This window comes from Apodemus sylvaticus, chromosome 17 (assembly GCF_947179515.1).
Source record: "Apodemus sylvaticus chromosome 17, mApoSyl1.1, whole genome shotgun sequence".
Lineage (NCBI taxonomy): Eukaryota > Metazoa > Chordata > Mammalia > Rodentia > Muridae > Apodemus > Apodemus sylvaticus.
In genome coordinates this window covers 8,303,755-8,375,843 of record NC_067488.1, presented here as the reverse complement: position 1 = coordinate 8,375,843, position 72,089 = coordinate 8,303,755, and positions in this window count along the sequence as shown.

Here is a 72,089-nt window from a genome sequence, read left to right as displayed (position 1 = left end):
GGGATGCTCATGTGTGAGTGTGCATGCTCCACAGTTAGAAGACAGTCTCAGTTTACCAGTGCTAGACACCACACAGGATGGTTGGATCCTCCTTTTCATGAAGCTTTCAGAGTATTCTCCTGTCTCTTTGCTAAAGGGACTGAAATTAAGGACATGGTCTCACATCTGGGTTTGTCTTGACGCTGTGGCTTAAAAGTCTGATCCTCATGCTTATTCAGCAATTGTTTTACCTGTTAAACCATGTTCCCATCACTTAAATATGAAAAGAGGTGCAGATCTTAATCAAGAGTAAAATATTACTAGGTCAGAATTGGTCACATGACCAAAATTAGGTCAGGAAACATTTCCATGTAAATTCTGACTTTGAGACTTGAGTTACAAAGTGTTGATGACAGATTAAATACCTAGTAGAGGCCTGGTTAGTCAAAATACAGCCGGATCTGCAAAGATGTGTACAAAGTCTGTTAAATAGGGAACACAATGGAGTACAGCTCCATTACATCTGCCAATTCTCAACTTACTGTTGGAATTATGTGTACCCTTGCTCTGATCTTCACCCATCATGTTCTCTTGACCTTGGAAAACATTTCTCATTAACCTTAATGGCATGTTAATTATTTTCGTATTTCATTATTCAAAATATAGTTATCTACTTGTCTCCTCCCCAACAAACTTTACTATGGTTTAAGTGTCGAGGCTTTGGTTAAGTATAAGTTCCTTGCTAGTTCTGTGTTAGGCAGTAGGATTTTTAAGGTAAACATACAACTTTCTCCCTACCAACACAGTTGGAATGACCACCAGTTGCAACAATCACTGAGACATTGAAAGTAAAAGGCCTGAAACAAGATCAAAAAGAGAGAAAGAGAGTCTGGTGGAATATAGAAAAATGTCCACTTGTACACCAGCATTACATTCATGAATCTGGGGTATCTAGGAGACATACCTAAACCATAGACTGTGTGGTCTCTAGTGAATGAATTACTGAGGTGTTATTAATAACTCCTCTGCCCGCCCTGCTCAATTCAGCTCTCCTTGCCAGTTCTCAACACATCAAACTCTGGTATTTTTTCAGACGAGGCAATTTCTTTCACTAAGGCATCCTACAGCTTCCTGTCTTACTTAGAGTAAATCCAAAGTCCTTTAGCACTATTGGGTAAGCTTGTCTCTTCCTGACATACGTGTCCACCATATCTCAAGTGAAACCATTCCTTTATAACTAATTCATTATTCAAATGTCACTGAAGGCACCTCTGGTCACCCATCTACTCTGGTTTGGGCCTGGTCTGGATATCCCCTTAGTGTTTATGGTGACTGAAATTGTAGTCCTATGATTGGTGCTTGGGGGACTGTGGTAGGTTTGGGAGATAGACCAAAGGCAATGCATATGTGACTTTAGACAGTAGAATAGGAGTTAATGTCTCTGACTACCTTTTTCAGTGGTCTAGGCTTTTTCACACACATGATTGCTACTGTAATGTGATTGCAGATAGGGAAACTCATCAGAACTTGCAAGGGGCTAACATACATTAAATAATCTCAAGTGGATTGCATCTTAAGAAATGTAACATTATTTATATATCTTTAACATCTGATACCTGAACAACAGTGTCTTTTAGTAAATCTAATATTCTACAAAATGTAATGATGGAACAAAAATAAAGCTAGACTTAGGAGAAAGTGCTGATGCACCGGCTTGAGTTCACCCCAGATCCCAGAAAACATGTTTTCTAACTCTTCATACACACCAAGACACATATGTTCAAGTACCATTCACACATCTCTCTCTCTCTCTCTCTCTCTCTCTCTCTCTCTCTCTCTCTCTCTCTCACACACACACACACACACACACACACACACACACACACACACAAATTTAATAAATAGAATAAAATACCTCAAGTACATTGTAAATCATCAAGTGCCTTGTACCTATTGATAATATAAAAAAATTAACTCTTTTTGTCCTAGAACAGTATTTCTATTTTTTTACTGTATATATTACTTTTTTATTGATATATTTTTTATTTACATTTCAAATGATTTCCCCTTTTCTGGGTCCCCACTCCCTGCAAGTCCCATAAGCCCTCTTCCGTCCCCCTGTTCTTCCATCCACTCCTTCCCACTTCCCTATTCTGGAATTCCCCTATACTCTTGCACTGAGTCTTTCCAGAACCAGGGGCCACTCTTCCATTCTTTTTGGACATCATTTAATTTGTGGATTATGTCCTGGGTATTCAAAGTTTCTAGGCTAATATCCAGTTATCAGTGAGTCCTTACCATGATTGATCTTTTGAGACTGGGTTACCTCACTTAGTATGATGTTCTCCAGCTCCATCCATTTGTCTAAGAATTTCATGAATTCATTGTTTCTAATGGCTGAATAGTACTCCATTGTGTAAATATACCACATTTTTTTGTATCCATTCCTCCGTTGAAGGACGCCTAGGTTCTTTCTAGCTTCTGGCTACTACAAATAGGGTTGCTATGCACATAGTGGAGCATGTGTACTTATTGCATGCTGAAGAATCCTCTGGATATATGCCCAGGAGTGGTATAACAGGGTCCTCAGGAAGTGTCATGCCCAGTTTTCTGAGGAACCGCCAGACTGATTTCCAAAGTGGTTGCACCATCTTGCAATCGCACCAGCAGTGGAGGAGTGTTCCTCTTTCTCCACATCCTCGCCAACACCTGCTGTCTCCTGATTTTTTGACCTTAGCCATTCTGACTGGTGTGAGGTGAAATCTCAGGGTTGTTTTGATTTGCATTTCCCTAATGATTAATGATGTTGAACATTTCTTAAGGTGTTTCTCGGCTCTCTGAAGTTCTTCGTGTGAAAATTCTTTGTTTAGTTCCGTACCCCACTTTTTAATGGGGTTATTTGGTTCTCTAGGTTCTACTTTCTTGAGTTCTTTGTATATATTAGATATTAGCCCTCTGTCGGATTTAGGGTTGGTGAAGATTCTTTCCCAGTCTGTTGGTTGACGTTTTGTCCTTTTGACGGTGTCCTTTGCCTTACAGAAACTTTGTAGTTTTATGAGGTCCCATTTGTCAATTCTTGAGCTTAGAGCATAAGCTATTGGTGTAGAACAGTATTTCTATGTTTTATTTTTTCGTGGAACTCTTGAACAAAATATTTCTGTTATAGGTCTCTACTTTAAGTACAGTGTAAAATTGAATATAGTACTATATTTTCTTATATTCCAAATATCTAGTATAAATATTTATTTAAAAATAAAGCAATTTTATCTTTCCTCAAGTAAATAATTATTTGATCTTAAACATATTCCTCAAAAGTTATATCTGAGAACGTTCAGTTATGATGACTGATGACAATACATATCATTCTGATTTTCAATAAAAGGTAGACCCTTAGGGATTCTTTTATTTCAAACTTTAATTGTTGCCCACAGAGACATGTTAGGGGCAACTTCTAAGGGCAATTTGTTATATAATAAATTGACAGTGCACACTCAAATCCTCAAACATAAACAGCAGGTCTATACATTCAGCAATCAAAAACCGCTGCCCACAAACTAACACAGAAATACCAAAAATCTTGAATAAACCTTGTTGTGTTTATCTCTCATTAGGACCCTTGAACAACATTTGGGACATAAAATAAATAAGATCATGGCATTAGTGGGTTTCACTTTTCATACAAGTTAAGAGTTTATCAAGCAGAGAGAGAACACTTTTCCATGGAACACTTTGTTGCATTTCACAGAACACTGATGTTTGCTGGAAGAGTTTTGGCATCGCTGGCTTACCATCAACTTAAAACTGAACACACAGGATGCTGGATAAAGAGTAGGAGCTGACCATGGGCTGACCCAGGGGCTCTCCGGGCTTCACACTTGTTCTCTTTGGAGGGAAGTTTTTTGACCTTTATTTTAAACAAAATGTGAAGAATAGCAGTACTTAGGTTTCATAAATTTGGAGAAATAGTTGCTTATTAAATATCAGCATATTCTCTTCTTTATTCACCTTATTCTCTTTGAGGACTGCCTTAGTTGGACTTTTGGTCACAAGTGAAAGAAAATACAATGAAATGCAGTTGGACAAAAAACAGAATATATTGGCTCTCCTAAAATGACAAGACTGGATTCAAGGCCCAGAAAATATAATTAGGACTTGGTTTCTCTCCATCTTTTTACTCTGCCTGCTGTCATATTGGCTTCAGTCTCAGGCATCGCATGGTACCAAGAGGTTGCCCAGAGCGCCAACCTCGTCACTCCCAGGTTTCAGGATTGGAAAGAATGGATATCCTTCTCCTGGAAATCACAAAATAAGCTTTGCTCTAGTTTGATGAGGTTCGCAAGCCAAAATCTTGACCAATGAGTTTGGCTTATAGGAATACTCACAAGGGTCTGTTCCAGGTCCTGTGCTACAGATCAGAGATATTGCCAGAGATGTCAGAAATGTGAAAATCTCACAGCTGAATCATTCTTATCTGTTCAGAATCATACATCACCAAAAAGTAATTTTTCATTCTTGAAAAATAATATTTCTAAAGCATTCTGTTTGAAACCTCAAAATCCCCAAGAATCCTCACTTCATCAATTCAAAGTCTTCTTTCTTCCATCCATTGGATTCTGTTCATGTTTTGTTTCTTGAATTCACAGTGTCGCCTAGTGACACCCAAGTATTGATCATCAGAGTGCTGTTTTGAGTAAATGATGGAACTTTATCTGGTGGGGTCTAGTGTGAAGTTAATAGTTCTCTGAGGGCATGACCTTAGAGGAGACTGTGAAACCTACACACTTGCTTCCAGCCATGAGCCACACAGGTTTTCCCACCACATTTCTCAACTACAATGTGGTGCCTCATCACAGACCCGACAGTAATAAGACCAACCAAGTGATCACAGTTTGCAAACACCAAAACTGTGAAACAAAACAAAGCTTTTCCCTTTCGGATGTGATTGTCACAAGAATTTGATTAAGTAATTGAAAACTATCCTGAATATCCCAATATATTGCTCTACTACCTCTTTAAGCCAGGAACAATCGTTCATTTCACACCTCCCAAAGCACAGAGGATGGCCCAGAACAAATCGCACTATGCTATACAAACTTCCTGTTTGGTGTGTGTTGCTTCCCTGTTTTGCAGATGACTCACTTATGCCTTCACGGTCCAGCATGGAAAGTATCCAAAGAAGAGTTCTTTAATAACAGTGTACTAAAGGAATGACTGACTAGCTCAAATGATAGTGAATGATTATGTATCACAGACTAGATTTACAAATGTGACCCATTTGTAGATTCACGGTAGATAATTTTAATTGCAGTTAGTTGAATAAAGGATAGAGTTTCTGTAAGTTTTAGAATCCAGGATTTTTTTTTTTTTTTACTATATATAACTGTGACAGTGTTACAAACTTAGTTGATCTGGCCTGTCTCTGATTTGTTCTCTCTGCCTCTCTGTGTGTCTGTGTTCATGTCCATGTCCCTGTCCCTGTCTCCATCTTTCTGTCTCTCTGTCTCTGTCTCTCTTTTCATATAAAACTAATTTTTTTCTGGATGATTAATTAAAAATGTTGTAATGCAGCATCTATTTTTCATGGGTTTATATATAATCCCAAATGGTGAGCAACTCAGAGAAAGCAGTGGCCACATTTTTATTACAGCAAAATCTCTAGATACAGCACTTTTTCTGACAATTTATTTGACTACAAAGTATCTGGCAGGCTTCAGAGGGGAAAAAATCATCCAGAGTTTTCAACAGAAGGAACTTCTAAAGGTAGATGAAGCCAACTCATTTCAAGGAGGAAAAAAAGTAGATTAGCCAACGGTGAAATCTCTACAGTCCCAGGAAGATTTTTTTTTCTTGCTTGAATTTTGCTGAAGCAAGGTTTTCATCAATTATTCCCATGAAAGCATAAAAGTGCTGTGGGTGTATGAGTCTCTCTCTTAAAGGCAAATGTTCTCTTTTAAATATTATTCTAATATTTATTTTAAAAATACATAAGAAATATATGATGGTAGTATCAGTATAAAATATGTAAAATTTTACATAAGTGTACAGAATATTTTAGCCCTCTCCTAATCTAGCATTTTCCTTCCACTCTGATAATTGCAGCTAATTTCTTATACCTTTGAGGCACATTTTCAACTTCATATACACTATTTTTCAGAAAGCCCTTCTCGTTGTATTTTTTTTTTTTTTTTTTTTTTTTTTTTTTTTTTTTTTTTTTTGCAGATAGCATTTCCTACACTACTGGTTTTTGTTGATCAGAGAATTTCTGTAATTCAGTTCCAAAACAAAATCTAAACTCTCTGAGACCCATATACTTTTCTGGATCTTTCTGTCATGAGACACAACTTCAAGCAGCCAAACAAAAACTCTTAGGACTCTGAATTAAAAGTAAGTAAGACAAGAAATGAAGGGTTTTGGGGGTGGAATCCTGTGGCAGCAGCAGGGGTGTTGACAGCAGCAGCAGCTGTGACAACATGCTGCATGCACTGTTCCTGTTGTGTGCTGCAGAGCTTCCTAATTCCTGATTTCCTCTGGAGCGTCTGTTTCCTTGGGTTTCCAGGAGTTTCTTTCTGTTCCCATTGATAGCACAAGTCTATAAAGCACTCTGTGGCTGCTATTAACACTGCAAGGTAACTGCCTTTCAGTCATTTACTAATATAATTTTCTGTCTTTTTACTACATTTTCCCCAGTGTATTACAGAGGTGATTCTTACAATTGCAAACTCTTCAAAATGATATAATATTAGATTTTTAAAGATCATACTCAAAACTTCTTTTAATAGAAATTATTTTAATCCAAGTAATCAAACTCAATTCATTTTTTCTTTTTGTCCTTCCCTCATTTTAATGGTCAATATCTTAATCAAATGTAAAGTATGGGCTATGATAAGTCAAGTAAATGTATTAAACACTGAAAATTGCTGCCGAAAGAACACATCACAATGCCTGAAAATGTTAATCCATGTCCCATTCTCTTCCAGTCATGCAGCACAGTGGAGAGGAACAGAAGGTAAGGAGTCAGTATACGCACTTATGATCAAGTACATTTTATGGTTGTGGTTGTGAACCTAATCTTTAATGGCTGAAGCATCTCTCCAGCCCATCACCTGCCCAGGGAACCTCATAGAAGTGGGGGAGGAAAGATTATAGAAGCCAGCAGGGTTGGGGACAACACAGAAACACAGCCTACACAACCAACTAACCAGGCCTCAGAGGACCTTAAAGAGACTGAAGCAACAATCAGGGAGCCTGTGTGTGTCTATGCTAGGTCCTCTGCATATATCTTACAGTTGTGTAGCTTGGCGTTCTTAGGGGACTCCTAACAGTGGGAATGGGGACTAACTCTGACTCTGCCTGCTCTTGGAACCCTTTTCCTCCTTCTGAGTTGCCCTGTCCAGTTTTGAATTAGAGTTTGTGCTTGGTCTTTTTGATATGTCATGTATGTGCCTGATCTAACATATTAACCAGTGTTTGGTGATATCCCTAGGAGGCTGGCTTTTTTTCTGAAGGGAAATGGAAGATTAGTGTATCTGTGGGAGGGGGAACCTTGGAGGAATGAAGTAAGGAGAACCTACAGTCAGGATGTTGTGTATGAGAGAGTAAATTAATAATCAAACAATCAAGAGAATTTTTAAAAGAGTACATTTTCAAAAACCAATGATACTCTCCAACATGTGGTACTAGGAAAACTGCCTAAATATAAGAGATAAACACAGGATATAGACAATAAAGAATTTTTCTTTCAAAGGAAATCACCAACCAGGGCTATTAGCTCATTGGGGAAATAAAAATGTTTCAAGTTTTTAAATAATTATTTGATGCTATTTAAATGCAAATATGTACTTGTATATATGAAGCAATTTTATGATGAAGCAGGGGTGTTTTCCTCTAAGCTATACATTCTCTGTTTTTTGTATTCTTTGTTCTTTATGATATGTCTGTATAATGCATTATCTACAACATGCCACTCTGTCTTTATATAGATGCCATATACATATATATTTCTTTCTCCCTCCCTTTCTCTTTCTCTTTCTCTCTTTCTCTTTCTCCATATATATATATATATGTATATATATATATAACATATATACATATCTATCTATCTCTATCTCTACCTCTATATCTCTACATCTGCATCTATATCTATATCTTATATGCAAAGACTTTCTGCTAAACAAAGATAGACCTTACAAATGATGATCAGATCTAAAAATTGAAATTTTAATCACTGCTTAAGTGTAAAAAAAATTTTCACAAACAGACTAGGTAGAATGGGGTCAAGTTCAAACCTTAGGGTTGATGGTGATGACGTCATCAGGAGGCATCATGACTCGCATGCTCCCGAAAGTCATTGGCTGCACCCCTCAATAGATTGGTGCTCAGGTGGGAAAGATAATAATATCAGAAATTATTTCCCTACTCTTTATTGTGACTACTCTTCCTGGCAACATCCTTTAGAAATATTCCTGTGTCATTTGTTTTTTAAATAAAGTTAACTGTTAAACTTTTAAAAACACCAAAACAAAACATGAAACCAAAAACCTGACCTCTCAAATTTACTATTAACTATTATTTTTTCTTCAAAGAAGATACATATTTGGCACCAATTTTTATTAAAGGCATTTTTATTACGTAGATAGAATTTAACCTGAAAAAAATATTTTAAGTTTTCAATGGTTTCTGCAGTTGAAATCTCCTTGAAGACGTGAAAAGATGCCAGAAATAATTTTTCCTGAAGAATCTTTTGGTGGAGGGGTGGAGAGGATGCTTTATAAGGGAATCAATATTTCATCTTTTTGCATCACTTAACTACAGGTTAACTATTCTGTTCTGGGTCAAAACCCACATTTATTATTTTTCACTTCCCAGACTGCGGTTTTTAATTTTGTTCTTATTTATGGAAACATAATTTGTTAACTTCATGTGCAGGTCTTTATTATTTTTTTAAAAACTTTACTGTATATTTATTAGTTTTTATTAGCATATTTTCCCCATCTGTTTTTTGAGGAGGTAGAGATCTTAAAAGAAATATCTATAGTTTGATTACCATATGGCTAAACATCACCTTAGGGTAGGTTTGCAAAACTAAAATTTCTTGTTCAAATAAACAAGCGCCTTTACAATTTGAATTTCTCCTCCAAAAGGAAGTTCCTTTGTGTTGTCTTTCTGACAGTGTGCATCTTGCCTCATACTTTGGGCTGTATCATATATTATAGCTTCGGAGTAAAGTCTTCCCTGCTTAGCCAATTTTACTTTGTGTCGCGAGTAATGACATTGAGGTGTCCTTCATTTTTATTTGCATTTGTTTGCTCTGCTGATGCCTCTTTATGTTCTTTCTGAAAGAGCAGTATTAGTTTAAACCTCTTTACTCTTTTTATGTGGATGGGTGAGTGTGGTGGTTTGAATGCTTGCCTCATGGGAAGTGGCACTATTAGGAGGTGTGGCCTTGTTGGAGGAAGTGTGTCATTATGTAGTTGGGCTGTGAGGGCTCTTAGGCTCAAGCTCCACTCAATTTAGAAGAGGCCCTCTTCCTGGTTGTCTAAGGAAGACAGGGGCCTCTTGGCTGCTTTCAGATCAAGATTTAGGACTTTCAGCTTCTCCACCATCATGTCTGCCTACAAGCTGCCATGCTTTCCACCTTTATGTTAATGGACTAAACCTCTGAAATTGTAAGCCAGGCTCAATGAAACTCAGTTTCCTTTATAAGAGTTGCTATGGTGATGGTGTCTCCACACAGCAATGGAAACCCTAAGACAATGAGTAATATGTAATAATTTATGATGGAGCCGGGCAGTGGTGGCGCACGCCTGTAATCCCAGCACTCTGGGAGGCAGAGGCAGGTGGATTTCTGAGTTCAAGGCCAGCCTGGTCTACAGAGTGAGTTCTAGGACAGCCAGGGCTACACAGAGAAACCCTGTCTCGAAAAAAAAAATTATGATGGTCTGATTATCATATTCTACACTGCAGGCTGGAGAGCTCACACTCTATGCTGACATGCACTTAGTGAGAAGTGACCAACAAATCCTACAATGGTAGGCTCGACCCTAGAAAAGAAGTTAAGTGATTTTAAAACTGCCTCCAAGGCCCTATAGTTCTGAAGTTCAAAAATCAAGTGGGTTGAGATCAGCTAGTGCCAAACACTATCCTGTATTCTGAAGTCACCCATAAAGGAGATCCCAGACTTTTTAAATAAACTGGCAATCCATAACTCTTAAAAATAGATAGGCAATTGGAATGAAGGCCAAATTTTCTTGATCAAAAAATAATCTAAAAGTTCTTCCTCTCCAACAGAGAACTTTATTGTCCTAGAAACAGGTTGGGCCCCTTCGCCTGTGAGCATTTCCCAGCTTCAGCAGGACATGGTTTTAAAAGGTTGATAATAGTAACTTGGTACTATCCAAGGATAGATTAATTATTTATTACAAAGGGTGCTGGGGCATGCAGATGCTAATGTCTACCCATATCTTTATCTGGCAAAAGTAACTATCAGCCACACCTAAAATTCTCCAGAGCTCTGAATTCAATAAGGGGAAATGGACAGCACAGCGTACTAAGAAGGCTTGAGCTTCCCATACAAAAGCTTAAGAAATACTGAGAGTGAAGGAAGCTTTGTTTTCACTCATTCCTTCTCCATAACAGGATTCTTTAGTTTCCCCCCAATAAATATTTATTGAAGCTGTAGCTTATAGTGGATATAAAAAGAACACACCAGGTGGTGGGTTATAGTAGTTTCAAAGGACGGGTGAAAGGGGTGGTCCTTTGGTGCTAGGAGCAGACTCCATTGTCATAATTAGCAAAATGTTAGCTTGGGAGCCCAAAATTTAAATAGAAAATCATCTTTGTTGTGATGATCCCTGCCCTTGTCGTTTGAAGACACTGGAGTCTGACCATTGGCAGGCATTAGTTAGACCATTTATCTCAACCTTTTCAACTGCAGAATCTTTTTGCTACAAAGAATCTACAATATGTCTTTCATGTGTAAAGAAAATTCTTACTCAACCTGTAAAAAAAAAACCTAGCAGATGGCACAGTAATTTGTATATCCATGCATGCATACAGGATATGTTCTGAGAATGAATCAGATTCATGTTACACCTATTTAAATATTTCATTATATTTAATTTTAATTCATTTATTCATAGTTTTAACCTCTGTAAGTACAACCATTATTTAAATTAATAGACAGGTAAATGGCATCAACAAAACTGCAGCATTTAATGTTTAAGATAACTGACATGCATGAAGTCATTGTATTAAAATATCGGTTTTCCTATTGTTTTTCACAGATGGTGCCAGTAATTAATATTATGCTATTTTTTTCATCAAGGAATTTCCTGTTCACAAAATTCACATAATATTAAAAAACTGCTATATTATACTAGCTGGTTATATGATGTATAGTTTATATATTTTTAGTTATAATATGGTTGTCATATGCATAATATATAATACTCTCGATAGTCAATGTACTATAAAAGTTAATAAATTTAAAAGATAGACAGTGGCACAGTCACAAAAATATTAACAGCACAGTTGATCATAGATGTGCAACAAATCTGTTGCAGGCCATCTGGCTTCTGAGAATAATATCAGCTTTCAAGATACAGGAAGTATCTAGTTGATTAAAGGTATTGAGGAATAATATAATATACCTCTTTTAAAAAGTCTTTCTGAAGAGAAGTGTCTTTCCTCAGTGGCCAATCTATGCATTCTTTATCATCCCAGAAATGTCAGAGAATCTCAACAGCCAGGCTACATATGAGCAGATAATCTTAAAAGTGATTTTGAAACCTGTCTCTTTATAACTGAAGCCTCCTCCCTGCACTTAGCATAAATCCTCAGTAGGTGTCTTAACACAGGAGAAAGGAGAACAGGTCTATGGGCATCTGTCTGGTAAAGCCACTCAACAGATATCTCTCGCTCCCTGGGAATACAGCTATGTTTAACTAGCTCCTCCTAAAGAAAGCATTGAAAGTAGGAAACCAATACATAATAAACATCTACATCTTTCAGAAAGATCAAAATATAATTTAGTAGTTTTAATTTTTAAGGATGCTACTTATTCCTTATTTCTATAGTCCATAAAACACTATTTGAAAGTACTCAGTTCTCAAAACTATAAATCATTTCATAAAGAATGTTTCATTAGAAAACCAAGCTTTCCAGTACACAGCAAACCGGTAGTCAACATCAAACTAATTGGAGAGAAACTTGAAGCAATCCCACTGAAACCAGGGACTAGGCAAGGCTGTCCAATCTTTCCCTACCTGTTCAATATAGTACTCAAAGTCCTAGCCACAGCAATTAGACAACAAAAGGAGGTCAAACAGATTCAAATTGGAAAGGAAGAAGTCAAAGTGTCCCTATTTGCAGATTATATGATAGTATACTTAAGTGACCCTAAAAATTCCACCAGAGACCTTCTAAACCTGATAAACTACTTCAGCAAAGTTGCTGGATATAAAATTAATTCAAACAAATCAGTAGTAGCCTTCCTATACTCAAAGGATAAAGAGGTTGAGAAAGAAACTAGGGAAATGACACCGTTCACAATAGCCACAAGTAATATAAAATAGCTTGGTGTGATTCTAACCAAACAAGTGAAAGATCTTTATGGAAAGAACTTCAAGTCTCTGAAGAAAGAAATTGAAGAAGATCTCAGAAGATGGAAAGATCTAGCATGCTCATGGATTAGCAGGGCTAATATAGTAAAAATGGCTCTCTTGCCTAAAGCAATCTAGAAATTCAATGCAATATCCATCAAAATTCCAACTCAATTCTTCATAGACTTTAAAAGAACAATGTCCAAATTTATCTGGAATAAAATAAAAAAAAAAAACAGGATAGCGAAAACTATTCTCAACAATAAAAGAACTTCTGGCGGAATCACCATCCCTGACCTTAAGCTATACTAAAGACATAAAAGAGCAATAGTGATTAAACAAAACAAAACAAAACAAAACTTCATGGTATTGGTACAGAGACTAGCAGGTAGATCAATGGAATAGAATTAAAGACTCAGAAATGAACCCTCACACATATGGTCACTTGCTCTTTGACAAGGGAGCTAAAAACATCCAGTGGAAAAAAAAGCATTTACAACAAATGGTGCTGGGTCAACTGGCAGTCAATATGTAGAAGGATCCAAATTCATACATTCTTAACTCCTTGTACAAAGCTCAAGTCCAAGTGGATCAAGGACCTCCACATGAAACCAGAAACACTGAACCTAATAGAAGAGAAACTGGGGAAGAACCTGGAGCACATGGGCACAGGGGAAATTTTCCTGAATAGCTTGTGCTCTAAGATCAAGAATGGACAAATGGGGCCTCATAAAATTGCAAAGTTTCTGTAAGGTGAAGGACATTGTCAATAGGACAAAATGGCAACCATCAGATTAGTAAAAAGATCTTTACCAATCCTATATATGATAGAGGCCTAATATCCAATATATACAAAGAACTCAAGAAGTTAGGCACCAGACCCAAATAATGCTATTAAAGAATGGGGAACAGAGCTAAACAAAGAATTCTCAACTGAGGAACACCAGATCGCTGAAAAGCACCTAAAGAAATGTTCAACATCCTTAATCATCAGGAAAATGCAAATCAAAACAACCCTGATATTCCACCTCACACCAGTCAGAATGGCCAAGATCAAAATCTCAGGGGACAGCAAATGTTGGAGAGGATGTGGAGAATGAGGACCACTCCTCCATTGCTGGTGGAATTGCAAGCTGGTACAAGCACTCTGGAAATCAGTTTGGCGGTTCCTCAGAAAACGGAACATAGTATTACCTGAGGACCCAGCTATACCACTCCTGGGCATATACCCGAAAAATGCTCCAGCATGTAATAAGAATGCTCCACTATGTTCATACCAACCTTATTTATAATAGCCAGAAGCTGGAAAGAACTCAGATGCCCCTCAACAGAGGCATGGATACAGAAAATGTGGTACATTTACACAATGGAGTACATTACACATTTACTCAGCTATTAAAAACAATGAATTCATAAAATTCTTAAGCAAATGGATAGAGCTAAAAACTATCACCCTGAATGAGGTACCCCATTCACAAAAGAAGACACACACACACAAACACAAACACACACACGGTATGCAATCACTGATAAGTTTATTAGCCCAAAAGCTTGGAATATCCAAGATACAACTCACAGACCACACGAAACTCAAGATGAAGGAAGACTAAAGCGTGGATACTTTGATCCTTATTGGAAAGTGGATCAAAACACCATGGCTCATAGCCAACCAAGAGAATGAGTATAGGGTCCCCAATGGAGCAACTAGAGAGAGGATCCAAAGAGCTGAAGAGGTTTGCAGCTCCGCAGGAGGAACAATAATATGTACCAACCAGTACCCCCAGAGCTCCCAGGGACTAAACCACCGTCCAAAGTGTACAAGTGGAGGGACCCATGACTCCAGCTACATATGTAGCAGAAGATGACCATTTCAGACATCTACGAGAGGGGAGGCCATTGGTCTTGTGAAGACTTGATTCCCCAAAAGAGGGGAATGCAAGTCAGGAAATTGGGGGGTGGTGTTAAGCAGGGGAGTGAGGATGGGATAGGGGGTTTTCAGTGGGGTAACGTGGAAAGGGGTTAACATTTTAAATGTGAATAAAGCAAATATCTAATAAAAAAAAAGAGAAAAAAAGAAAACGAAGCTTTCAAAAAAGGGAACATCAAGGTGAATAAAAGGTACCATTTGTTCCCAAGCTTTTCCTTCTGGGAGGACTAGTCATAGTCCTTGGGATACCTCCTCACCCCAATCTTTGAAAGTGTTGTCACTATTTTTCTTTCCATTGGTACTTGTTTTTTTCCTAAAGAATCAATGACCAAGATTCAATGAAAGCCTTCCCATGAGTCACTGAAAGCCTTCCCATGATTCAATGATAGACTCCTCATGAACTTTTTTGAGGGGAACTTGAAAGATAGTAATCTTTCATGCTCCTCAGTATCACCATTCTAAGTTCAATCCTTCCTCTTTTTGTCCTGAAGTCTAATGTGGGGAAACTACCATACATTTCCCTCTAAGAAGCTTGGGAAGTTACAGAGCTGAGGACACAAAATGTATTGAGCAAGATGGAGCACCATTTCTCCATTTAAAATTAAAGAATGTGGCATCCACACCTCTGCTCTTGAATTCCCAGCCTGTGGTGCAGTTCTGTAAGCCAATAATAAAACACAGCTTGACCTCTGTGTTCCCAGACAAGTGACTGAAGATTCTGTGCTCACACTGGGCTTAGTTACCCTGAGGGCTCTCGCCTATTTTTTTCAAAAAAATATTCATTTTGTTGTCATCAGGAAAAGAATCTAACTTCACTTTCATTTTCAAACTAAATTCCCATATAGACTGCTGCATACAAATGATCCAGAAAAATTAAGATTATAAAATTTACAATAACAAATATTCTTGTCTTGGTGTCTGGTCTTTTTAATTATCACTGAACTGGGCCCCTGGCTTTCTGTATTTTGAAAGAAAAAAAAAAAGCAAATGTCATTGGTTCCTCAAGTCTTCTGATATAAGTTAACTAAAACGTGTGAACTATCTGATAAGAATGTTAACAGTTAAAGTGTGCATTAACCATAGACCACTTTGTGCAAAACTAAATAAATGGCTTCAAAATTAGCAAACATCCCTCATGAAATGCAGGCATCTCCTTGAGTGGTACAAATATGACTCGTAAGAGATAATTGATTAAAACACTTTCCTAACTTGCTGATTTACATATGAATAGGTGGATTAAACACCAATTCCATTTATAAATTAATAAAATGACTATCAATGCCATTTTAAAATCTTACACCTGTCAGTCATATTTGGTGTTGCAAAAAAAATGTTTAGCAAATCAAGGAAATTAAGTGACATAAATCCTACAACTAGAATAAATCCTGATCTGAAGTAAAAATTTTAAATTTAGTAATATATTTTTCTAATTAAATTTTCACATAAAATATTTCCAGCTTTTGATATTGTATTAATTTATTTTCTTATGATACAATAAAATATCATAATTAAAGAAAGAATTTGTTTTGCTTTAAGGTTCCAAAGTAATAGTCCACAACATCAGAGGAGGTATGGAAGCTGGAAAACAAAGCTGAAATTCCCACCTTCATCCACATGCAAAGAACAGAGACAGTTGGAACTAGATGCAGACTGAGGCTATGCTATCTCAGAGTTTGTCCCCAGTGATACACTGCTCCACAAGCTCTGTATCCCAATGCAACAAAACCAACTTGAGACCAAGAATTTAAATCCCCCAGAGTCCCTGGTGGACATTTCTCATTCAGTCATCCACAGTCATTGCCTTAATAAGACATAAAATACATTTTAATCAACTTTAATTTTTTCGATAGTTTTTAACAGTCTTTGCACTTTTCAATAATACAAAGACCAAAATCTCTTTTGATATTCAAGACAATCAATCTTTTAACCATTACCTCCTATAAAAGTCAAACAGTTTAATTACATACTTCTATTGGTAGACACTCTACATTCCCACTCTACATTCTATCTCCCAAAAGGGAGAAATGGAGGCAGAATGTGGAAATATGGGACCAAAGCAAGATCAAAATCCAGTAGGGAAATATAAAATCCTCTAGGTCCACATATAGTAACTGGCACTTTGGTTTTGTAGAGCTTAGATGGCCACACCCCATCAGCTTTGCTGCGTATAGCACGCATATATTCCTCCTGAGCTGTTTGTGTTTCTTGTATGTAGTTCTTAAAGATGTCTCACAACTCTGGAATCTCCAAACTCCTGGGGTTTCTACTGCAGTCCCAGTTTCAGTTTAACAGATTTGTGCAAAGGCCTCCCCTGTGACACTTTTTCCTTGATACCACCTGGTCTTAGATGCTTTGTGTTGCTGTAATAAAATACTATGGTTGAAAGCAACTTATGGAAGAAAGTGTCCATTTTGGCTTATTGTTCCTGAGGGAGAAGTATCTATCATGTCAGGGAGATACCATACAAACTTCAATTATAGGATATGTATTCTGCATGGCTTATAGGTCTTTGTTTGGGATGTGTCAACAGTGCATAAGATAATTAAGTGCTCAAAAGAAGGGAAGAAAAGTGGGAGAAGAGAGGGAGAAGGAGGATGAAGGATATGATACCTGATAGAATATAGTATGCAAAATGTGAAAACCATGGATGATCAGATAACTTGTTTCTTGCATAGTAAGAATGCCGCCAGTAATTGTGTAATGTGTGCAATTTCTGCTCAAATACAGCTTTATGAATTATTATTGATACTTGTCATGGATTTTTTTTCTCACTGACTCTAACTTCCCTTTTCTTTCTTTTTTTTTTTTTTTTCTTGGGAAAGTTTTATTTATTTATTTTTTTTTTGGTCTTTTTTTTTTTTATTTGATATAATTTATTTACATTTCAAATGATTTCCCCTTTTCTAGCCCCCAACCCATTCCCCGAAAGTCCCGTAAGCCCCCTTCTCTTCCCCTGTCCTCCCTCCCACCCCTTCCCAGTTCCCCGTTCTGGTTTTGCCAAATACTGTTTCACTGAGTCTTTCCAGAACCAGGGACCACTCCTGCTTTCTTCTTGTATCTCATTTGATGTGTGGATTATGTTTTGGGTATTCCAGTTTTCTAGGTTAATAACCACTTATTAGTGAGTGCATACCATGATTCACCTTTTGAGTCTGGGTTACCTCACTTAGTATGATGTTCTCTAGCTCCATCCATTTGCCTAAGAATTTCATGAATTCATTGTTTCTAATGGCTGAATAGTACTCCATTGTGTAGATATACCACATTTTTTGTATCCACTCTTCTGTTGAGGGATACCTGGGTTCTTTCCAGCATCTGGCAATTATAAATAGGGCTGCTATGAACATAGTAGAGCATGTATCCTTATTACATGGTGGGGAATCCTCTGGGTATATGCCCAGGAGTGGTATAGCAGGATCTTCTGGAAGTGAGGTGCCCAGTTTTCGGAGGAACCGCCAGACTGCTTTCCAGAGTGGTTGTACCAATTTGCAACCCCACCAGCAGTGGAGGAGTGTTCCTCTTTCTCCGCACCCTCTCCAACACCTGCTGTCTCCTGAATTTTTAATCTTAGCCATTCTGACTGGTGTAAGATGAAATCTTAGGGTTGTTTTGATTTGCATTTCCCTAATGACTAATGAAGTGGAGCATTTTTTAAGATGCTTCTCCGCCATCCGAAGTTCTTCAGGTGAGAATTCTTTGTTTAACTCTGTACCCCATTTTTTAATAGGGTTGTTTGGTTTTCTGGAGTCTAACTTCTTGAGTTCTTTATATATATTGGATATTAGCCCTCTATCTGATGTAGGATTGGTGAAGATCTTTTCCCAATTTGTTGGTTGCCGATCTGTCCTCTTGATGGTGTCCTTTGCCTTACAGAAACTCTGTAACCTTATGAGGTCCCATTTGTCAATTCTTGCTCTTAGAGCATACGCTATTGGTGTTCTGTTCAGAAACTTTCTCCCTGTACCGATGTCCTCAAGGGTCTTCCCCAGTTTCTTTTCTATTAGCTTCAGAGTGTCTGGCTTTATGTGGAGGTCCTTGATCCATTTGGATTTGAGCTTAGTACAAGGAGACAAGGATGGATCAATTCACATTCTTCTGCATGCTGACCTCCAGTTGAACCAGCACCATTTGTTGAAAAGGCTATCTTTTTTCCATTGGATGTTTTCAGCCTCTTTGTCGAGGATCAAGTGGCCATAGGTGTGTGGGTTCATTTCTGGATCTTCAATCCTGTTCCATTGATCCTCCTGCCTGTCACTGTACCAATACCATGCAGTTTTTAACACTATTGCTCTGTAGTATTGCTTGAGGTCAGGGATACTGATTCCCCCAGATTTTCTTTTGTTGCTGAGAATAGTTTTAGCTATCCTGGGTTTTTTGTTGTTCCAGATGAATTTGATAATTGCTCTTTCTAACTCTGTGAAGAATTGAGTTGGGATTTTGATGGGTATTGCATTGAATCTGTATAGTGCTTTAGGCAAAATGGCCATTTTAACTATATTGATTCTACCGATCCATGAGCATGGGAGGTTTTCCCATTTTTTGAGGTCTTCTTCCATTTCCTTCTTCAGAGTCTTGAAGTTCTTGCCATACAGATCTTTCGCATGTTTGGTAAGAGTCACCCCAAGATACTTTATACTGTTTGTGGCTATTGTGAAGGGGGTCATTTCCCTAATTTCTTTCTCAGCCTGCTTATCCTTTGAGTATAGGAAGGCCACTGATTTGCTTGAGTTGATTTTGTAACCTGCCACTTTGCTGAAGTTGTTTATCAGCTGTAGGAGCTCTCTAGTGGAGTTCTTTGGGTCACTTAGGTAGACGATCATGTCGTCTGCAAATAATGATAGTTTGACTTCCTCCTTTCCAATTTGTATCCCTTTGACCTCCTTATGTTGTCGAATTGCCCGAGCTAGTACCTCAAGTACAATATTGAAAAGATAAGGAGAAAGGGGGCAGCCTTGTCTGGTCCCTGATTTCAGTGGGATTGCTTCAAGTTTCTCTCCGTTTAGTTTGATGCTGGCTACCGGTTTGCTGTATATTGCTTTTACTATGTTTAGGTATGGGCCTTGAATTCCTGTTCTCTCCAAGACTTTAAGCATGAAAGGATGCTGAATTTTGTCAAATGCTTTTTCAGCATCCAATGAAATGACCATGTGGTTTTGTTCTTTGAGTTTGTTTATGTAGTGGATTGTATTGATGGATTTCCGTATATTGAACCAACCCTGCATTCCCGGGATAAAGCCTACTTGATCATGGTGGATGATCGTTTTGATGTGTTCTTGGATTCGGTTGGCAAGAATTTTGTTGAGTATTTTTGCATCGATGTTCATAAGGGAAATTGGTCTGAAGTTCTCTTTCTTTGTTGGATCTTTGTGTGGCTTTGGTATCAGCGTAATTGTGGCTTCGTAGAAGGAATTGGGTAGTGTTCCTTCTGTTTCTATTTTGTGGAATAGTTTGAAGAGTATTGGTGTTAACTCTTCTTTGAAGGTCTGGTAGAATTCTGCACTGAAACCATCTGGTCCTGTGCTTTTTTTGGTTGGAAGACTTTCTATGACTCCTTCTATTTCTTTAGGCTTTATGGGACTGTTTAGATGGTCTAGTTGGTCCTGATTTAATTTTGGTATTTGGTATCTGTCAAGGAAATTGTCCATTTCCTCCAGATTCTCCAGTTGTGTTGAGTACAGGCTCTTGTAGTAGGATCTGATGATTTTTTGGATTTCCTCAGTTTCCGTTGTTATGTCTCCCTTTTCATTTCTAAGTTTGTTAATTTGGATACTTTCTCTGTGCCCTTTGGTCAGTCTGGCTAAGGGTTTATCTATCTTGTTGATTTTCTCAAAGAACCAGCTCCTAGTTTTGTTGATTTTTTGTATGGTTCTCTTTGTTTCTACTTGATTGATTTCGGCCCTGAGTTTGATGATTTCCTGCCTTCTACTCCTCCTGGGTGAAATAGCTTCTTTTTGTTCTAGGGCTTTCAGGTGTGTCATTAAGTTGGTAATGTATGCTCTCTCCATTTTCTTTTTGGAGGCACTCAGGGCTATGAGTTTTCCTCTTAGCACTGCTTTCATTGTGTCCCATAGATTTGGGTATGTTGTGTTTTCATTTTCATTGTGTTCTAAAAAGTCTTTAATTTCTTTCTTTATTTCTTCCTTGACCAAGGTGTCATTGAGTAGAGTATTGTTCAATCTCCACGTGTTTGTGGGTTTTCTGTTGTTTCTGTTGCTATTGAAGACCACTTTTATTCCATAGTGATCAGATAGGAGGCATGGGATTAGTTCTATCTTTTTATATTTGTTGAGGTCTGTCTTGTGACCAATTATATGGTCGATTTTGGAGAAGGTACCATGAGGTGCTGAAAAAAAGGTATATTCTTTTGTTTTAGGATAGAATGTTCTATATATATCAGTTAAATCTAATTGGTCCAAAGCTTCAATTAGTTTCATTGTGTCCTTGTTTAGTTTCTGTTTTCCTGATCGGTCCATTGAGGAAAGTGCAGTGTTGAAGTCACCCACAATTATTGTGTTAGGTGCAATGTGTGCTTTGAGTTTTAATAAAGTTTCTTTTATGAAAGAGGGTGCCCTTGCATTTGGAGCATAGATGTTCAGGATTGAGAGTTCTTCTTGTTGTATTTTTCCTTTGACCAGCAAGAAGTGTCCCTCAGAGTCTCTTTTGATGACTTTGGGTTGAAAGTCAATTTTATCTGATATTAAAATGGCTACTCCAGCTTGTTTCCTGAGACCATTTGCTTGTAAAATTGTCTTCCAGCCTTTTACTCTAAGGTAGTGTTTGTCTTTGACCCTGAGGTGTGTTTCCTGTAAGCAGCAAAATGTAGGGTCCTGTTTACGTATCCAGTCAGTTAGTCTGTGTCTTTTTATTGGGGCATTGAGTCCATTGATGTTAAGAGATATTAAGGAATAGTGATTGTTACTTCCTATCATTTTTGATGTTATTTTTTAAATTTGATTGCTTAACTTATTTGGGTTTGATGAAAGGTTACTATCTTGCTTTTTTCAGGGTGGAGTTTCCCTCCTTGTATTGGTGTTGTCCTCCTATTATCCTTTTTAGGGCTGGGTTTGTGGATAGATATTGGGTGAACTTGGTTTTGTCGTGAAATATCTTAGTTTCTCCATCTATGGTGATTGAGAGTTTTGCTGGATATAGTAGTTTTGGTTGGCATTTGTGTTCTCTTAGAGTCTGCATGAGATCTGCCCAGGACCTTCTAGCCTTCATAGTCTCAGGTGAAAAGTCTGCTGTGATTCTGATAGGTCTTCCTTTATATGTTACTTGGCCTTTTTCTCTTACTGCCTTTAGTATTCTTTCTTTGTTTAGAACATTTGGTGTTTTGATTATTATGTGACGGGAAGTATTTCTGTTCTGGTCCAGTCTGTTTGGAGTTCTGTAGGCTTCTTGTATATTCATGGGCATCTCTCTCTTTAGGTTAGGGAAGTTTTCTTCCATAATTTTATTGAAGATATTTGCTGGCCCTTTAAGTTGTAAATCTTCACTCTCATCTATGCCTATAATCCTTAGGTTTGGTCTTCTCATTGTGTCCTGGATTTCCTGGATATTTTGGGTTACAAGCTTTTTGCACTTTGCATTTTCTTTAACTGTTGAGTCCATGGTTTCTATGGAATCTTCAGCATCTGAGATTCTTTCTTCTATCTCTTGTATTCTGTTGTTGATATTTGCATCTCTGTCCCCTGATTTCTTCCCAGGGCTTTCTATCTCCAAAGTTGTCTCCCTTTGAGTTTTCTTAGTTGTTTCTACTTCTGATTTTAGATCCTGGATGGTTTTGCTTAGCTCCTTCCCTTGCATGTTTGTGTTTTCCTGTAATTCTTTAAGAGATTTTTGTGTTTCCTCTTTCATGAGCTCAGCCTGTTGACCAAAGTTCTCCTGTATTTCTTTAAGAGATTTTTGTGTTTCGTCTTTCATGACCTCAGCCTGTTGAGCAAAGTTCTCCTGTATTTCTTTAAGTGTTTTTTGCATTTCCTCCTTGTTGGCTTTTGTATTCTCCTGGATTTCTTTCAATGATTTTTGTGTTTCCCTTGCAAGGGCTTCTAACTTTTGATCCATTTTCTCCTCAATGTCCTTCATGTGTTCCTGTACCAGCATCATGACCAGTGATTTTAAATCCAAATCTTGTTTTACTGGTGTGATGGGGTATCCAGGACTTGCTGGTAGAGGAGAATTTGGTTCAGATGTTGCCATATTGCCTTGATTTCTGTTAGTGACGTTTCTGCGTTTGCCTTTTGCCATCTAGCTCTCACTGGTGTTACTTGGTCTTGTCAGTGCTGGACTCACCAGTGCAAGCTGCCCCTTCCCCGTTGGCCTCTGGTGCACAGCTTACACTCTGCACTGCCTATAGACAGGGTGCTGTTGTCCAGGCTGTTCAGATCCCGAAGCAGGCACCTGAAGGCTCCCGCTGGGGCCCGCAGGATTTATTGGAGCACACCGACTTCTCCCAGCTGGCCGCCCGGAAGCACCCACTAGCCTCTTGAGGGACCTGGAGATGTGGCGGCCACCCAGGCTGATCTGAAGCGGAGAGAGTTGAGCTGGGGGCTTCTGCCTGAGGCCTTGCCCCAGATTGTGTCTGTGGACCAGGTGGAACCCGTGTGCACCCCCAGGGAGCTCCGAAGGTGAATGTTGCTGTGACCTCCCCTGTGCTCCGCTCACTCCGCTGGGCAGCCGATTTCCCCAACCGGGCTGGCGCACACTAGGTTAGCCTTGTCGCCTGGGCCCTGAGTCCAGGCAAACGCCTGGGAGGCCAAGGTCCGAGCAAAGTTCCCCTAGGGCTATGTCTGTTATTTGGGTCCGCCAGGTGACCCGGATGGCGGGCGTGCGCGTCCGCGCTCCGCGAAAGCACCGGGAGAGTCTGTTGTGCTAATAACCTCCTGGGCTGGTTGACACACAGATGGCCCACCAAGCCGCCCAGTTCTTGGGGTCAGTCCTGTGCCTTTTGGGGCCTAGACCCCCGTTTTGTTAGCCTCAGGCTACGCTTGTTAGCAGTCTCTGCCCTCCCGAGCACTCTGGCTCCTGTAGGCAAAATGGAGGCGCGTGCACCGGCCGGGGCAAAAAAAAAAAAAAAAAAAAAAAAAAACTCCTGGCTGTGTTGGCGCCCCGATGGCCACTCGAACAGCCCAGGGCCTGGGTGCAGGCCAACGCCCGTCTGGCTCAGACCCCTGCGGTGTTGGGCCTAGGATTATGTTTGTGTACCTCAGTCTGACCGATCTCTGGAGCCCGGGATCAAGATGGCGGTGAGTCTCTCCTGACTGGCGGGCAGCCGAGTTCTGAAGTGGCTTCCGTGCAGCGAAAGGCTCCGCAGAACCGCAGTTGCTTGCCGCCCGGCTGGTCAGCGAAGGTCAGTGGTCGTGGGCGCAGGGCCTAACTGGACCCTGTGTCGCCTTGGTTCCACTGCTGATGGCCCTTCAGCTGGAGCAGCCACTGCTACCGCCGCCGCCGCCGCCGCCGCCGCCCCGGGAAAGTTCCTAACTTCCCTTTTCACTAAAGACTTTATATTAAAAATCCTGACACCTTGCCTTGTGTTTGATCTCTCCTTAACCTAAGTTAGAAGAGAAAACCATAAAACAGAATTTGCCCTCCACAAATTTATTATAATCAGAATGATTTAGTTCAAAGAGTTCTTCCAAGAAATAACAGATTTTAGTGATCAGATTATTTACATTGAGTTAATGGCTACATCCAAATTAAACTTTTTATTCAAATGCTGAATAACGTAACAGTTCTGCCATTTCTCTTGACATTTTAATTTTTTCTAAGACCTCTACCCCGGCTTTGTGTTTAGTTGTATCAACTGTTTCTATTAAGGATTCCCATAGCTCTAGGCAGTGTAATATTGTTGCCAGTTCTGTTGGGGTCTTACCCACCACCAGTGTCTAAGTATTGCCCTCACCCTTGACCCATTCCCTGTGGGAAACCAACAGCCAGGGACTGATTGGTTGGAGTCACAAAAGTCTCACTGTGGGCTTCAAGGGAGCACCGGCACTGTACAACACATGGCCTTTCTGAGTCAGCTGAGTTCAGTCTTTGAGGACATCTTTACCTTGTCTATTTTGGGTCCATTAATCCAGTATAGAATGTTCGATGAATGAGCAACTTCAGAAGCTTCTATTGCCAGTATCTGTTCTCAGGTACTTCAGAGAAATACTCATGACAAAGTCATAAAGTTTGAGCAACATTTAACATTGACACTTTCGAATAGCTTTCTAAAAAAAAAAAGATCATGTGTCAATCTAATCTACAGTGCTCACATCTGTAAAAAAAAAAATCAATAATGGATTACTCAGACTCACAAATGTAAAAAACAAAAAAGGAGGTACTTAAATGGATTATTCAAAGGTAAGTGCTTTTAATTACTGAAATTTTAAGTTTTATATTTGAAAGTGGTTATTTTTAAATCAAATGCATGTCTATGTGTTTGTGTGTGGATATATGCACAGTAGCATAGATCCCAGTGGAGGTCAGAAGAGGGTGTAGCATCCACTGGAGGTGGAATTACAGTTGGTAAAAGTCATCTGACATGTGCATTTGAATAGTGTGTTCCCAAACATACTCATTTCTGCTGCAACATCCTCAAGTGCTCTTGGCCACTGAGCTATCTCTAAATCACATGTTTAATTTTTGATACGTTAAATATTTATTAAGGAAAACAAAAGCATCACTTGGTGGAACAATTAGTCTAAATTACTTTGTTTACCTTTACATGCAAGTTTGAATGTGAGATTTTCTGTTCTGTGAAATTGTGGTTCCCTTAAAGCTTAAACTTAATTGCTCCAAAGTTAAATAGGAAAAAAAAAAAAAAGAATGTGGCCACACATATTCTGGAAATTGTAATCAGGTACTGAAAATAGGAGCCTTATACATAGCTCACAGATGGAGACAGAAGAACCAGCCCATTTATTCAGTCAAACTTCCTTTCTTCATCTTCCATCTCTCAGGTACCTCCTCCCCTCCCTTCCCCTCTTCTCTCCTCTCCTCTTCTCTCCTCTCCTCTCCTCTGCTCTTCTCATGGTTTGAATATGCTAAAAAGAAAAAAATATAAAATATGTGGTTTGAGTGTTAAAGGACACCAGGAAGTGAAATGGACTTGAATCCTATGTTCACAGATATTACATTGAATTAAGGGAGTGGTGAACTGGGGGCCAGACCCCGACCCTTGCAAATTTAGGATCAGGCATGGTAGTACAAACTTTTTTTTTTTATTCGATATAATTTATTTACATTTCAAATGATTTCCCCTTTTCTAGCCCCCCCCCCACTCCCAGAAAGTCCCGTAAGCCCCCTTCTCTTCCCCTGTCCTCCCTCCCACCCCTTCCCAGTTCCCCGTTCTGGTTTTGCCAAATACTGTTTCACTGAGTCTTTCCAGAACCAGGGACCACTCCTGCTTTCTTCTTGTATCTCATTTGATGTGTGGATTATGTTTTGGGTATTCCAGTTTTCTAGGTTAATAACCACTTATTAGTGAGTGCATACCATGATTCACCTTTTGAGTCTGGGTTACCTCACTTAGTATGATGTTCTCTAGCTCCATCCATTTGCCTAAGAATTTCATGAATTCATTGTTTCTAATGGCTGAATAGTACTCCATTGTGTAGATATACCACATTTTTTGTATCCACTCTTCTGTTGAGGGATACCTGGGTTCTTTCCAGCATCTGGCAATTATAAATAGGGCTGCTATGAACATAGTAGAGCATGCATCCTTATTACATGGTGGGGAATCCTCTGGGTATATGCCCAGGAGTGGTATAGCAGGATCTTCTGGAAGTGAGGTGCCCAGTTTTCGGAGGAACCGCCAGACTGCTTTCCAGAGTGGTTGTACCAATTTGCAACCCCACCAGCAGTGGAGGAGTGTTCCTCTTTCTCCGCACCCTCTCCAACACCTGCTGTCTCCTGAATTTTTAATCTTAGCCATTCTGACTGGTGTAAGATGAAATCTTAGGGCTGTTTTGATTTGCATTTCCCTAATGACTAATGAAGTTGAGCATTTTTTAAGATGCTTCTCCGCCATCCGAAGTTCTTCAGGTGAGAATTCTTTGTTTAACTCTGTACCCCATTTTTTAATAGGGTTGTTCGGTTTTCTGGAGTCTAACTTCTTGAGTTCTTTATATATATTGGATATTAGCCCTCTATCTGATGTAGGATTGGTGAAGATCTTTTCCCAATTTGTTGGTTGCCGATCTGTCCTCTTGATGGTGTCCTTTGCCTTACAGAAACTCTGTAACCTTATGAGATCCCATTTGTCAATTCTTGCTCTTAGAGCATCCGCTATTGGTGTTCTGTTCAGAAACTTTCTCCCTGTACCGATGTCCTCAAGGGTCTTCCCCAGTTTCTTTTCTATTAGCTTCAGAGTGTCTGGCTTTATGTGGAGGTCCTTGATCCATTTGGATTTGAGCTTAGTACAAGGAGACAAGGATGGATCAATTCACATTCTTCTGCATGCTGCCCTCCAGTTGAACCAGCACCATTTGTTGAAAAGGCTATCTTTTTTCCATTGGATGTTTTCAGCCTCTTTGTCGAGGATCAAGTGGCCATAGGTGTGTGGGTTCATTTCTGGATCTTCAATCCTGTTCCATTGATCCTCCTGCCTGTCACTGTACCAATACCATGAAGTTTTTAACACTATTGCTCTGTAGTATTGCTTGAGGTCAGGGATACTGATTCCCCCAGATTTTCTTTTGTTGCTGAGAATAGTTTTAGCTATCCTGGGTTTTTTGTTGTTCCAGATGAATTTGATAATTGCTCTTTCTAACTGTGAAGAATTGAGTTGGGATTTTGATGGGTATTGCATTGAATCTGTATAGTGCTTTAGGCATTCTATCCTAAAACAAAAGAATATACCTTTTTTTCAGCACCTCATGGTACCTTCTCCAAAATCGACCATATAATTGGTCACAAGACAGACCTCAACAAATATAAGAAGATAGAACTAATCCCATGCCTCCTATCTGATCACTATGGAATAAAAGTGGTCTTCAATAGCAACAGAAACAACAGAAAACCCACATACACGTGGAAATTGAACAATACTCTACTCAATGATACCTTGGTCAAGGAAGAAATAAAGAAAGAAATTAAAGACTTTTTAGAACACAATGAAAATGAAAACACAACATACCCAAATCTATGGGACACAATGAAAGCAGTGCTGAGGAAAACTCATAGCCCTGAGTGCCTCCAAAAAGAAAATGGAGAGAGCATACATTACCAACTTAATGACACACCTGAAAGCCCTAGAACAAAAAGAAGCTATTTCACCCAGGAGGAGTAGAAGGCAGGAAATCATCAAACTCAGGGCCGAAATCAATCAAGTAGAAACAAAGAGAACCATACAAAAAATCAACAAAACCAGGAGCTGGTTCTTTGAGAAAATCAACAAGATAGATAAACCCTTAGCCAGACTGACCAAAGGGCACAGAGAAAGTATCCAAATTAACAAACTTAGAAATGAAAAGGGAGACATAACAACGGAAACTGAGGAAATCCAAAAAATCATCAGATCCTACTACAAGAGCCTGTACTCAACACAACTGGAGAATCTGGAGGAAATGGACAATTTCCTTGACAGATACCAAATACCAAAATTAAATCAGGACCAAATAGACCATCTGAACAGTCCCATAAAGCCTAAAGAAATAGAAGGAGTCATAGAAAGTCTTCCAACCAAAAAAAGCACAGGACCAGATGGTTTCAGTGCAGAATTCTACCAGACCTTCAAAGAAGAGTTAACACCAATACTCTTCAAACTATTCCACAAAATAGAAACAGAAGGAACACTACCCAATTCCTTCTACGAAGCCACAATCACGCTGATATCAAAGCCACACAAAGATCCAACAAAGAAAGAGAACTTCAGACCAATTTCCCTTATGAACATCGATGCAAAAATACTCAATAAAATTCTTGCCAACCGAATCCAAGAACACATCAAAACGATCATCCACCATGATCAAGTAGGCTTTATCCCGGGAATGCAGGGTTGGTTCAATATACGGAAATCCATCAATACAATCCACTACATAAACAAACTCAAAGAACAAAACCACATGGTCATTTCATTGGATGCTGAAAAAGCATTTGACAAAATTCAGCATCCTTTCATGCTTAAAGTCTTGGAGAGAACAGGAATTCAAGGCCCATACCTAAACATAGTAAAAGCAATATACAGCAAACCGGTAGCCAGCATCAAACTAAACGGAGAGAAACTTGAAGCAATCCCACTGAAATCAGGGACCAGACAAGGCTGCCCCCTTTCTCCTTATCTTTTCAATATTGTACTTGAGGTACTAGCTCGGGCAATTCGACAACATAAGGAGGTCAAAGGGATACAAATTGGAAAGGAGGAAGTCAAACTATCATTATTTGCAGACGACATGATCGTCTACCTAAGTGACCCAAAGAACTCCACTAGAGAGCTCCTACAGCTGATAAACAACTTCAGCAAAGTGGCAGGTTACAAAATCAACTCAAGCAAATCAGTGGCCTTCCTATACTCAAAGGATAAGCAGGCTGAGAAAGAAATTAGGGAAATGACCCCCTTCACAATAGCCACAAACAGTATAAAGTATCTTGGGGTGACTCTTACCAAACATGCGAAAGATCTGTATGACAAGAACTTCAAGACTCTGAAGAAGGAAATGGAAGAAGACCTCAAAAAATGGGAAAACCTCCCATGCTCATGGATCGGTAGAATCAATATAGTTAAAATGGCCATTTTGCCTAGTACAAACTTTTAATCTCAGGAGACAGAGCCATGCAGATCTCTGAGTTCAAGGTCAGCCTGGGACAAAGCAAGTTTTAGATCCAGGTATAGTGATACACATCTTTAATCCCAGCGCTTAGGATACAGGCACAAGTTCAAAATCAGTCTACAGAGCAAGTTCCAGGACAGCTAAGCTTAGGAAGGGAAGGAGTTGAAAAACAGAAAGTTGGTGATAATGTAATATAACAAGGGGGTCAAGTTCTAGCCCCAGGAAGCAGCAGAACTCAGGAGCTTTGGCCATTTGGCTCTGGCTTTATAGTCAAGAGGAGAAAGAAACTATCTGGATAATTGATGTTAGTTAGCTAGAGCTAAGAAATTAGTGATGACTATGAAGAGACCAGCATCACGTAGGTGAAATCTTGTGGGAAGTGATTTCTGAGAGCACAAAGAAGCTATGTTTCTGAGATAGCCAAGGATGTACCTCATGCTGCAGCTGTACTTCGTAATGTGTAAGAGTCACCCAGGTAGCACTGGTTTTGAAACCATGAAGTGGTCATGAAGAGCAGCTAAGGCTTGGCACTGTAAGAGGCCATGCAAGGCCATTGGTGAAGGTGAAGTCTCAGTTGAAGTTGATGGTCCAGGACTGAAGGGGTAATGCAAAGTATTTGAGGCTTGGTTCCATGAAGAGTGTCTTCACCTATGAGAGGCTATTGGTGAAGCCTAGTTGCAGTAGACGACTCCAGTGTATTGTAGATGGCAGTACCAAGAATAGAGGACAGAACTTGAGAAGTGATGCCAGCCCTTTGGAGGAGCCCAGATCATGCATGCATCTCAGACACTGAAACAAGAAGCTGTAACATTGAAGTTGCCTTGGAGACCCCAAGATGTTCATGGGCTCTCTGCTGAGGAAAGCTGCTAGCAGGGAGTGGAACCAGCCCAAGAGAAAGAAATTTGTAGCAATAAACAAAGATAAAAAAGGAGTTGGAGATCTGAAGACCCCTTTGACTTCAGACATGGAGATGAATAGTTTGGAGTTTGTTCAGCTGGTTTCACATCTTGGTTTGGGGATTACAGCTAAATGATTGGATTAATCTCAGAAGTGATCTTGAACTTTGGACTTTTAATATGACTGAGACTAGTATAGACTATGGGGACTTTTGAAGTTGAACTAAATGTACATTTTGATTATGCTATGGCTAGATATGGCCTCCATAGACTCATGTGCTTGAACAAGCCTATGGGAAGCAGGGAGTGGGATGTGGTGGTTTGAAGATGCTTGTCCCAGGGAGTGGCACTATTTGGAGTGACACACTTATTGAAAGTGTGTCACTGTGGGCATAGGCTTTAAGACCTTCATCCTAGCTGCCCAGAAATCAGTCTTCCACTAGCAGCCTTCAGATAAAGATATAGAACTCTCAGCTCTGCTTGCATCATTACCTGCCTAGATGTTGCCATGCTCCTACCTTGATGATAATGGACTGAACCTCTGAACCTGTAAGCCAGCCCAATTAAATGTTGTCCTTTATAAGTCTTGCCTTGGTCATGGTGTCTGTCCACAGCAGTAAAACCCTAACTAAGACAACTCTCCTCTCCTCAGCCCTACTGTCTCATTCTCTCCTCTCCCTTCCCCTTCTCTGCTTTCCTCTGCTCTGCCTTCACTTTCTCTTCTGTCCTCTCCTCTCTCCTCTCCTCCCCTCTGCTCTCCTCTTCTCTCCTGCATTCTCTCTTCCCTCCTTTGCTTTCCTCTTAGCCCCTCCCTTCTTAAGACACCTCTACTTTCTCAATCTCACTATTACCCACTTTTCCTCTTCCATATCCCCCCTACTTTTCCTTTCCTCTTTTTTCTCCCATCTCTCCCCAGTCGTCTGCTCTTCTTTGTGTTGTGCTTCTCTTGCACAGAGGTTACCTGAAATAAAGAACACCGGAGGCCTGTGTTAAGGTACCACCATTAGTGTGCTCTCCAAGATGAACATGGACAGAGTTACATGAGATGCTCTCTATCTTCTCAATTCTAAACGTGACAGGCCTGTTAAGGTACAACTGTCACAGAGAAGGAATAGCACAGTATAGAGAAGCAGGAGGTCTTGGCAGTAGGTAGAAGGGGACAGAGATTCAGTGCAGTGGGAACTACAGCCTGCGTTGGTAGAAAGCATCCAGACAAAATGGATGACATACATCAACAGAATAAAGGGGCTGTTCTTTCTGAAGGAGTTTTAAATGGTGGCGGTGGGCTAGACAAACTTTTAAATAATGTACACCACACCTACCTTAAGCAAAATCCAAAGGAGTAAAGGAAATGAGAAACTCCAAATAACCAGTTTAGTGTCTTTTCAGCTGTGTGATTACAAGAACCAGAACAAAAGTGTTTAACCAACTGGAGAATAAGAAGGCTGAACTGAAGAAGTTTGCCTCCCTCCAAAATCCCATCCTTTTAGGGCTTTTGATCAGCCTAAGAGGGGGAGGAGAACTCTGAATTGAAAATGTATAAATAGACCTGGAGTAAATTATAATAACCAGGAGTAGCCAGAAAGTTATGAACTCTGACTAAGATGTCATTAAAGACACAGCACCAGGCAACTCCACAGAGCACGTGTAAAAGCAGTTATTTAAAAAGAATCAAGCCATTTTACATCCTACTGAGTTCAAAATCCTCAATAACTAGCTACATATCAGTAGGTAATTGGACCCGTGAATTATTTAAATTGAGTAAAACTGAAAAATATTAAGATCAATGTGTGTGGACCTGTAATAAAGGCTGCCGGGGCAGTAAGGGAGACAGTTCTGGGGCAGAAGGTATGGGGTTCGAGGCCAAAAGAAATCCAGTGAAACTGAGATTCATCTTCATGTTCTAGCTGAGTGATTCCTGCAAATTTCATGCCTTCAGTGAGGCTCATGTGGACTAAAGGAACTGTGGCCGAGTGCAAGCTCCTCACAGATTCAAGGAAGACAGGAGGAGAAAGCAGACACAGAGCCCCTCCCTACCACAGCTATTTGTGATTGATACCCACAGGCAAAGAGAAGATGATTTTTCCTCAACAAAATGTCACTGGGTCTATCAATCACACTCTGATACAGGCTCCTTGCCCAGGAGTAGTTGACCAACACAAAATGAACTCCATTTTATATTTGGATATTAGTTCCATTTTGACAATTTTTTGTTGTTGTTTTATTGCTCTTGGTTGTTTGTTTTGATATTCATTTTTTTGTTTGCTATATTTTTTTGAGAGAGTGAGCATAAATGTAGGAAGTGGAAAGAGTCTGGGAGGTTTTAAAGAGGGGGAAACATGAGATAAGTATGTGGTATGAAAGAAATTTAAATAGAAAGAATTTGATGATTTGGAATTGGAGATAATGTCTGTAAGCTTGGTGTGATGGATAGATGAAGCAACAAATGTAAAACATAATTTGTGACGTGCAACAGATATCCACACAGTAGATATTATGATGTGTTCGAGGAAGGAGTCAAAGGCCTTGTAGTTTTGCACTAGATGAAGAAATATCTAGTTTTTCAGAGGCTGGCACTGTACTAAACTCATCATGTTTATAATGACGTTTTATAGTTCAAACTGTGGGATTTGCCACTGCTTCTTCGTTTTTCTAAACTTATCACATTTTAAGATGTTACATGTGTTAATTTTAAAGTCAAGCAAATAAAAACAAAAAAGAATTCACTCATGGAAAATTAGACCCTTTCTAAATCAGCAATACATAATATCTACAGTTAATTTATTGGTGAAATAGCTCCCACCCCACCACTTATCCAAAGACATAATAATTCCCCCTAACAGGCTGACTTTGCATCCTCTAATGGACTTAGCTGATCATTTACTTCAGTTTTTGCTCATGCGAACATAGAACAGCCTACATTCCCTCTACTTTGTCTTCCAAGCTACTGAGAATCACCTCTGTCTGTGTATTTGACCCATGGTAGGTATATTTCTCTCCTTCATTTCTGGTATACTGTCTGCCTGGTCGTTAATCCTTTCCACCCAAAGAGCACACTTGTGTTCTCTGTTTTCCAAAGGCTCACTGACCAAGTAGAATTCACCACACCCTGCCTGAGAAGGCTACACTCTGGCTGCATCTTCTCTATTGTTGTTGCTGCTGCTGTTGTTGTTGTTGTTGTTGTTGTTGTGGGTTTTCTTCAGGTATTATTTTTGTACATTGTCTTGAGGTTTAGGAAGAAAGGCACAAATGATTTCCCAAACTATTATTCTTCAGGAGCAGAGGCTCAGCACCCTCACCGATGATGGTGAGTTCTGAAGGGAACTCACTGAGTCCCAGTAATGACTGGGAAGCAAGAAAGGCACAGTAGTTGCCTCTAGCTGGGCTGCAAGGTAGTAAGGGCTTTAAACCCTCTATGCTTGGTCTTTAAAGCAGTAAAGGTGGGCCTGAGATGTCGATCAGAGGTAGAGTACTCAAGTCGCATGTCCAAGGCCCCAGGATTTGATTCTCAGCTATCGATGATGATGATGATGATGATGATGATGAAGAAGAACATAGCAGCCTTGCAGTAACCTTTATAATTCCTCTAACTTAACCCTTAAACTACATGCTCCCAAGATGAAGCTGGTTTCCGAATCTTCTTTCAACTTCTTACAAACCATGAAGACAGAAATAGACAAAAACATAGATACATACAATTATTATATGCATATATATGCAAATTATCTATTATATAATATACATTATATGTATATAGTATACATATACAAATATACATATATTGTATGTACATACATACATACATATACATGAAAGTAGAAGTGACAATATCTAGGGACAAAGGGGACTACTGAGAAGGGATGGGTGAGAAAAGAAAAGTCTTGAAGATATGAAGAAAAATATGTCCAATAAACAGCGTATACTTGTGTGAAAAATTTTAAAAAACAAGTATTTTGCCAGGCAGTTGGTGGCGCATGCCTTTAATCCCAGCACTTGGGAGGCAGAGGTAGAGGCAGGAAGATTTCTGAGTTTGAGGCCAGCCTGGTCTACAGAGTGAGTTCCCGGACCTCTATCCAGAGCTACCAGAGAAACCCTGTCTCTAAAAGGCAAAGAAAAAACAAACGAATAATAATAATAATAATACCCAAGTATTTGATTTTTGGATTTATTTATTTAGTTTCATGTGTGTGAGTATTTTGCCCGTGTGATTATGTACTGCATGTATGCCTGGTACCCATAGAGGTCAGAAAGGAGCATAGAATATCCTGGAACTTTAGCTACTATAGATTGGTTGTAAGCCACCATGTGGATGCTAGGAATTGAACCCATGTCTTCTGCCAAAACAGATGCTTCTAACTGCTGAGCCTTCTAGCCAGCCTAGAAATAGGTGAGAAGGTTTCTAACCATGCAAAGAAAAGCCTGGGGAAGGAGTTGCCAAGCGGAGCTGCACATGACCTGGAAAACATCATTCTCTGCCACCCACTGAAACAAATACATCCTTAAAAACAAATTCCCGCAATGTCTATTAAAACCCAGGCATCTATTAAAATATCTGTCAAACTTGTTTCTGCAATTATCAGGATATGTCTTCCCCTTGAGATGGGTTATGGCAATTGCTACATAGTAATAATTTCTAATTCTGCTACTTCTCTGCAGTTCTCAGTATGGAATAACAGGGAAACCCGAACTGTTGATTATTCATACTTTCCGTTAATGAACATTTAGACAGGAGAGGGAGGGAGGTGGGTAAGTGCTCTTTATAGGCAAATACTTACAGTGTACTTTTAGACTAATCCTACTGTGGATGTGTATGTAGAAGCACTAACTGTAGAAGAATTTGTCTTGAAGAGTGATTAGATTAAAAGTGTGATTCCTTTGCCATAAATAACAGATTTAATGCAGGACGAGGTCAGTAGTAAGGAAATACTCCTTTAGAAAAACATAACAGAAACATTCTAAGCAAGCCATTTGTATTCAGGATCTTATATTTCAATGTACAAGGTGCATGTAACAAAAATGGAAATAAGTATATTTAATATGGCAAAATTATTGGAAAGCAGTCTTTCTAATGATGAGATCACTGAAAAGGATCTCTTGATTAATGACTTATTCTTTAAGCTAAGAGACTAGGACTAAGGACACGTTTTGAAGGGAGCTAATTAGTCTTCCTCATACTTCCATGCTTCTTATATCAGATAATGTTCACTACATGTTTCATATTTATTAGTGAAAATTAAAACAGAATACACAGAATAGTAGTGGAAGGTGGGAAATAGTTCTTGAAAGAAGATAGAGCAAAGTACGGTGCCATTAACAAATACACAGCTGTATCGGACTGGATTAGTTAAAATTGGCTACAGACACAGATCTAGTGTCAGGGTTAGGGAGATGGCTCACGGGGTAAAGGCATGCTAAGTTGCTAAGTATGACTACCTGAATTCAGTCCGCAGTTCCCAAAGGATAGAAAGAAAGACCTAACTTCTGAAAGTTGCCCTTTGACCTCCACACACATGCCACAATGACACATTTGTGCACCCGCAACGCATGAATGACAAGAACCCCTAAAAGAAATAAAGGAAATGTATGTAATCTCAAGTCTTTCCCACATACCCTCTCAGAATCTAGAAAGAAGTGGGTGGGGTTATCCACAGGCATGACAGATCCGGCAAGGCCATGCTGTCTTTGTGTGCTTAGCATCTCTTTCATGCTTTCTATGTGCTTCCTCCAGTTTCCATTACTAATTAGCATTATTCCATATCCTTCCTTTCCCTTCATTGTTGAGGGGTTTCTTGTATGTATCCCAATGAACAGAATACTTCAGCTTCCACCTTGCTCTTCTGGTCAAGCTGTTCAGTAATGGGAGCTCATTTGTCAGTTAGTGAGAGAGCATGGGGTAAGACCGCACTTCGCTACAGTAAGCAAAATACCAGCTAAAGTGTGAACATATATGGAGTATGAACTATGAAACATGAGTGAGGTATAAGCCTGTGAATGGATTTACCCACTCACCTTCCAATGAAGCCTAGTCCTGTGATAATGAAAGGCTGTCTTATAAACTTCCATACACACAGAGATGCACACACAGTTAAAGCGACTGCTTTTAGTCATTAAGTTTTGAGAGAGTTTGTCACATGGTAGTAAATAACTTGGACAATCGTAAGAGACATTAAGGTCAAGAGAGATATGGCATTCCCTGACACAGATGGTAATGCCATCACACTTTAAAATGACTGTGCAATTTATAAGATACTTATATTTTGTGTAGGCTATTGTGTCAGCACAGTGCTTACAAATAATTCATGGAACAGTATAAATTTGACATGGGAATCATATTCAGAAAAACCAAGGTTCCTGCATCTGCCATGTTTTACTGCCAGTTCTTAATTATTTTTGCACCGTTATTCTTTAAGCAACCAGGTACTGCAAAATATATGTTAGACCAACCTGTCACAAATGGTGCTTGAGTAACCTGATACATGGGCTGCTATGATAAAGAATGAGACTCTCCCAATACTGTAAGTACAATAGCTGGTTCCAGAATTAAATCCACCCAGTCTGAGTTAGTGTCTTTCCTAGTGAGGAGGAAGGGGCGGTCTCTGATTGATTTCTCCTTTGGGTTAATGTCTAAGGCTCCCACTAGGCTTTTCCAATGCTATCTAGAAAAAATATTGATAGATAGAGAGTAGAAAGTGGACAGAGTACAGTCGAGGCACGTAAAGAAGTCTAAGTCCAGAAAGGTCCCACATGGGACGACAGAGCCTCTCGTGCCTCTTGCTAACTTCACTACCTTTTCCCCAGATAAACAGTCAAATATTACATTTTGATATGATTTCATTTACTTTTAAGCAACGAACCCAAATGGGTCTTGAAAGAAACTGTTCAATCCATCTAAATCATCTTGACTAGCACACAGAGTAAAACTGTGAAGAGATTCTTGTCAAGTTTTCTAAAGGTCAAAATACTTGGGGACATCAAGAAGTCAGACAGTAGCTCTCCTAAAGCCAGCTTATAAAAAGGGAGATCACACAACAACACTGGAAAATGCTAATGGAAGAAATGTTAATTTATAAATCACAAATACAAAAAATCCAAGAGAAGTGAAGCCATGTTTTTAAAATTAAAGGAAAATGGTTTTTATTTTCTGATGCTGAATATGTGGCCATCTGTCTTGCTATAACATGATAGTTTCATTTCTCCAAATTCCTTAAATATAAAAAAATACACTGCAAAATAATATTTTAAAGGAAATAAATATTTTTGACCCTAGACAGCCATACACATACCATAATGAATGCTTTTCCTTGCAGAAATTTCAATGATAAATGGATTTGCTAGTTAAAAGAATATTTTGAATTGAAGTTAGAACAAAAGGAATCTATACAAAGAATTGTATGAGTGACTAAAGATTGCTTCAGATAATTATAGTACAGACTTTCAAATATGCCAAGGGTGATGCTAATGACCATAGAAATAAGAGCCCGGCCTTTCTTCACAGACTGACTCCACAGTCAGGAAATTTGTCCATTTCACAAAATCAAAAATATAAAGTTAGAAGGTGATGGGAAGTTAGTCCTATCACTTTGGATTTCTATCATCACAGAGGTCAACATTCAAACTGTTGGAAGTATATGAAATATGGTTGCAGAAACTAGAGGCTAAGGTAGATAAATCTACAGAGAGATGATGTGAAATGGAGGTGTAGTTGTTGGTTCATGAAAAAAAATGAACCCCAGCAGTAATAATCTCTGTAGAATGCACAACAGGAGGCAAGGCAGAAAGCTTTAGCCCATGACAGGAGATTGGCATGGAATCCAGCAATAGGCTGTGCACTTAACATGCATGAGGCCCCAAAGTGGGTCACCAGAACCCACCACCAAATAAACAGAAAAACAAAACCCTGTAAAATCCTGTTTAAAATTTTTGTAGCATGAGCAACTTTGGTATTTGTTTGAATTAATGTAAGTATTCCAAGATTTCGTAGTAAATTAATTCAAAATTATCTAGTGGTGAAAGCAATATGGGTGCTGTGACACATGAATATAATCTCAATACCCAAGAGGCAGAGGCAGGTGGATCTCCCTGAATGTGAAATCAATCTGGACATCATAGGGAGCATGACAAGCATGGGGTATGTAGTGAGACCTTACCATAAAGATAGATAGATAGATAGATAGATAGATAGATAGATAGATAGATAGATAGATAGATCGATAGATAGATACATACATACATACATACATACATACATACATACATACATAGATACATAGATACATACATAGATACATAGATACATAGATACGTACATAGATACATAGATATAGATACAGATACATAGATACATACATAGATACATACATAGATACATACATAGATACATACCTAGATACATACATAGTTACATAGATATAGATACAGATACATAGATACGTAGATACATACATAGATACAGATACATAGATACATACATAGTTACATAGATATAGATACAGATACATAGATACATAGATATATAGATGCATAGATACTTAGATACATATAGATCACAATAACATTCAAAGCTGGCAGAGGTTCATCAACAATAAGTTTTGTGCAGCAAAGAAATTTCTGTTTACATATAACTATCATAGAAAGGAGATAAAAGTGTATTTTATCTCTCTGACTTCCTCATTATATGATGGATATGCACAGGTATAACAACAGATGAATTTTGCATACAACATGAAACGTTTTCTAGAAATTGATATGAAACAAAATGTCCCTATGTTTGCTATTTCACTTGGATGTACCCCTTTGACTGTCTTTACAGTCACAGAAGCCATAAAAGGAGTCATAGTGTGTTTCCCATGATTTTCCTCTTCCTTCATAGAGTAACTGCGGTCACAGTTTAGAAACACTTGTGTTCTGAGGTGAATCTTTCAGGGGACTTAATCCATAAATTTAATAAGGAAACACACATAACAAAGCAATAAACTTTCAACTCTGAGCCATCATATACTTTGGAGTAGGTTTCATAGATTAACTCAAATTCTTCTCACTAATTCTTGGTGGCTTTACTATGAGTCTCAGTTGCTCCTTTCAGAACTAATGGGTTTTAAAACGGCAGCAGTAGAGCAGTCTGCGATTTAGCTGTTTTTTCATTTTGAATTCCTTTGATGACTAGAGAAGATGAAGAAGTAGAATCAGTGGTACGTTATAGTCACTGAGAAGTCCCAACATGGCAAGCAACATAAGAAATTTAGTTGATTAACTATGAACATTGCAAGGAGTGATAGAGCACTTAAGAGGCTGAGGCAGGAGGATCATGACTTTGAGACCAGCCTGCACTGATCTCAAATAAAATGAAACAAAACAAAACAGTAGTGGACATAAACTCAAATATCAGTCGACCTGCAAATAACCACAGGAAACTGATACATAGAGCCAGAGATGCAAATTTTTCTTAAAATTGCCTGGCATCAGGCCAGCTATGGACTCGAGAATTGGACAGCACTTTTTGGAAGGAATGCTGTCTTACTGTGTCGACTGCACAGACCAGGAAAATAAGTGCAATGATAAAAAAAAATTGTAACATGCAATAGCTATGTCCTACACTTGAATGACTGTTCAAGTGGGCCCAGTACTAGATTCCTGGTCACTAAATCCAAACTTCAATATAACACCAATAATTAAAAACAGAAATCAACTAATGTAGGGAAAAATGCCTATATGGGGGGAATTGAAGATAAAGGTGGAAAGAACTAGCATAAGTTTGAAAAGTAAAATTTCAGATTTAGCATTCCAAAACATATGGATTCCTAGGTAAATAATTTCATATAAGGATTCATTATTGGTAAGAAATACAAATTTAAGATGAAAGCTACTATATAATGTAAATTTATCCCTCCTTAGTGGAAGCACTTAGCCCTAAGACTATAACCTAAGACTATATTTTATGCATTGATCAGTTTATCCAACTTTGGAGTGTGTAAATAAGTTAACAGTAACAAGATTATTTTGTGTCTGTAAAACTGCAGTTGTGGGGCTGGAGAGATGGCTTAATAGTTTTTTTGTTTAATTTTTTTTATTCGATATAATTTATTTACATTTCAAATGATTTCCCCTTTTCTAGCCCCCCCACTCCCCGAAAGTACCGTAAACCCCCTTCTCTTCCCCTGCCCTCCCACCCACCCCTTCCCACTTCCCCGTTCTGGTTTTGCCGAATACTGTTTCACTGAGTCTTTCCAGAACCAGGGGCCACTCTTCCTTTCTTCTTGTACCTCATTTGATGTGTGGATTATGTTTTGGGTATTCCAGTTTTCTAGGTTAATATCCACTTATTAGTGAGTGCATACCATGATTCACCTTTTGACTCTGGGTTGCCTCACTTAGTATGATGTTCTCTAGGTCCATCCATTTGCCTAAGAATTTCATGAATTCATTGTTTCTAATGGCTGAATAGTACTCCATTGTGTAGATATGCCACATTTTTTGTATCCACTCTTCTGTTGAGGGATACCTGGGTTCTAAAAAAGCATTTGGCAAAATTCAGCATCCTTTCATGCTTAAAGTCTTGGAGAGAACAGGAATTCAAGGCCCATACCTAAGCATAGTAAAAGCAATATACAGAAAACCGGTAGCCAGCATCAAACTAAATGGAGAGAAACTTGAAGCAATCCCACTGAAATCAGGGACCAGACAAGGCTGCCCCCTTTCTCCTTATCTTTTCAATATTGTACTTGAGGTACTAGCTCGGGCAATTCGACAACATAAGGAGGTCAAAGGGATACAAATTGGAAAGGAAGAAGTCAAAATATCATTATTTGCAGACGACATGATCGTCTACCTAAGTGACCCAAAGAACTCCACTAGAGAGCTCCTACAGCTGATAAACAACTTCAGCAAAGTGGCAGGTTATAAAATCAACTCAAGCAAATCAGTGGCCTTCCTATACTCAAAGGATAAGCAGGCTGAGAAAGAAATTAGGGAAATGACCCCCTTCACAATAGCCACAAACAGTATAAAGTATCTTGGGGTGACTCTTACCAAACATGTGAAAGATCTGTATGACAAGAACGTCAAGACTCTGAAGAAGGAAATGGAAGAAGACCTCAAAAAATGGGAAAACCTCCCATGCTCATGGATCGGTAGAATCAATATAGTTAAAATGGCCATTTTGCCAAAAGCAATATACAGATTCAATGCAATACCCATCAAAATCCCAACTCAATTCTTCACAGAGTTAGAAAGAGCAATTATCAAATTCATCTGGAACAACAACAAACCCAGGATAGCTAAAACTATTCTCAGCCACAAAAGAAAATCTGGGGGAATCAGTATCCCTGACCTCAAGCAATACTACAGAGCAATAGTGTTAAAAACTGCATGGTATTGGTACAGTGACAGGCAGGAGGATCAATGGAACAGGATTGAAGATCCAGAAATGAACCCACACACCTATGGCCACTTGATCGTCGACAAAGGGGCTGAAAACATCCAATGGAAAAAAGATAGCCTTTTCAACAAATGGTGCTGGTTCAACTGGAGGTCAGCATGCAGAAAAATGCGAATTGATCCATCCTTGTCTCCTTGTACTAAGCTCAAATCCAAATGGATCAAGGACCTCCACATAAAGCCAGACACTCTGAAGCTAATAGAAAAGAAACTGGGGAATACCCTTGAGGACATCGGTACAGGGAGAAAGTTTCTGAACAGAACACCAATAGCGTAGTATGCTCTAAGAGCAAGAATTGACAAATGGGACCTCATAAAATTACAAAGTTTCTGTAAGGCAAAGGACACCATCAAGAGGACAAATTGGCAACCAACAAATTGGGAAAAGATCTTCACCAATCCTACATCAGATAGAGGGCTAATATCCAATATATATAAAGAACTCAAGAAATTAGACTCCAGAAAACCGAACAACCCTATTAAAAAATGGGGTACAGTGTTAAACAAAGAATTCTCACCTGAAGAACTTCGGATGGCGGAGAAGCATCTTAAAAAATGCTCAACTTCATTAGTCATTAGGGAAATGCAAATCAAAACAACCCTAAGATTTCATCTTACACCAGTCAGAATGGCTAAGATTAAAAATTCAGGAGACAGCAGGTGTTGGAGAGGGTGTGGAGAAAGAGGAACACTCCTCCACTGCTGGTGGGGTTGCAAATTGGTACAACCACTCTGGAAATCAGTCTGGCGGTTCCTCCGAAAACTGGGCACCTTACTTCCAGAAGATCCTGCTATACCACTCCTGGGCATATACCCAGAAGACTCCCCACCATGTAATAAGGATACATGTTCTACTATGTTCATAGCAGCCCTATTTGTAATTGCCAGATGCTGGAAAGAACCCAGGTATCCCTCAACAGAAGAGTGGATGCAAAAAATGTGGTATATCTACACAATGGAGTACTATTCAGCCATTAGAAACAATAAATTCATGAAATTCTTAGGCAAATGGATGGAGCTAGAGAATATCATACTAAGTGAGGTAACCCAGACTCAAAAGGTGAATCATGGTATGCACTCACTAATAAGTGGATATTAACCTAGAAAACTGGAATACCCAAAACATAATCCACACATCAAATGAGGTACAAGAAGAAAGGAGGAGTGGCCCCTGGTTCTGGAAAGACTCAGTGAAACAGTATTCAGCAAAACCAGAACGGGGAAGTGGGAAGGGGTGGGTGGGAGGACAGGGGAAGAGAAGGGGGCTTGCGGGACTTTCGGGGAGTGGGGGGGCTAGAAAAGGGGAAATCATTTGAAATGTAAATAAATTATATCGAATAATAAAAAAAAAAATAAAGAAAAGAAAAAAAAATTCAGGAGACAGCAGGTGTTGGAGAAGGTGTGGAGAAAGAGGAACACTCCTCCACTGCTGGTGGGGTTGCAAATTGGTACAACCACTCTGGAAAGCAGTTTGGCGGTTCCTCTGAAAACTGGGCACCTCACTTCCAGAAGATCCTGCTATACCACTCCTGGGCATATACCCAGAGGATTCCCCACCATGTAATAAGGATACATGCTCTACTATGTTCATAGCAGCCTTATTTATAATTGCCAGATGCTGGAGAGATGGCTTAATAATTAAGAGCACTGACTGTTCTTCCAGAGGTCCTGAGTTTGATTCCCAGCAACTACATGGTGACTCACAACCATCTGTAATGGGATATGATGCCCTCTTCTGGTGTGTCTGAAGACAGCAACAGTGTACTCATATACATAAAATAGATAGATAGATAGATAGATAGATAGATAGATAGATAGATAGATAGATAGATAGATAGACATTTTTTAAAAAATGGGTTTGTGGATGTTCACTTTCTTAATGACTGAAAGGTTTTTTTTTTAAGATTTATTTATTTATTATATGTAAGTACATTGTAGCTGTCTTCAGACACACCAGAAGAGGGCATCAGACCTCATTACAGATGGTTGTGAGGCACCATGTGGTGCTGGGATTTGAACTCAGGACCTTCGGAAGAGGAGTCAGTGCCCTTAACCAGTGAGCCATCTCTCCAGCCCCATGACTGAAAGTTTTAAAGTTTAAGTTATAGCTGTATAGTTTAATTTATATTTGTTAAAATATAAATTATATTATTAAATTATAATTAAATATAAATTATTTTATTAATTTAATAACAGTTTATTGGATTAATGTTTCATTTAAGGAAAATCTTTGTCCATATTCACACATTCCCAGTGTGGATGGCCTGTGGACAGAATTCCCTTCCAACCCTGCTGCTGTGTGTGCAGACTCTCAGACAACCCTCTCACTCGGCCTTTGTCTTACTCTGTAAGCAAATGTGAAAATCGGGTCTCTAGTCTCTAGATCTCCTGATTCTTCTCTCTCTCTCTCTCTCTCTCTCTCTCTCTCTCTCTCTCTCTCTCTCTCTCTCTCTCTCTCTCCATTTGTTTTCCTCTGTTCCCTTCTTGCCTTACCGAGGTTTCCAGCATATGTTTGAGTTCTAGCCCTAACCAAGCAAATGAAGAATCACATTCCTATATTTGCCTTGTCCCTTTAGACTCTGACTCCATGATGTGGTTCTCTTTCCTTTATAAAATCTAAAATGGATCTTTCTGGAAAGCATTCACTATACAATTTCTGGTAGCCACAACCCTGCTTTTAGTTCTCCTAACACCGAATGGGTATTTTTGTTTGTGTTCTAAAGATTTTATGTTCACAATGATGATTCGTGTTCACAGGGATGATTTTAGGTATACAAAGGGCACAGCCAAATGCCAGTATTCTACCTACCTTTTCCAATAAGATTCAACCAAATCATAGATGGTTAGAATGAAATATTTTAAGAACACAAATTCAACAACATGTAAGATCAGCCAACATTATAAAGTTAGGATTTGAATTTTCATGAGACTGAGAAATTATCACGTTGTCTTCATTGTAATTAAATTACAAGTTTTATATTATCTTTACAGGGATTTATACATAGTAGACACTCATTAAATAAGTTTATTTGTATTATAATTATTTTATTATAATAAACATTTTAAATTGAGAATCTATCTTGTGGAGATTTTTATGTTTTTAAGATAATAATAGTTTTAGATAAGGTCATAAGACCAGAAGGTTTCTGTGAAAGAAATCAATGTTTATAATAAACTGAGGCAATAAAAACTTAATAGTAGTAAGAGATATGATCAGTCATAAAAAACAACTATAATCCAAGAACTGAGAAGAATCTTAGTAGAGCCCCCTCTCCCTCCCCTTCCCCTCTACCACTCTCCCTGTTTTTCTCTCCTTCTCCTCTCCCCGTCTCTCTTTCTCTCTCTCTGTTCATCTCTCTCTCTTTCTCTCTCTCTGTGTATGAGTGTGTGTGTGTGTGTCTATGTGCGTGTGTATGCGCATGCACACACACACACACACACACACAGGCACACACATGAGCATACCTATATGTAAGTGTTCACAGATAAAAGTAGATGTGCATGCATGGAGACCAAAGGTCAACTTTGGATGTAATTATGTAGGAGCCAATACCTTGTTTTTTGAGAAAGAATTTCTCATTGGATGGCAGAACTTCCCAAGGCTGGCTGCCTAACAAGTCCAAGTGTGTCCTTGTCTCTACTTGGTTGGATACACAGGCTACAATGCCAACTCTTTTTACTTGAGCCTTGGGATCCATTTGCACTGCTTACAGACCATTACCAACTAAGATATCTCCCATGCTTAAACAGGCCATTTATTTTTAAAAAAAACTTTATTAAAGGAGCCTCCTATGACAAAAAGAACTGTGGTACATACACACAAAGGAATAGTACTCAGCCTTTACAAAAAGGAAGTGCCGTCTTGTCTGATAACTTCAATGCACGTAAATGTGGGGGTGTATTATGCTTCATGAACGAACTGAGGAGTAGAAAGTCAGATGCTATATGATTTTAGGTATTTGTGGAATTCAAAATATTTTAATGATAAAAGTAAAACAGAATCGTGTCTTCTAGGAACTTGTGACACAAATCGTGGGAGAAGTCAGTCACAATGTGTAAAATTTGAGCTAGGCAAAAGTAATAAATTCCAGAGGTTTATCATATAGCATGGCAACTTTAGTTAAAAGCAAAACACTGTATACTTGAATATTCTGAACGTAAAAGATTTTAAGTGCTGTCTCATTAGCCATTCCAAACATATTCTTATCAACACATGATGGCACATACCACAGGTATACACATTTTTAAATTGTAAAAAATATATGTAATTGTACTTTTATTTCTAATGTAGTTATGGAAATATTTAAAATATACTTTCCTGAGATAAATCTAAATTGATATTTCAGGAAACACAGTGTTTTAATTTATATTTAAATTCTTGCTTCTTAGAGCAATGGATATTTTATTAACATTCATGATATTAATTAAGAACATGGAATTGATCAACAAACTATAGATTGCTAATACATATAAAATATGAACTATTAACTACATACAAACCTTTTTGTGTCATTATAGAATACAATATGCCATGCATTTACATGGCATTTGCCCTGTATTATATATGATACTGCATCTAGAGATGGCTTAAATTATTAAAAAGATGTGCACAGGCTTATTGCAAATATGTCACTTTATATAAAGGACTTGGATCTTTTCAGATTTTGGGATCTATAGGTATTCAAAACCAGTCCCTAGCAAATCTTGAGGACTGACTAGGGTCTGAAACCAGTATCTCATCCTAATCACATGCTGTTGCTTAGTAGTTTACAAATGGAAAATCATGAGAAATCTCAGAACACTTGTACATGCAAGCAACAATCAATAAAATTTTACCGTTCTGAAATTTATTTTTTTAATTTAATAATTATTGCAGTGGTACATGCCTTTAATCTTAGTGCTCAAACGTAGAGGCAGGTGGATCTCTGAGTTTAAGGCTAGCCTGGTCTACATAGTCTGTTCCAAACAGCCAGGAAACAAAGAAACCCTGTATTAGAAAACAAAAACCAACAAAGTGAAAGATTCACAGAAAATATGGAGAGGTTATATTAAACGATTATGATGGTCAAGTATGTAAAAACTTATAAACTCAATTTTATCTCTATCTAATATTTGAATTACAAATATATGCAAGATGTACGTGAGTTGGTGCACTTACAGGTACCTTAATGCCTCTTCCTCACCCAACTTCTTCTGGCATTTGTTCTTATAAAATGATTCAAGGATGCTGTCTTTATGATGGTGCTTATACCTCTGGGACTATGCACAACACCTTCATGTGTTTAGGACTGTGGCATCTCTTTGAAATAGGTATTATTCTCTTAATTATAATTAGTGAGGAGGCTAAGGTCCCCTTATTAATGCCATAACAGGCATAAGTGATAAGTGAGAGTTACTAACAATAGCTGTCCTTGCTTTAATCTGCTTCCTTGATAGCTTTGAAGAAAACATCTAAACTTCTTTTCATTAATAAAGACTGTGGTTAATGTCTTAAAAGCTGATGATTACTGCCAAGGGAGATGTTTATGACAACAAATTAAGTAAGTTTTAGTATCATTCCCAACATAGGAAATGTCTGTGAAATACCCTTCCTTCTGTTTGTCTCATTAAAACACTTGGTACTCTCTGAAGGCGGGTCATTAAACGACTCTAAGCTTTGGATACCAGTGATACCCATGGCGCATGCACAGTCCTAACTACCTAATATCACTTAACCATATGGCTTAGTTCTTCATAATCACCAATTTGGAAAATACCTGCTAAATTCATAGAAGTGAAAATTGGATTCATATAAAATATTAATGGAGAATCAAAAGAATGTATTTTCTTGGGGTAACCAAACTGTTGAGGTCTGATAGCAAACTGAAGTAGAGGAAAGACTTCTTCACAGATTTTGGCAGCAGAGCATAAAATTTCCATATCCGTTTAGCACCCAAGGCAATGTGAAAATAAACAGAAGATAAACAGAAGGTGACTCCCTTCGAATTGATGGATGCCAATTTTGGGTGACCTGCAAGAATATCTTTGTAAGGGAGCTAAACTGGGGAACAATTATATTGGGGAGTTTGAGCCCAGACTCAGAACTCAAAAGATAAAAGGCTGTTTGAATTATATGATAATATATGATCATATAATAACATCATATGAAGCACATGACACACAAAGACTGAAGAGAGATTGGAATTGTGTTCAGGTATATTGTACTTCCTAAGTACTAAGTAAGTAAAAATTTTGGAGTTATAGTAAAAAACAAAGAAACATTGGCCATTACATGTTTGAGGATACCCACAGTAACTTTATATCTGTAAGGAAGGTGTCATTGGTACATGTGGCGTAGGAACAAGTATAGAAGAGGCTTAAGTCTTAGAATTTAGTGGTAGTTGATGAGAAAATCCAACTTAGAGGTTGTAAATACTTCCATATAATACAATGGCAAAGACAAGAGGAGGAAGAGGGGGTAAAAGAGTCCATCCATCACACACAATACAAGTAAAAAGCTGTCACTCATTTCCCTAGCCAAAAAAGGGAACTATTTAGTAATGTTTGACACCAAGGAAATCATTGTAACAGGCCTTTTTACTCTCTAATTCATCCTCAAATTTAAAAGAAAGGAAAATACTCCCACTCAGTTGTTTCTATCACCAGTCAGTTCATTATTTATGAATCCGTGTCAGTGTCTTGGGTTTCCTGTGAAACTGCTAATTCATATAATTCATACCGTGTTTGCAGTCAGCCCTCCAGAATGAATCTCTGCTGTTTGATTTAGCCTGTCACCCGACACAGAGTGTCTCAAAACCCTTTCCATAGCTCTCCCAGCTCTGATCTGCGTGTGTGGTAATAATTAGGAATGTGATTCCTCAAGTTCATTTAAAATAGCGAGTGAATATAGAGTATAAAGAATACCAGCATAACTTGTATATCACAATAAAAATTGTGTTGAACTGTATGAACTTGGTTATAACAGTTGCTTATGTATGGAAAAACTACAATGATTTCCAAGCAATGACAAGGAATTTTATGAGCACATATAAATTCTAAATTGATTTATCTATCTTGTATGGAATAGCCACATAGGAATTTCATGCATTCTGTGGCATGTTCTGGAGTTTTAAATCAGATTTGCTTTTCTCTTTTCAGCTCAGAAATCTCAGCCCCTTCCTCATAAATACTCTTAAATCCTTTTAATTCATGTCTTCAAATAAAAGTGACATTGTTGCTTTTGACTGAAATGGTTTTGCTACATCTGTTTTAAGAAGACTCATTTTCATTTCATTTTTAAAATTGCTTTTAAGTGTTTAGCTGACTGTACAAAATTACTCAGTGAGCAGCTAACAGTCTACTCTCAAGCTGTATGTAGTCTAAGAATTTCTCATGATTTCATGCATAAAATGTTAATTTAAAACTGTATCATATAATTATTTATAACAATCGCCGATTATTTTTCCAAATATAAAAGTATGCTTATCTTAAATATTTTATCCTATTTTGGGTTATTCTGAGAAAAGAAACATAAATTAATATTTTAAACCACTCTCTGATAATACAGACCTTTGTATTCTGATGTCAGTGTTTTCTGTTTGATGGCCTATGGCTTTGAAAAGGAAACAAATGCCTCCACAGAGTACCACTGTTCAGTGTCTCATTTTGTTTTGTTTTACATATAAATGCGCATCTCAGCTAAACTGGTATTTTTAAATATTTACTATGTTTGCCCTTTGATGGTCTATCTAGTTTAAATGTGCAGAAAGTAATGGTAACTATATTTTGAATATCCAAATTTACCTCCTCTCATCTAGCATGTCTTCCCTCTGAGCTGAGACATGTCAGCCTTCTGTGTGACCAGCTTTGGCTGCAGCTAGGTAAGCCTCTGTTCTCAGGACAAAAGTCTGAGAACTCAAGCTCAGCAAGAGTTTCAAGGAAATGCAGTCTTGGCAAGACTCCATTGCAAGAGCTGGGACATTTGCACACACTCTATTTCAGGATTAAACATAAATATTAACATCTAAGCAACACTTATGGAAATTGCAGGGCACCTGGAACCAGAAGTTTTTGTATTTGTGATTCTCGACTGTACCCTTTGTAAAATGATTCCAACCACTGCTCCTTTTCCAAGTCACAGGAAATTTCAGACTGTAACAATTTTTAAGTTAAAAGGAGAAGGAATTGAATCTGTGGAAAAGTAAAACTTTATTGCAAGACTGAGAAAATAGCCAGTACCATAACTACTGAGAACTTATTATAATTATTATATTGCTATTGTCATTAAATGAACACTATTTGAATAAGAAAAATCAAAACGAATATTTCATTTGTAGATAGACTTGAAAATAAATTACTAACCTTGACGTCCATCAGCATACAAAATCCCACTTAGCCAATGACAGAGTTCATTGTTTAAAGACTACTTGGGAACGATTAAGGAAAGAATGATGTAATCTAATATGTGATAAAGACAGATATAATATTCTCTACTGGAAGGCTTTCCTATCATGTCATATCAAAGTCTAGCAAAATGTTGAAAGTTAGAAATGTTATCAAGCATTAGCAGGCATTTAAAGAACGGCTCTTGAATATTTCTAGCATAAAAAAAGTATTTCATGTGATGTAAATGAATGGTAATTTTCTGACTTTAGAAGCGAGCCGTGCCAGTACATTTCAGCGTTCTGGACCCAATTCTGCAAACATGGAGACGCTTTCAATTTTCTCTGCCTGCCTTCCCGCCTTAGATGGCTGAGATTGCAGCGAAATTAATCCATTTAAAAATCTGCGGCTTAAACTTAAGGATTTTCAGTTTTTCTCCTCTTCTCTCTCCCTTTTTTTTCTTAGAATATCAATAAGTTCCAATTGAAGAGCGGATTCTTTTGCAATTCAGGCATGTGCCGGCGATAACGGGCGACTTGGCAAGAAGAGAGGCAGAGATGGATTAATTATGCAGAGAACATGGAAATTCTGCTTATCATCGGCTAGCAAAGGAGCCCGGCTCACATAATCAGCAAACGAAGGGAGAGGAAAAAAATAACAATGCAATGCCACCTTCCAGCCCATCATCAGGATTTTTTCTACCCCCCTTGTAATTAAAAAATAACATACACTTATAGCCCTATCTCCTGTGCAGGCAAGGAGTGGATGTCCACAAAATAATTGCTGTGGATATTAGAGCTGGCACCATGGACTGTCCAGCCTCGCCTGCTCACCCTCTTTCTCTGTTGGCTTCTCAAGGCACTTTGCTTCTGAGCACAGTCCAATCAGACGATGTCTCCGACGACACTCTAGTTCAGTTTCCAAAAATCCCAAATTGGTACCTTATCATGAGCCACACAAATATGCACACATATATGGTAAATATTTGCAGGGCTGACTCTAGAGAAATCCTCAGAACTGATCACCTGCAGACTATCTGTTCAGTTCCTGTCTTTCTTTCTTTCTTTCTTTCTTTCTTTCTTTCTTTCTTTCTTTCTTTCTTTCTTTCTTTCTTTCTTTCTTTCTTTCTTTCTTTCTTTCTTTCTATCTTTCTTCCTTTTTCTTTCTTTCTCTCTCTCTTTCTCTCTTTCTCTTTCTTTCTCTCTCTCTCTCACTTTCTTTCTTTCTTTCTTTCTTTCTTTCTTTCTTTCTTTCTTTCTTTCTTTCTTTCTTTCTTTCTTTCTTTCTTTCTTTCTTTCTTTCTTTCTTTCTTTCTCCTGATAAAACGTGTCCAAATAGCCTTCATTTTGAAAAATGGCTGGATTAAATTTGAGTTGAGCAATGGTCATTCTCTCTTCTAGAAAGGTGCAACTTATTTACAACTTTGTTTTCTAACCCCTTTTACCAGTTGATTTTTATACATTTAGGTATGTACTGCTAAAGATTTTAGTCTCTGTGATTCCAAATCAGAAGACGGAATTCTTTATTGTTTCTGTGAGAAATGACAGATCAAAGCGTTCTATGTCTCCAAATGCCAAAAGACACTACAATAAACGTAGTTTATTGCTTTAAAGAAAATCACATTAGAGCTTACATATGTACCCAGGTGTTTCTCAATTTAGAACACTAACAAGCATGTTAAATAATAATGCTTAGGAGTGAAAGCTATGGAGCTAGGTTCCCTGTTGCAATTATAACCCAAATCATTTGACCTAATTAAGGACATAGCCCCAAGAACAGTGGGCATACCTTCCTGCAAAGTTATTGTTAAGATACAAGAAGAGAATGATAAAAATAAACCTACAAAGACACTATGTATATGCAGCATACGAAAGAAAGCTGTTTCTCTAAAGTGCAGTAAACTGGAATCAGGAAGCTGGCAGGCTCTAGAAGTGTAATTTATTCAGAGTTCCGCCAAAGCAGGGAACCAGTATGGGGCGCAGTTTCCACGCTTGTGGGAATGTTTTAAGTGACAGTAATAGACTGATTTTTAAAGCTAGTTACTTCCATATCTGTGCATGTGGCACACATGCACATATGTAATATACATGAGTCCTATAGAAAACAAGAGTTGAACAAGTAAATATTTGGAGGTATTTGTGATTACTAATAGCTAGTTTCCATAGTGGGAATCAAAACAAAAAAATATGAGGAAAGGTGCATAAGCAAGGCCGAAGGTTAAAAGTGGAAACCACATAGAGAATAGACTAGAGGATCTTATAATGGTGGCTGTTGAAACTGCTCAGTTTTATTTCTCCTTGCATTTTGATGCACAGGTATACATGAGTTAAATATGCACATAGTGAAAATGTAGAGAAAGCAGTGTCAGTATATGTTCCTGCACTATGGAATGTCAAATTTTAAAGAGAGAACTCAGTTCACAGAGCAGAATCTAACTGACCAGAAACTATGGTACAAACACTCTGGCTGTAGACAAACCATGGGAATAATTTGACAATCCATTACCATTGAATTTCTACTAGCTTTCTATCACATTTTTCCTGGTAATTCTTTTAGTATCTTTTCAAATAGAATCTTCATAAAGCTACAGGTAGTTTATTTGTTTTGAAACCTCTTAACTAATAAAAACTCTTAAGGCATATATGAAAGTAAATACATGGTATGATCAACTCCCGTGTTTTCATTTCTCATCCTTATAATTGTCAATATATGACAGTTCGTGTTTACATACATCAGTTGCACATGCTACATTTCTACATCCCAGACTTTAAATTAATTTTTAGTGATAATACACCCAGTTACATGTTTCTAGAAACAAGGTATTCAGTAACTTATCACTAGCAATAAGTAGATGCTGGTAATATTGATAATAATTGGTGAAATATGCAAAAAGTGATCATGAAGTATATGAAGTTGAATAATTATTGTAAAATGGCAAAACTGTTTGGATCATGAGAAATGGCTATTCTTCTGAGACTGAAACTGTATAAAGTTACCACAGGTGAGTCAGGTACTAAGAAGGAACTTCCTCAGTTTACTAGAAGAGCTGAGCATCTTTCCAGTTATCACTCAGAGCACTGACTTTGCAGTTAATGTTCCTATTGGGTGACATGAAGATTTTAACACTGACTGAACAATAGAAATGTCAGTGGATCTCTCAAAATCACTTACACATGAGCTCTAACCTAGATAAAACTTGGACAAATATTGTACATCCTCTATATATCACCAATGGGAATTTAAAGGACATCAGTACAACAGGCAGAGATGACTTGATTAATTTAATTTGTAAAAGGACCTATTTCCTTCCAAAATACACGTGTGTGTGTGTGTGCGCGCGCATAGAGACAATAAATAGTTGGACAAAGATACAAACATGCAGATGGAGGTAGAAATGGAAGAGGTGTATTTTTCACAGTCTGGGTGACTCTATCACACACCTAGAGCTGAGGGCTGAATTTCCTAAGCTTACTCATTCATTGACCCCTGAACAAATTGAGTTGAAATACAGCTCCAGATCTCAAGACTAAGGAAGCCAATAGTGCCATCCAGTCTGCAGAGCTGGAACCACATACACACTTTACTAGATAACCTCACCTTCTAACACATCGACAAAGACATTGGAAATATTTTCTTTGCCTGAAAGCATCTAGTGAACAGGAGCTAGGAAGACAAGGCTCTTCATGCCCACCTGTAACCACTGCTGCTTTCCCTGCCTCACATCCCCTTACTGAAATCTTAACAATATATAAGCTTTCTAAAGATTTTCTCAAAGTCTGAGCTCAGAATGCTATAGACACAGCATACCTTTGTAATCTTTTATACTTTCTGAAAACATGTCTTAACATCTTTCACAAGAAAAGAGAGATAATAGAATTCTCAGTAACTGTAAGTGTAAATGGATTTGTAATCTACCCATGATTAAAATTATTTTCATCGTGAAGTAGAATTCTCGTTAGTGTTGCAGTTTTAATATCATCAGCTCCAAAGTGCCTTGGTGATTGATAATATAGACAGTGAAACCCTATATTATAGTAATTAAATTTAAAATGAATCTGCCATTCTTATATGTCTCTGTATGATACCTAGTTATTTGAAAAACAATTATTTTTGTCTGTCTCCTAATTCCAGATAACACCTGGACCCTCTCCCAGATTGTTCTGGGTCAAGTTGCTGTTGAGTCAGTGTCCACAGAGAGCACGTCTTGGTGATGGTCTCTCCCATAAGCACCTGGCTACTACACAAGTGAACTACAGCCTATGAGAAACTCCTGCTTGAGCTGAAGAACTTTCCAGGACAATTTTCACACTGAACTGTGCCTCCCTCAAGTCTCAGTGGCTTCCTCCAGGAAACACTCAGCAGGCCAAGAACAGCTGTCTGACTCTGAGGAGAAGGATTTTGTCTTCTCCTCAGGATGCCATAGCATTTCCTTTATTGCACCAATAGTCCCTTTAAGGAAGTATGTCCCTTCATAAATTCAATCAATTCAGCTAGCCTCCATGTCTAGTACTATCCTTCATATTCCTGTTTGAGATTTTTCAGAAACATGTACTTCTCAACCACTGAAGGGACTAACTCCTCCCTTCAGTTCACCCTTTTCCCCCCTTGCAAGATCTTTTGTTAACAAGGTTTCTCTTTCATGGATGCCACATCTCACCCTTCCTTGTATACATTTTGGGAGAAAAAAATAGTAGGGAAAAATTTCTTCCTTATTCGGCTCTTTTGCAGATTTCAGCAAGCCTGCAAAGAGCACACCTGTTGTGCTGTGTGGATTTCCTCTTCTGATCATAGGCGTCTGAGAAGGAGTGTGGGGGGAAAGATCTCTATCAAGCACTCTTCACCGGACAATGAATTCTCTGCACCATTTGAATGTATCTGTGGAATGCCTGAGTGATTCATTACAGCAGATTCTGAAGTATGACAATGGACCGCAGAAATGACTGATGCTATCGTCTTCCTGATTTCATTTCCCTGATCCTCTTCATCCCTTGGCCTGTGTACCTCGATTAATTAGAAACCAGGGATTTTCACTCATCAGCTGATGGGTTTCATGCTCCACTCTGTCACAAATCTGCTGCCTTCACTATCTCTCTTACAGCCGCTGGCTGCTTTAAAAACTCACCCCCCCTTTCTTTTTTTTCTTTTTTCTTTTTTCTTTTTTTTTTTCTTTTTGAACACAGTGCTTTGTCACCACAGGTTTAGTTCTTTTAGAGATTCAGATTTTTTTTTTTTTAAAAGAGATTGAAATTAAAGTAAAAAAGATCCAAAATCTCTGATTAAGTTAATCCTCATCCAAATGATACTTACCCAAAAATGAACTTCTTGAAGAGATAAAGCATAAATGAGTCACATCTCTACCCTTTCTGGCTTCTCTTCTTTTTTTCAAGCTATCGTAATTTATGTAGTTGGAAAGACTTGAAATATACACATATTATTATTATGTGCGAATACAAAGGTGTTGGCGTCTGGTATATTTGGGGATACCTACATTGTATGGTTGAAGACAATTGTATTCAGATTAACTAGAATAAACCATTAAACTATTATTGTTTGGAAAGAAAACAATCCTGAAATGAACCATGCTTGCACCTTTACTTACCAAAATTAGCCAAGGAATAATCTAATACTCAAGGAACCAGATCATTAAGTAGGGTTTGAGATATAAGACAATTTGTAGACAAATTCTTCCTCTGAAATATAAATACTATACAGTTCAGAGGTAAAATGAAAAATATAAAAAATAATTTAGTTGCAAGTTTCTTACATATATATATTTGCATATTCACACATGCACATAGACACACACACACACACACACACACACACACACACCACATACCACATACATAAAATGGTCAGTATTTCTACCTCATGTTTTCTTCCTGTAGCATTTTCTCAGTAGCAACTTAGACAATGTAAGATTTTAAACAAAGTGCAGACTATTTCCTCTGTATTGCATAGCCACACTAGCCTGGAAGAGGCAATACTACTGTAGGTGATGCCCATGGTTTTATAGTTCTTTTCCCGCCAGTGAAGGATAGGGCATCTTGCAGATTTCTATGCAGTTTAGAAGTTAAAATATGAAGGAAAACATAAGATTCATTATTATAGCATCCATGTTCTGCTGTGCTTGCCAAGAAAGCTGCAAGCATGACACTGGATAGGAAACACTTGTGAAAGCCCTGGGTAGAACTAAGGGCTGCTTCATATGTAGAGACTATTCTAGAGGAAGCTACTGTTCAACTTTGTGATTTTTATCTTTTTGTTTGGGCGCAAAAAAAAAATAACAGTCAGGAAAACTACTATGCCTATGATGTAAAGCAACAAGAGGCGACACACTCACCTGTGTTGTCAAGTTACTGTTGTTTCTTTATTTCCATATGTGGGGGAATCAAAATGACCAGTACTCTTGCTCACAACTCTGCTCAACAGAGACTTTCCAGAAAGTATTGTCTTTACTTGTCATTGAACTAATCTGATAAAAACCAAACCAAACCAAAACCAGACTTAAAAGTTAAGTGGATTTCAGTGCATCCAGATACATTTCTTTCCCTGATGGATTATAGAAGTATTTGTAATGGGGAATATGGACAAAAGAAGAAGACCAGAAAACCACCACATCAGTTTGTAGGGACCTGAAGAAAAATCTGTAGCTTCTTTGAATTCACTAAAACCTTCTAAACAAGAAGGGCATGGCCCACTGAATCAACCAAGCAGGGTTGAAATGGGCTCCCACAGACTGAAACACGGGGCCTGCATGGGTCTGCACCAGGTCTTCTGCGTACATGTTATAACTGATAGGTTGGTGGATTGGTAGGATTCATAATAGTAGGAGCTTGTGTACTGCTATTCGTTCACCTGATCTTGGGGCTTTTTCTCTCCTATTGAGTTGCTTTGTCCAACATCAGTATGAGGGCTTTTGCCTTTCCTTATTGTATCTTGTTTTGTCCAATTTCACTGTCATCTCTTAGAGGCCTGCTTTTTTGTTTTAAGGCAAATGAAGGGAGTGGATCTGGGAGAAAGGGAGGAGTGCAGTGAGGGATACTGTGGTGGGGATATATATGAGAAAAGTATCTACTTTCAACTAAAAAACAAAACTTCTACTAAATCATTCTTGACATTGAGTGTGCTCTGAGGGCAAAAAACTATACTATCTCTAAGAATCTCCATTAGAAATTAGGAAATTGGAAAATAATAATTATTATTACATAAATTAATATTGTTGGTTGGAAGGCACCTGTGACCTTTAAAATGGGCAAATTGCTATCTTCCAAACTGTGTTTCAAACAGACCTTCCAAAACACACTTCCTTTAGCTGTGGTGTAGAAGAGGTGTAGGAACGTTTGGAAAATATTTTATTTAACAACAATATGGTGTGCTAATCATCGGGAGGATCGAACACATCTGGAAGTTTCCCTAATTTGTCAGGTCTTTCCCTTACACTATCAATATTGTCGCAGAGCCTCATGCTCCTGAGTACCAACTGGGGCCAGGCACCAGCACTAACAGCCAGGATGAAGGAGGGGAAGTGTCCTACTGTCCTAAGTCTGGGGACCCCAGTGGTACTTCAAAATGAGCCTTAATTTTAGACATTTCACAATGTGACAATCCAGGAGACTCAAAAATTTAGATGATATACGTTGGTCACCTATTTAATTACTGGAAATCTGCTCAATCACTAGATTGGAACAGTGTTCTGCCTGAATACCTCTTCAAAGTGATTTCCATAGTTTATAATTTGATGTCTAACTAGCCTGAGAATCTGAGAAATATATCTTTCTTTTAATATAATTAGTTAGAGGTGAAGAGACTGAAGCATTCTCAGAGTAATTACAAAGACTGATTTCACCAATCTTTTCTGCCTAACAACCAAATGTAAAGTGAAACAAGAGATTCCCTCAAGTGATTGTTTCTGATGGAAACAAGAGGACTGTGGTTTGTTCTTCCCACACCTATCAAGATAACTGGCTGGCAACATAAGAAAGGGACTTGGGTATGCCCATTTGCCAATGGAGTCTGCATTTCCTCCTTGAAATCCTTGTGGCCTTCCTCAAATGAGCAATTTCCCCTAGAAGTATACATATTGCACATTCAACACCTAAATCATAGCCGGGCAGTGGTGGTGCACGCCTTTAATCCCAGCACTTGGGAGGCAGAGGCAGGTGGATTTCTGAGTTCAAGGCCAGCCTGGTCTACAGAGTGAGTTCCAGGACAGCCAGGGATATACAGAGAAACCCTGTCATGAAAAAAAGAAAAGAAAAGAAAAGAACATACAGGTGTTTTGTTCGTTTTGTTAGGTATAACACGTGAAAGATCGTGACACTCTTAAGTAAAGAAGACAAAAGTGGTTCTTTAATTTGTCCTACGATTATGTTGTTTTACAAGTATTTTCATATTCTGCTATTGTGTAGAAACATTTATTCAATTATGTGGGAAGTTTGCAGGATTAAATGTGTTACCTTGTAGGACATCTACATTGTTGACTTGGATTTTGAAGCTACCCTAATTTGGATTCTCCATGCCTGTTTAACTCTTGCTTCACAGGAACTCTTTCTTGAACATCTAAGTTGAGGTGCCTTTGTCTCTTTGTTCACTAGAAGAACTAAGCTCATCTAATCCCTGCTGTTGCCTTGGTTGAAACTGAACAGCTGCCTTCAAATTGAATCGCGCTCTGCCTCTGAGTCCGCCTTTGCCCGTTCGGATGCTTTTGGGTTTAGGCTTCTCTGGTACTGTTGCTGGCCTACTCTTGCCTTTCTAGCTTCTTTTACAGGATTCACCCATTCAATTCTTAGTTTTTGTAATGATTTTATAGCAGGTTCTTCTAAAGATGCATTTATTGAACATATATTCATCAAAGCCACACCAATTCTGTCAGACAAACTGTAAGTCTGAGACTCCTGAAGCTTGCTGACGGTACCAAGGTTAGCCACTTCCATTGTATCATATTGAATACCACCTTTCAATATGTATTCATTTACAGTCCAAGTTGGTTATGTGCAGCTACAAGTGAAGATACAGGACTTTCTTTTTTGGCACCTCTGGGCACTTAGCTCACTACAAGATACAGGAAATGTTTAATAAGCTTGTCTGTCACGTTTATCAGTTGAATTCTTTTCTCAATTCTGAGGATGTGTTTAAAACTTTATCATGTTTCAAAAACAAATTCAAAACTGAACCCCAAGGATGACCTTTCTATTAATTATCATATTCACCCCATGTTTCTCTACTGTGTGTTCACTATAACTTGGAGAATGGATTGCTGCCAGCATCTGGATTTTCCACCTTTGGTAACCCTCATTAATCTTTGTGATTATGGTCACCGTTTACTAGAAGCTTCTGAAATTATACCACAATTACTAGGAATATTAATTGGCAACTATATTTTTTGGTATATTCTATTCCTTTGTCTACTGTAAACCTTTCATAATAACAGAATTACTTTCAGGGCAACAGTATTTTCTCAGAAAAGTACCCAAATGAGGAGCAAATAAATATATACATATTTAATCAAAAAGAAATGGCTTTATACACACACACACACACACACACACACACTCTTTTAAAAAATCCTATGCTTAGATTCATTATGTTAACAAAGTTCTGTGCTCTAAGAACAAGAAGAGAAGCATGTGAGCACTGAGATGTGTGGTCGCAATTCTTCAGAGTGTTCCTAAAGAGCATCATGTCCTGACTCCCACAACCCAGGAATGTGGAGATCTAAGAAGAGGGCACTGCAGGCAGCAGCCAGCCATGATGAAAGGATGGACACACATTTTCTTTCATTTTCTTAACGCGAGCCAGTGGCAAGCCACTCTTAGAGCTTCTGTTTACCTCTGTCAGGCCTGATGAGGGCATTACGTTCTTAAGACCGTTCTGAAGGTTGTTCAAAGGCAGAAAATACTCATAAGTAATGATAAGGATTGTAATGACAAAATATTTACCTTTATCTTTTATATTTCTCAGAATGTTCTTGAGAGATATGAAAGAGAAAGAAAATACATATTTCCCCCTCAGAATAAGATCGCTGTTTGGATCACTCTTTCATTTGTTTACATATTTCTGAAACTTCTGTATTCTTGACCAAAATATGAAAGGAAAAATACATTCTTTAAAAAAAATGTTTTTAAATGAAAACATATGCCAAACATTGGCTCATTTTTTTTTTTTAGTAGAAGAAAAAGCATCAGTTCTAAAGGTGTGGGCTGTAAGCATATCTCTGCTTGTAGCCCATATCTAATCAGAGGCATAAAAAAGGGTTTCATTCTTGAGGTCATTTGCAAATCTTTCTGAACTCCCCAGTGAGATCTACATGCCACTCGTTAGGGATGTGCCAGAAAGGGTAGTTATGTGTGCTGCAGTTTTAAGGGGGATGGAGGCTGAATTAAATTAAGACATAAGAGAGCTGTTTCATGGACAAAGCTGAATCTGGCAGGAAACAGGTAAGATGTAAGGACAGTAACTCAGTTATCCCAAGTGCAGTGCACAAAAAGACTGAAATTTACAATGAACAGGTTGGACTCATGATCAGAGATGAACATTACTTGCATTGTAGTCCTTTGAAATCTATTTGAAAAAAAAATTTTTTTTGCATGAGAGAGGAGGAAAGAAAGAACATGTAGTTGTTGCAATAACTAATTATAGGACAGTTTTCCTGAGAACAGGCCAGTTAGATGCATAATATGTCACCTACATTGGCATGGTGCCTGGCACAATCTGAACTTTTCATACATATTTATTGTTAATAAATTAGTAAATAAATGTCACTTACTTGTTGGTAACAGGTGACCCAGGACCATGCACTAAATATTTAAGTAGAAATTAGAATGTAGTTGGTTACAGGATACCCACAAGAAAAGGAAGTAGAAAGGCAATGCCTGAAATATCATTTGGCAGAAGGTTCTAGACACTGGGGCAGTAATGCAAAGAAATTTGGAAGAGAAGAGCAGACACTGGGTACTTGGAGGATGCTGGAATACAAGGAAGTATAAAGAAAATAATATCCAAATCAGGAATAAAACATCATGCTTACCATCAAGGAAGAAAGATTGTGTTTTAAGGAAAAGAAAGGCTGTCAGGACCCAATCCAGGGATGAAAGTTTTGTCTAACCTAGGTTACGTTCATGATGACTATAACTCAGAGAAAGAGCTGAACATTACCTTGGGTTTCTACTCTTTTCTGAAATTAGCATCTTTTTGTATATTTCCTTGGAGACATTTAGAAAGTATTAGTGTGCCTGGAGCAATGGTGCCATATAAGAGTTCTGGCTGCTCTTTCAGAGAACCTGAGTTTAATTCTCAGTGTACATATTGTGACTTATAACCATTTGTAACTCCAGCTACAGGAGATCAGGACCACCATGGACACCCTGAACACAAGGAATGCAGAAAGCATGCAGGCAGAACACCCACCCACAGGAAATAAATTCTTAAAAAAAATAAAAAGAAAAGTATTTTTAAAAATGTTAAGTGGGGGAGGTTAGTGTGGATATGTAAGATAGTGTCTTCCAAAAGAAAGGAAAAATAGAGTTTTTGAGAAGCAGCCTAGACTGTAAACATTCAAAATCACTGGTGCAATTGCTATCAGATAACACCGCTCTATTCACATTTACCATCAGTGAGAGAAATAAATTAACCTATTCAACACTCTGCATGACTGCACAAAATACAATATTCTTTAGCAAAGTAATGTAAAATATGAAGACTGTGTCTTAGCATGTAGTACAGTATTTACTGAGAAGATTAAGATTATTACACGTTTATTTAACAGATATTACTACAGAATTGTACCTGTTCATGATTTGATTTTTAAATAGTGTAAAACTGAAAATAGAACGTGGTTTTCTTCATTTGTCTCTAAAAGAATGTTTAGCTGGGCGGTGGTGGTGCACACCTTTAATCCCAGGATTGGGAGGCAGAGGCAGGTGAATTTCTGAGTTCGAGGACAGCCTGATCTACAGAGTGAGTTCCAAGACAGCCAAGACTATACAGAGAAACCCTGTCTCAAAAAACAAAAATCAAAAAACAAAAACAAAAACAAAGAAAAAAAGAACATTTAAAAAATTCCTTATATATTATTTTATAAATAAACCATACATATAATACATAAATGTTCATTGTACAGACATGAGTAGAATTATGAGATAATACATGTTTGAAATCTTGTTCCTGTGGATAATATTCTTTAAAATCATTGTATAAAGGTGCAGAATGATTTATACAAGTCCTCTATGTGATTTGTTAGGCTGTGTGACATTCTTTTAACATGTTATCTGTATTGACCTCTGGTATTATAGCTAAGAATAAAATTCTAAATAGACATAAAAGAATATAGATATTGTTGGATACTAAAATAAATCCACGATGTTTTGTTTATATTAAACTTTTCTATTTAAATTATCAAAATATCCCATTATGCAATATTTACAAATATGTTAATACCTTTCAAGTATAAACATAGAACATTAATCACACAGCTATGACTAATTAACAAACATGACCCCCTTATCCAGTAACAACCAATAAGAGAGTTTGAACGCCATCTTACACCTGCAGAAAAGGACTCAGGGGAAAACAGGCAGTGAAAAAGGCAACATCTTCTCTTGAGAATCCAAATCATTTATAGCTGAAAAGCAGTATACAGCTTTTTACAGGTAAATATTCTTTCTAAGTCAAAGGAAAACAATGATTTTCACCTATATCTCAAAGTATTTGTCTCTCATAGAGTTTGGACGTTTGGGCAAATGCAAGATACTATATGATATGAGAGAAGTCTTATTTGTACATGAGAAAGGGACAAAAAGATTCAAAGAGAGCTTGAGTCACTATCTCTGTTGCATTTGCCAAAATGAGATGTAGAAACACTAAGGCTTAGCAAAGTAGCTAATGAAGCGAAGAAGCCCCTCAGGTCTGCAGAACAGTCAGGACATTCAATAGGCCTAGCTTAGTAGATTTCCTGTTGAGCGTCCAAGTAGAAAGAACAGTAAGAGTTTGTCTAGAAGTTTACAGCAGCAGGGATCTTACCAATACCTTGAAGTAGCAGCAATTTAAAACAAGAAGGAAGAAAAGGTTCCTCAGCTGACCAGGTATGTTTGCGACTCTAAATTGGGCTCATCACTATCAGGTCACAGGGCTGACAAGTAGGTAGGAAGCAGGTAAATTTCTATCTCTTTCCATTAATGAAAATGCCCCCAAAAGACTGGCAGTACGTCTGTGGTGAAGAAGAAAGAGAACTCTATGCTTGGAATGATAGAGACTCAGTTGGTTTTGTTACTCATTGTAAAGAAACTTACGGACCTCAATGGACTTGGAATCTTAGAAATTACATCTGTGTGCCTTGCAGATAGGCTTAACTGAGTGGGTAAAATCCATCTTAAATATGGAAGAAGCCACCCTATGGGCTGTGAGCCTAGGACAGCCACAAAAACAAACATCAGGAAAAAAGAAAACCAGAGGAGGCTCATTATTCATTAGTGTCTGCACCTTGGAGGGATGTTACTAGGCAGATCATGCTCTTGCTCCTATAGAGATACACTGTTACACCTACCACCCCTAACACAGCATGAGAAGGTATCATCTCAATCCATAAGCCACAATAGACCCTTATTATGTTGTGAGAGCAACGCCATAAGAAACTGGTCATGTTATACCTAGGCCTTCTGAACTAATTTGTGGGAGATGTATCAGTATTGCAGGGCACATAAAACAGTGCGAAGCTGCTGCCTTAGAATGCTTAAGAGTCTGTTTTCACAGGAGGAGGAGTGACCACAGCTGAAGTAGATGTGCCTCTGGACAAGGCCAACTCATGAGCTGTCATAAGAACCATTCCTGTTCTGTCTTGGCATGAATCAGGAAACATTTTCTTCAGTCTAAACACTTGAGTGGGATTGTGTTCAAATGTGGTAGAATAATTTTCTTGGGAAGAAATTTTGTGACAAGACAACGTTCAGACTTAAAACATGGTTAGTGATCATTTCCTTCATCCAGATTTACGGGGAAATGAAGAAGAAAATAGAGAAGACATGTATTAAAATATGAGGTTTGGTAAATAAAAATTGTGACGGTAAGTGTGAATTTTTGCAAGAAAGTAATTGAAAGAATATGAATTCTTCTGATGTTGAACCCTGGAAAGCTGAGGACAAAGTAGCAGCACTGGCTAAAGAGATCAGGGGACAACTGAAGTTTCACTCTACCCATGACGAGGAAAACTGTAACAGAACAAATTTATGTAACAGTGGATAAATTAGATCGTGAAATATTTTTTACAAGGCTTCGCTGTTAAGAGGTTGTGCTATCCACAGGGTACTGGTTTCCAGCTGAAACTAGGCAGTACATGGTAAGGTCAGCACTCCCTACAAGACCACACCTACAGGTCCCTGCATGATACTATGACAGCTGACGTCTAAGTTTCAATAGAGATACTAGGATGTTAAAGATGCCAGAGAAATAGAGCCTTCTCTGAGGAAATCTACATGCACAGAGTGGAGTTGACCCAATGGGAACATATGTATCTCATTCACAGCAGAGATGAGATGAAGGTTGAGACTACACAGACCATTCATTAGAGGGTCAGCTGGTTCCATCAGGAGTTGAGAATACTTAGCATGGCTTTGCAAGAACTGGTGTTTTCACTGCGACATTCTGATCTTGCTTTGCCCTGATCACACCTTAGGATGCCCCCATCACCCTTTTGAAATAGAGATGCCTATTTTAGGCCATTGTATACTGGACATTTGTAACTTTTTTTATATTATAGAGGACCACAATTAAGCCATTACCTTTTATTTTGGAAGAAACTTTGGACATTTAAAGTTTGTAGTTGGGAATATTAAAGACAACTGGGGACTTTTGAAGTTGGACTAAATGCACTTTGCTTTATGAGTTGTCTATGAGTTTCTGGGCAAAAGAGGAAGAAGGTATGAATTTAAACTGATATGTTTAGGCATTCATTTGGTAAGAGGTAGAGTTCTGAGAGTTAAAATCAATTGTTGACTTCACAATTTATATATGTATGTATAAATTCAAAGGAGACAAACTCTTAGTCATGCCCTTGAGGGATTATCTAATTAGATTACATTAGCCTCCACTTGGGTTTATAAGGGCTTATCTTCATTAGTGAGAGCCATTCTAATCATGGGTGGCGCCATTTTATAAGCTGAGGTCCCAAACTAAAAGCAAATGAGAAAGCAAGCTGGTCATACACATTCATCACCTTGCTTCTTATGCAGCTGCTTCAGTCCTTTGCCACCAAGACTTCCATATGATGGAATAGGCCCTTGACCTGTGAGCCAATAGAAATCCTTTATCCTTTACGTTGCTTGTGTGGTATTATTTTCTCACTGCAAAGGGAACAGTGACTAAAATGCCCATACCCCTGTAAGTGAGCTCAGTAAACTCACTGCTTCACCAAGTTAGCCTTAGATGAACTTGTTTCTTTGATATATCATTGGGACCCTATCCAAGGTGCTCTATTTGAAGAGATGTTCACTAAATATCCCTTGAAAAAGTCACACAACAAGACCCAATACAGTGCATGACAACAAGATATTCCATTTCTGAGGTATGCACCCAACCTCTGTGTACCTGTTCTTAAGTATGACAACATAATAGCATTAGCCCTTACATTTATCCCAGTGGCAGGGGGCAGGTATAAGAGCAGATAAGACAGAATGTGTTGTCATGGTCAGAATCCAGGTCCAGAGAAATGTCTCATTAGGAACTGTATTCACTTATAAAGGACATTGGTGATGCTGTTGGAAAAGAAAGAAGGGTAAATGGCAGACCCAAGTTATTGGATAATATCTAAAATAAAATTCATTATTACAAGACAGCCTGCCACTAGTAAAAAATATCAGGAGGGATCAGATTAGTATTCATTCATTATAGCTCTATAGTGCGTTTGCACAGATGTGAGTGCACACATGTATTCTCAGCAGCATTTAGATTTTTCTTATGCCTCCTGTCATTCTCAGGATTCACTTTTATTTGTTTTATGGCTTTGAGAAACTACCACCTTGATGAGACTAGGGTCTCTTTGATCTCTTGTGCCCTCAGCTATCCTTCTGATTCTTCCTGAAGTTTCTCAATCTAAGTAGATTCAGACAGCCCTCTAATCAAGCAGTAACAAATTCAAATATAATTATGACAAATGCAGGGTCTGGAAACCCTGCCTGGTAATTGACATTGAAAGAAACTTTGAGCCTCTCACTGAATCAAGCCTATTGTAATGGGGCATACATTGTAATACCAACTCTGTAATTGTCCACTTCAATTCAGAACTGAGAAATGGATGGCACGCACTGAATTTGCTTTTGGTAAAATGTGTTTTAACTCACTCTCCCAAAACTTACATAAAACTAAATTCTCCAGCTTGCCATATGTTTTGAAAAATATCAGATGCTATACTACAGAATTTTTATCGTGTAAAGAAAAATCATAACTTGCAGTTATGCAAATAGGCACACCCTTCCAGGTACCAATATGATGTTATCCTAGCATTCTATACTGAAACAAATCTTATTGTTATTATTATTATTACTACTACTACTACTATTATTTTTTGCGAGTAGACAAAGCTACATATAGGACAACTCTTGAAAGCATGGACGCTCAGTTCCTCATAATAAAAGTATGACCTGCTTAAATATTATCTTAGAAGGTATGTTGCCAGTAGATCATACAAAGATCTTTGTATGATACAATTGCTTTCATAACACACCACAGTGCATCAGATCTCTGGTTCATGGACTGTATAAACTCCATACTAGGACCTGTTAACAGTTTCCCTACAGATCTGAGACAGTTGTGGTTTCATGCAGTAAAACATTAGAGAAACAGGACATTTTCTTTGCTGGTATGTTACATTAGCTTCTTTTCTTTAACTGTTATCACATTTATTTCACAGCTAGTCTCAGAAAATGGACTGAATCCTTTCTCACAACTCCCACATGATATACAAGCTTGTTTCCAAAGAGCAGAGAAAATTGACTAAGATCCACGAGTAATGACAGATGGACTCTGTCATATTGCCAAAGACTTGAAATTGCAGGTGACACCTGATATATGATAATAAAGAGCACGCATCCAGTAATCAGCCCCTGGCCTTTATGTGTGTGATGTCATCAGCATGCAGGTGGCTTACCTGAGATTCTGAATAAAAGGCTGAGCATTGTCAGGGGGCTCACGTGGGGCTACTTTTATCTCCCCATCTGTGTGATCTCCAGGGTGATGAGTTTGGACTATGGCCATTTTCAACTCAATTTTGCTCTCCTAAGTTATCAGAAAGTTGTGTATACTTCTTTTTTTGTTTTCCTGCTCTGTTCTTTGTCTTAAAAGAACAATATGAAGCCTCTCAGTTGGGTGCTTTACACAACTGTAATAGCAATTTTATAGGACCAAATTTACATTACTTACAACAGATATTGACTAGAAATGTGAGAAATTAAATGCTATCAATGCTGCACTTAGATTCTCCATGCTGTTGAGATTATCAATTACTAACTCTGTTCGTGGCTTAAATAAAATATGTTTCACGAAATATGTTTGCACATTTTAAAATGCCCAAGAAAGTGATAAGTTTGTAGCTTATTTGGGGAGAGGTGTCAACCTGTTATTTAGTTCTACATAGTTCATGTACCTGTCTTTAAAAAATGTAAGAAATTTATTTAATTTGGAGGCTTCATAGTAAAGTCATTACCACCCAAGTTGAAAACAGAAAGAATTAAAGAATAAAATTGACCTCAAGATGCAGAACATGTCTGAATTATACCCAGCTTGCTGAATAGCTTGATCTTAATATAAAATTACTATCATACTGAGAGAAGCTGAAGAGCCAGGCTGGGGTGCTGTGGGACCTGAAGACCACAGACTGTTTTAAACTCATGAGTCCTAAGTAGACGATCTGTTTCATCCTGGTCACTTCATCTATAAAAAGTACATATGCACAATATTAAGTACTAAAGATTATACAACTATAAATAATAGGAACAAAATTAAATTCACACCTCACTAATTTAAAAATAATGTTTTTTTTTCATTTGTTACATCCCAACAGCAGCCCCTCCCCCATCTTCCCCTTTACCCTCTCCCCATTTACTCCTCCTCCTTTTCTCTACAGAAAAGCATAGGGATTCCATAGATATAAACTAGCCATGGCCTATCAAGTTTCAGTAAGACTATTAAAGCTAGGTGAGGCAACTCAGAGGAGAAAGGGATCTCAAAGGAATGCAAGAGTCTGAGACAGCCCCTGATGCACTGTTAAGACTTCCACAAGAATATCAAGGTCCGAACTGTAATCTATGCACGAAGGGCCTAAGTCAGCCCATAAGCAGGCTTCCTGGTTGGCGGTTCAGTCTCTGAGAGGCTCTGTGTACTCAGGTTGGTTGACTCTGTGGGCTTTCTTGGGCTGTCCTTGACCCATCAGGCTCCTGCAATCCTTTCTCTCCCTCCTATGAGGGTGAACAATATACAACAAGTAGAACAGGGCTGGTTTCTTAGATTGTGTCACAATTCTGCTTTCTCAGATAGGATGGAGTCTTCTGAGAGTCTGAGACAGTAAAGGCAATGTTTGAGTCTCAGAGAATCATCCTGCCTGTGTTCCTGAGGTTTCCTGACATTACACTCTCATCAGCAGCTAAGAACATGTATTTTGGCTTTTGGATTAGGAGGTTCAAGTCCGAGGTTGGGTGGCACAGGATGGCATGGCATATCATGCAGGGAGCATATGACAAGGTGTTATCATGACTGGGAAACAAAAGAGAAAGCAAACAGGTTTACTTTACAAGGACACATCTCCTTTAACAGAGCGTCTTAAAGACCCTCTGTTCACAGTTTCCCCTCTCATCAATAATAGCACTCTAGAGACAAAGCCTCTAAGACTTGAGCCTTAGAAGATCATACAGTATTTTAGACAATTTCAATCCCATACATGTGTCTTCCGTGACCATACATAAGGAGCAATGAAGTGAAATTTAAAATATTAGTTTATCTATTAAATGCAATATCTTTCAAGTTCTCCTTACGATATATAATATTTAATGTAGGAGAGATCATACATCATCCAAACTTGAATGATCCCTCACATCCTGTGTGTGGATCCTTATGATCGCCTATCACTAAACGAAGAGACAGCTTGTTGTGGATTGTAAAGAAGTATCACAAATTAAATAATTTCTATAGTACCAATTATATTGTTTGTTGTTAGATCTATCGTTTCACCTCTCATTTGGAGACACATTACTAAATAGATTAGCAAAACATTTGTAACTCAAGATATCACACAATATCCACTCTAACATTTGAGAATTTGTCAGTTACAATGTACTGCTTGTGCTAGAAATTCCTGTGGCTGACAATAAGAAAGTCAACTTCTGGGCTGAGTATCTAATCAGAAAAATGATCTGTACTTTTAGAAATGTCACTGTTGTAACATTTTGTTTGTAATTAAACATTTTGTACTTAAATGTATTATAATATTGTCTTAGGATTTCTATTGCTGTGATAAAGCACCTTGACTAAAATGAACGTCGAGGAGGAAAGGGTTTATCAGTGTATATATAGCACAATGCTGCCCCTCTCCAAAGACAGTCAGGGCAGGATCTTGAAATAGGGCATGATCCTGAAAGCAGGAGCTGATGCAAAGGTCATTGAGGGTGCTCTTGATGGCTTACAGATATGAACCCCAAATATTCTCTTATATTTCTAAAATGTACATTTAAAATTTTAGACAATTTCAATCACATACCTGTGTCTTCCATGACCATACATAAGGAGCAATGAAGTGAAATTTAAAATATTAATTTATCTCTTAAATGTAATAACTTTCAAGTTCCCTTTATGATATGTAATATTTAATGTAGGAGAGAATCTCAGTAATTTTATTATGTAGCCATAGACGGAGTAGTTTTGTAGCGACAGTATTTAGTATTTGAAGTGCTGCTAGTCATTTTAAGTCACTGGTCATTATCAGTTGTGAGACTTTTATTTATTTGTTTGTCTGTGTGTAATAACAATGCATTTAAAAATTCTATAATGAGAAGGAGTCAACAGACTTTATTTCAGAGGACAGTGAAATGAAATGCCCAGTATAATAATAAAGGCAAAGAGAATCATTCACTAGTAGTATAAGATTAATCTGGCTTTGTTGAGAGCATTTTGAAACAAGGTTTCACTATACAAGCCAGAATTGCCAGAAATACACTCACTGTGCAACCCAGATTGTCCTCAAACTAGCAATCTACCTTGCTTTCTGAATGCCAAGGTGGCATTACTAGTTGCCACATCAAGTCTAAAAATGTTTTTACTATTAAACTAAAACATTAAGCATTGCATAGTGTTTTGTGTCTTATGCACTGTACATTTATAAAGATAAGTTTATCTTCCCTCCATCATGTAGAGCCTGGGGAGTAAACTCATAACACTGGACTTGGCAATGGGCATAATTAATTGCCAAGCTAAGTCATTACATCATGAGGGCTTAATCATTGTTTCAAACAATGATTAAATTTGATTAAATTTCAAAAAAATAAATTTACAAATTATTTTTTAATGTGTATATGTAACATATAAGCTTATTGTGCTCATTATTGGAAATCAAACATTTTGATTATTGATGAGACTTTTTATCCTAGAGTCTATTTGAAACCCTTAAAATGAGCATGGATAAATACAGAAAACACACATAAGAGATCGTATGATGTACAATTCACCAATGAGCCAGACTATCTTTTTTGAAGGAATCAATTTAGTGAAAATCTTGGTAAATTCCTAGCATTTCTGCTAGTAAAAGGTATCCATGTGCTGGTGTTAGCTGGCAGCGAACCTGTCCAGAACAACAAAGATTTAAGAACACTGAAGGGGAGTCTTTCATGTAGTTCTTCAGCCCAAATCAGTATGATAAATACTTCTGTGAATATGAGCAATTCAATCTCATGGTGACCCAGGAAATAATGTGGAAACCATGCATGAAGTCATGTCAGCAAGTATATGATTTGACTTACTATCTAGGTAACTCTTCACAAGTGGACTCTAAGAATTTCCTAATGACTTTACTTATCAATTGGGCAAATCACACAATAGTCCCTAAATACAAATCAGTTTGCTTCCTGCTGACTACCTTGACTCTGGCTTAGTGCATTCTCCAGTATGAGAAGACCAGGCTCCCGGGTGTGAGATTGTGTTTGGTGTAAGTTTGAATAGATCATCTGGTCCAATCCCTGTAGATGTAACTATTTCCCAGAGTGAATTTTCAAACCTGCAGAGCTACTAGAACCTCAGAACTCTTTAATATAAACTAGAACCAATACATTATTTACTGTCTTTTCTTAAATTATATCAATTTCAAATCATTTGGTGAAAGGACAAAGTAGAGACCGCTGTAAGAATATTTATTAATTTGAAAACTAAGTGCTCAAACAACTAGTTCCTGAATTTTAAACAAATGGAAATTGAAAATAAAATAAACTGTTTTGGAATAAATTAGCTACTTTGGAAAATATCTAGGAAAAAAATGTGTATACTTTTTGCTACATATTTGGCATCTGAATTAGATATATTATTTTTAAACTCATATTTTGTCACATATTTCTGCTGGAACACCAAATCTGGCAAATGAGAAGGGAAATATTTCTAGAAAAACATGAAAATAAATTATGTGGTCTTCCTTTCCCTTAATCATTTTATATTTGGATGTAATACAAAATCATATGAGAATATCTTCCTTTCCACATGAGAACTATGTGAGCCCTTCTGTCTTTTATTAACACCCTCTATATCTCTTTGTTCTGCAGATGACTCCTCAAAACTCACATCCTCCATAAATCCATCTTAGATTGATCAGAAAAAGATTAATGATTTCTCCTGGACCCAATTTATCTCAGCCTTGAAGTCTAAGCTCCACTCCCCCTCAGTCTTCAACCTTAACAAAAATTTTACACTTGATTTCTTTCCAACTTGCAAATGATTAGAACAAAATATGAATGCTCTTTTTGTCCCTGTATGTATCGAGTAGCATTTTAATTGTACTGTGTAAATTCTTTCTCCATCTTTTTTTCCATATCATCAAAATAGGGACTTTCTCAAAATCCTTGAAAGACAGGAATCTTTAGACAGCATATGATCAACTTTGTGTAACAAAACTCAA